Genomic DNA, 71,888 nt, shown 5'->3' with positions numbered 1-71,888 from the left:
GAAAGTGGCACCCAGGCTAACAATGTTGATACAATGCAGGTATGAGTTATTAGATCATAACATACCCTTTAGTATCAACAATGACCAGCAAAGAGAAAGCATACTGGATAATTAAAAGAATGCTTGCACGAAGACAAAGAACTAAAATCTACTTATGGTAATAAATTACAAAATCATTTTGTCACCTAGTTTGATGGAACAGATCATGCACCCATGGTCAATTTTTTAAGAACTGAAAGTAGATGTATAACTTTGGTAGACAGAAGTTTCAGTGAGATGCACACACACACACACACACACTTCAAGAATTCAGAAATAAGATTTTCCTCTGAAAGCTAAACCAGTAAAAGCCAGCCACAATGGATGTGACGATTGGATTGGAGGACACAATCAAAGGACTGCCTGTTCAGGTATGACAGCAAAATACGCACACACCCAACACACCAGTCAAGGTTGAGTGGGGACATGTGCAAAAGCTAGGAGGCAGAAGCACATATGCAAAAGCTAGGAGGTGAGAAAGAGCAGTATGCATTCAGAGATCTTAGAAAAGTTCAGTATGGCCAAAGCAGTGAAGATAGAGTAGTAGGCAGGGGCAGGGCAGTGGAAGGTTCTGTCTATCACATTAAGGTTGATTGAACCTTGTCCCCAATACATTGGGAAGCCAGACATTAAGATGTTCTCAGTCAGACATGGAAGCACCCAGATTTCAGGAAGGTGTCTCTGACTGCAGTGTATTGGAGTTGTCCCCACCCCCACCCCACAGCAGAGGAGGCTGCTGCAGATATCCAGAAGGAAGATGGCCTGGGCAAGGTAGGCGGGAGTGGCATCTGGTAGGAGTGGACTGATGAGACATATCTCAAAGGTACATGGATGGTGTCTTAGTCCACTGGGGCCACTATAACAAAATACCTTACACTGGGTAATTCATAAACGACAGAAACATATAGCTCACAGTTCTAGAGGCTGGGAAGTCCAAGACCAAGGTGCCAGCAAATGTGGTATCTGGTGAGGGTTCCCCTGCTTCATAGATGGTGCCTTGCTACTGTGTCCTCACATGACAGAATGGGCTAAGGGAGCTTGCTCCAGCCTCTCTTCTAAGGGGACACATCCCATTCATGAGGGTAGAGCCTTCATCTGACTTAACCACTTCTCAAAGGCCTCATCTCTTAATAATATCACACTGGTTATTAGGTTCCAACATATGAATTTTGGGGAGGCACCAACCTTCAGACAATACCAGATGGGATGTGGGAGTGAGGCAGAGAAGAGAGTCTGGCTTGGGAAGTGAGGTGCACTGATGGTGTCCGTCATGGAGAGTGAGAACTCTTTGAGGAGAAGCAGGAAGAAGAGGAGGAAGGGAAGGAGAAACAAGTATTTGAGGAGAAAGTGGAGGAGTTCAGGCTGAGAAAAGTTGAGGTGTGGGAGGTTATGAGTTACCCAAAGGGAGCTCTTCAGTGACCAGTTGATCACATGGATCTGGAGTTCAGGTGTGAGGCCTGCACTGGGAGATGAAGATGTGGGTGTCATCAGCTTTCAGAAACTCGAGGGAGGATCAGCTGGCTAGAGAATACCCAACCATGAAAATGGAGAAGAGAAATGAGAAACAGGGAAAACCGTGAGGTACAGACAGCAGATGCCTAAATTTTCTCACATGGTGTGGAAAAGGACTTTTGTAATCCCCCAGAGGCAATATATTTCTTTCCTTACTATGGTGGGTTCCTGCTAACAGCCTGTCTGTGTTTCTGGGGGTGGAGCAGCCTAGGGGCTGCCATTCTTTACTACCTTTGTATTCTTTAGGCCTTTGAGGGCTCTTGGCCTAAAGAGGCAGCATAATCCAGGGGTGAAGAGCACAGTTCAGACTACCTCCACTAATTTCTAGCTGTATGCACACTGGCAAAGTTGTTTAACCTCTCTCCATCTCCATTTCTTCATCTCTAAACTAATACCATTTCCAGAGACATTTTGTGAAGATTGAAATAGATAGCTCATGGAAGGCTTCATCACATTCATTACTATTATTATTATTCATGCTCCAAAAGAATCTGGAGGCTGCAACCCTAGGATTTTATGCCAGGCATCAAGAGGAAAGACGAGTGCCTAAGAAGCATACTGTCTCCCTGATTTATAAAAAATGTTGTAATTTCTAGAGCAGTGGGAAGCCACAGGGTTAGTGTGAGATTGATGAGGCATTTCTGGATGTTCATTCAGGTGCTCAAAGACAAGAGTTCCTTTTCCCAAGATACCATCTGATCTACTGCAACATATAACATGGGAAGTTCACATATTACAGGAGATTGGTTTGGAGTCCCCAAATCCTTCTTGATTTGATTTTTATTGTATGGTCAGCCAGTGAGCCAATTCTAGACTCACCCTTTAAAGTAAAACTAAATAGGTGAAAAACATGTTTATGGAGTCTCAAATTCCTTGGGGGCCGTAAATCTAGATAACAGAAAGGCACTTCTCCACTTAGCAATCAGGATTGTCATGGTTACTTAATGGTTCACATGATTCACAAGTACACCCTGCTCTCCTCTAAGGCAGTATTTACATTTCAAAGAAACCTACATTTTTCAAAATTCCCATCTAAACACATTTGTTTCAGTTGAGAAAGTGAAATTAAGGTCCAGAGAAGTTGAAACTCACAATAACAAAGTTATGTTTTCTGCAGGAATTTCAATAATAAAGGTTTTATTAGAGCTATAAGTGTATAACTATAAAACAGACTTCAGTGAACAAATTCAGAAATATTTGCTCAAGAGTGATGTCTTTTATTTTCCTTATCACCATGCACTCTATAACTAATAAATAAAGTTTCTTATACATTCTTATCAATTTTTATCACATTTATCACCCACTGCTAGGATAAACAAAACCGAAAGGCATCTTGTGGTGTGTCTCAAGGTTTTTGCTTTAAATGCAACTGATAACGGCTCCTGGTTTTGATGACATTATTACCAACCACTCTTTGCACAATGCAAATTAGGTTTTCTTATTGATCAATTACATTGTATCCAGTTTGAATCATGAAAACATAGTTGTGAAAGAAATGCTCATATTGAATAAAGTCGGCAATTAGCTGAGAATTGAGAACCTTTGTCATGGAAACATTTTCTATAGACTCTCACATCCTCACATCGTATCCTATAATGTTCTAGAATATTTAGTCATATTACAACGTTAGGGGGAGTAAATTGAATAATAGTCCTGTTTCTCAGTATTTAATTATTTTAACTGGATACGTACTTTTAAAATGAGAAAAAAAAACTTATTTAATGACCCACCAATGTCTATAGAGTCTTGGTTAATTTACTTATTCTCTTCCGGCCTTATCTGTGAAGTTGAGCGAGATAACTTGTGTTTTAAAAGACAGGAATTTATCCCCTGTTAAAAAACAAAACAACAACAACAACAAATAAAATAAAATAAAATAAAATAAAATAAAATAAAATAAAATAAAAAGATAAAATAAAAAAAACCCTCCTCTGTTCCGGGAAAGGGTTAGTGAGGATGAAGCATCAGAGGGCTCCTAAGTAAGGAGACACCTGTGTCCTACTCCAACACTTTCTCAACCATATTGCAAGCCCCAGACAGGACAGCCATGAAATGCACCAAGAAGACCGGATCTTAAGCCTAGCAACTCCAGCTTTGACAAAGATTGCTGTTCCTCTAGCACAGCACAGAAGCATCAGAGCCATTAAGCCCGAAATGAGTTTGCAATCTGGGACAATATGTGTCTCAGCAATAACCTTTGTAGAGGGGCTTGCTTTTCTGATATCTTCGCTCCCAAATTTTGACAACACTCAATGAGTGAGGGAACCACAAAAAAAATAAGGCTAATTTTTCTTCCATGTTAGCAATATGGAAGCTCAAAGTTTACATTCCTCCAAGGCACCATCTATCCCCAAGAGCCCAGGGCTACTATGTGGATGTTAGATTAATGGGCAGTCCATTTGTCAGGGTGGCAAACTCCCTTTGCCTTGATACCCTTCCATCTTTGTTTGGATCACCTTGGATTGAATTAAGTGAATGATGTCTGCCTTTCCTTTAGCAATTCCTTCACTAATTTAAAGAAATTCAGAGACAAGTTGTATGGTAGTCATTTTAACACCTGCCAAAATCTGTTTTAAATTATCCAGAGCCAAGCATCCTATGTCTAAATTTCCCTCAAACTTTGTACTGGCCTTTAATCTCATTACAAGCAGCACACGTTTTCACTAAGTGCTAAATTACATGTTATGTAGTCCTTTTCTGAAATGTATACATTGAAGGAGAAGATTTGATTCTAGGTCAAAGAGAGAAAACTAGCCTCTGAGGGTGGTATTTCTGAGACAACCACTAGAAGATTAGAGAAGCACGAGCATTCTCTTCTTTTTCTTTTGTTAATGGAGAAGTTGGTCATTTCCTAGTAGACTGCACACATGAAGAGATTCTACAGCTAGTAATGCTGAAATTAAGGCCTTCTGGTGGGGATGGGACACATAGATAGGAAGTACATTTTCATTGCAAGAATGCAAATTGGCTAGTTACAGTGGACACTATGGATGCCCTGTCCAGATTCCATTTATTGGGCCAGTGCATCCATCCCCTAGCTGCTGTGAGTGTTGGCTGCTGAAGATTCGTACTCTTGCCCTTGTCAGCTACACCATGTCTAGAAAACCTGAGGAATTAAAACCTCTCACCTTTCACCCCACACTGCCGCCCTCCCCCACGCCACCCCGCCACCAACTCACGCATCCTGTCTTGAAATCAGTGGGCATAAAAGCCTGGCTCCCTTGTCTCAAGGTGCGTTCTTTCCCTGGTGCCCTTCACGTTCCACAGTCCCCCTGGACTCAGGCTGAGGTTAGACTTCAGCTGGATCATATCTATGCTTAGTTTCTTCCCCTGTCCTATGCTGCTCCCTTCACTTCCATATAGGTTTCATCTAAGGATACTCCCTCGATAAACCACTTTCACAAGAATCCCCATTCTTGGTTCTGCTTCTAGGGAACCCCACTTAAGACACCACGGTACTAATTTATATTTCATTTCTGTCTCTGTTTATGTTTTCCACTTCCACTTTCCCTTTGTCAGTCAAGCTAACTCTGCACTTCCTTGCCTCAGAGAAAGTTTATGTCAGGACTTCCCAGAGTTCATTTCCCAGAAACTCAAGTCCAATGTGAAGAACAGAGTTCAAGGAGTGAAAGATTTCCCTCACACTAAAAAGAAAATGCCCCACCACCACCACTGAAGGGAGAAAAAAAGGGGTCTTTGAATTCCTTGAGCAGATGGGACCTCTGCCCTGTTCCCCAACAACCCAGAGAATACAGTAGAAATTCAACGCTGGAGCGCACAGCTGAAGACCAACAGGGGAAGTAGCGGGAGCCGGTGCAGACGCGAACGACTCTGTCTGACAGCTTTGGGGAGAGCCGTGGATCTCCCAACGTGGAGGTTGAGATCTGAGAACGGACAGACTGCCTGCTCAGGTGTGTCCCTGACCCCTGAGTAGCCTAGCTGGGAGAAATCCCCCACTAGGGGCAGTCTGACACCCCACACCTCACAGGGTGGAGTACACCCCTGAGAGGAAACTTCCAAAGGAAGAATCAGACAGGTACACTCACTGTTCAGCAATATTCTATCTTCGGCAACCTCTGCTGCTGATACCCAGGCAAACAGGGTCTGGAGTGGACCTCAAGCAATCTCCAACAGACCAACAGACAGTCCTTCTGACAGTCAGAAGGAAAACTATCAAACAGGAAGGACACCTATACCAAAACTCCATCAGTACGTCACCACCATCAAAGACCAGAGACAGATAAAACCACAAAGATGGGGAAGAAGCAGGGCAGAAAAGCTGGAAATTCAAAAAATAAGAGCGCATCTCCCCCTGCGAAGGAGCGCAGCCCATCGCCAGCAACAGATCAAAGCTGGTCAGAGAATGACTTGGACGAGAGGAGAGAAGAAGGCTTCAGTCCATCAAACTTATCAGAGCTAAAGGAGGAATTACGTACCCAGCGCAAAGAAACTAAAAATCTTGAAAAAAGAGTGGAAGAATTGACAGCTAGACTAATTAATGCAGAGAAGATCATAAACGAAATGACAGAGATGAAAACCATGACACGAGAAATACGTGACAAATGCACAAGCTTCAGTAACCAACTCGATCAACTGGAAGAAAGAGTATCAGCGATTGAAGATCAAATGAATGAAATGAAGCGAGAAGAGAAACCAAAAGAAAAAAGAAGAAAAAGAAATGAGCAAAGCCTGCAAGAAGTATGGGATTACGTAAAAAGACCAAATCTACGTCTGATTGGGGTGCCTGAAAGTGAGGGGGAAAATGGAACCAAGTTGGAAAACACTCTTCAGGATATCATCCAGGAGAACTTCCCCAACCTAGTAGGGCAGGCCAACATTCAAATTCAGGAAATACAGAGAACGCCACAAAGATACTCCTCCAGAAGAGCAACTCCAAGACACATAATTGCCAGATTCACCAAAGTTGAAATGAAGGAAAAAATCTTAAGGGCAGCCAGAGAGAAAGGTCGGGTAACCCACAAAGGGAAGCCCATCAGACTAACAGCAGATCTCTCGGCAGAAACTCTACAAGCCAGAAGAGAGTGGGGGCCAATATTCAACGTTCTTAAAGAAAAGAATTTTCAACCCAGAATTTCATATCCAGCCAAACTAAGTTTCATAAGTGAAGGAGAAATAAAATCCTTTACAGATAAGCAAATGCTTAGAGATTTTGTCACCACCAGGCCTGCCTTACAAGAGACCCTGAAGGAAGCCCTAAACATGGAAAGGAACAACCGGTACCAGCCATCACAAAAACATGCCAAAATGTAAAGACCATCGAGGCTAGGAAGAAACTGCATCGACTAACGAGCAAAATAACCAGTTAATATCATAATGGCAGGATCAAGTTCACACATAACAATATTAACCTTAAATGTAAATGGACTAAATGCTCCAATTAAAAGACACAGACTGGCAAACTGGATAAAGAGTCAAGACCCATCAGTCTGCTGTATTCAGGAGACCCATCTCACATGCAGAGACATACATAGGCTCAAAATAAAGGGATGGAGGAAGATCTACCAAGCAAATGGAGAACAAAAAAAAGCAGGGGTTGCAATCCTTGTCTCTGATAAAACAGACTTTAAACCATCAAAGATCAAAAGAGACAAAGAAGGCCATTACATAATGGTAAAGGGATCAATTCAACAGGAAGAGCTAACTCTCCTAAATATATATGCACCCAATACAGGAGCACCCAGATTCATAAAGCAAGTCCTTAGAGACTTACAAAGAGACTTAGACTCCCATACAATAATAATGGGAGACTTCAACACTCCGCTGTCAACATTAGACAGATCAACGAGACAGAAAGTTAACAAGGATATCCAGGAATTGAACTCATCTCTGCACCAAGCGGACCTAATAGACATCTATAGAACTCTCCACCCCAAATCAACAGAATATACATTCTTCTCAGCACCACATCGCACTTATTCCAAAATTGACCACATAATTGGAAGTAAAGCACTCCTCAGCAAATGTAAAAGAACAGAAATTATAACAAACTGTCTCTCAGACCACAGTGCAATCAAACTAGAACTCAGGACTAAGAAACTCAATCAAAACCGCTCAACTACATGGAAACTGAACAACCTGCTCCTGAATGACTACTGGGTACATAACGAAATGAAAGCGGAAATAAAGATGTTCTTTGAAACCAATGAGAACAAAGATACAACATACCAGAATCTCTGGGACACATTTAAAGCAGTGTGTAGAGGGAAATTTATAGCACTAAATGCCCACAAGAGAAAGCAGGAAAGATCTCAAATTGACACTCTAACATCACAATTAAAAGAACTAGAGAGGCAAGAGCAAACACATTCAAAAGCTAGCAGAAGGCAAGAAATAACTAAGATCAGAGCCGAACTGAAGGAGATAGAGACACAAAAAACCCTCCAAAAAATCAATGAATCCAGGAGTTGGTTTTTTGAAAAGATCAACAAAATTGACAGACCGCTAGCAAGGCTAATAAAGAAGAAAAGAGAGAGGAATCAAATAGATGCAATAAAAAATGATAAAGGGGATATCACCACTGACCCCACAGAAATACAAACTACCATCAGAGAATACTATAAACGCCTCTACGCAAATCAACTAGAAAATCTAGAAGAAATGGATAAATTCCTGGACACTTACACTCTCCCAAGGCTAAACCAGGAAGAAGTTGAATCCCTGAATAGACCAATAGCAAGCTCTGAAATTGAGGCAACAATTAATAGCCTACCCACCAAAAAAAGTCCAGGACCAGATGGATTCACAGCTGAATTCTACCAGAGGTACAAGGAGGAGCTGGTACCATTCCTTCTGAAACTATTCCAATCAATAGAAAAAGAGGGAATCCTCCCTAACTCATTTTATGAGGCCAACATCATCCTGATACCAAAGCCTGGCAGAGACACATCAAAAAAAGAGAATTTTAGACCAATATCCCTGATGAACATTGATGCAAAAATTCTCAATAAAATACTGGGAAACCGGATTCAGCAGCACATCAAAAAGCTTATCCACCATGATCAAGTGGGCTTCATCCCTGGGATGCAAGGCTGGTTCAACATTCGCAAATCAATAAACGTAATCCAGCATATAAACAGAACCAAAGACAAGAACCACATGATTGTCTCAATAGATGCAGAAAAGGCTTTTGACAAAATTCAACAGCCCTTCATGCTAAAAACGCTCAATAAATTCGGTATTGATGGAACGTACCTCAAAATAATAAGAGCTATTTACGACAAACCCACTGCTAATATCATACTGAATGGGCAAAAACTGGAAAAATTCCCTTTGAAAACTGGCACAAGACAGGGATGCCCTCTCTCACCACTCCTATTCAACATAGTGTTTGAAGTTCTGGCTAGGGCAATCAGGCAAGAGAAAGAAATCAAGGGTATCCAGTTAGGAAAAGAAGAAGTCAAATTGTCCCTGTTTGCAGATGACATGATTGTATATTTAGAAAACCCCATCGTCTCAGCCCAAAATCTCCTTAAGCTGATAAGCAACTTCAGCAAAGTCTCAGGATACAAAATTAATGTGCAAAAGTCACAAGCATTCTTATACACCAGTAACAGACAAGCAGAGAGCCAAATCAGGAATGAACTTCCATTCACAATTGCTTCAAAGAGAATAAAATACCTAGGAATCCAGCTTACAAGGGATGTAAAGGACCTCTTCAAGAAGAACTACAAACCACTGCTCAGTGAAATAAAAGAGGACACAAACAAATGGAAGAACATACCATGCTCATGGATAGGAAGAATCAATATCGTGAAAATGGCCATACTCCCCAAGGTTATTTATAGATTCAATGCCATCCCCATCAAGCTACCAATGAGTTTCTTCACAGAATTGGAAAAAACTGCTTTAAAGTTCATATGGAACCAAAAAAGGGCCCGCATTGCCAAGACAATCCTAAGTCAAAAGGACAAAGCTGGAGGCGTCACGCTACCTGACTTCAAACTATACTACAAGGCTACAGTAACCAAAACAGCATGGTACTGGTACCAAAACAGAGATATAGATCAATGGAACAGAACAGAGTCCTCAGAAATAATACCACACATCTATAGCCATCTGATCTTTGACAAACCTGAGAGAAACAAGAAATGGGGAAAGGATTCCCTATTTAATAAATGGTGCTGGGAAAATTGGCTAGCCATAAGTAGAAAGCTGAAACTGGATCCTTTCCTTACCCCTTATACGAAGATTAATTCAAGATGGATTAGAGACTTAAATGTTAGACCTAATACCATAAAAACCCTAGAAGAAAATCTAGGTAGTACCATTCAGGACATAGGCATGGGCAAGGACTTCATGTCTAAAACACCAAAAGCAACGGCAGCAAAAGCAAAAATTGACAAATGGGATCTAATTAAACTAAAGAGCTTTTGCACAGCAAAAGAAACTACCATCAGAGTGAACAGGCAACCTACAGAATGGGAGAAAATTTTTGCAACCTACTCATCTGACAAAGGGCTAATATCCAGAATCTACAAAGAACTCAAACAAATATACGAGAAAAAAACAAACAACCCCATCAAAAAGTGGGGAAAGGATATGAACAGACATTTCTCAAAAGAAGATATTCATACAGCCAACAGACACATGAAAAAATGCTCATCATCACTCGCCATCAGAGAAATGCAAATCAAAACCACAATGAGATACCATCTCACACCAGTTAGAATGGCAATCATTAAGAAGTCAGGAAACAACAGGTGTTGGAGAGGATGTGGAGAAATAGGAACACTTTTACACTGTTGGTGGGATTGTAAACTAGTTCAACCATTATGGAAAACAGTATGGCAATTCCTCAAGGATCTAGAACTAGATGTACCATATGACCCAGCCATACCACTACTGGGTATATACCCAAAGGATTACAAATTATTCTACTACAAAGACACATGTACACGTATGTTTATTGCGGCACTATTCACAATAGCAAAGACTTGGAATCAACCCAAATGTCCATCTGTGACAGACTGGATTAAGAAAATGTGGCACATATACACCATGGAATACTATGCAGCCATAAAAAAGGATGAGTTTGCGTCCTTTGTAGGGACATGGATGCAGCTGGAAACCATCATTCTTAGCAAACTATCACAAGAACAGAAAACCAAACACCGCATGTTCTCACTCATAGGTGGGAACTGAACAATGAGATCACTTGGACTCGGGAAGGGGAACATCACGCACTGGGGCCTATCATGGGGAGGGGGGAGGGGGGAGGAGGGAGGGCTTGCATTGGGGAGTTATACAAGATATAAATGATGAATTGATGGGTGCTGACGAGTTGATGGGTGCAGCACACCAACATGGCATAAGTATACATATGTAACAAACCTGCACGTTATGCACATGTACCCTAGAACTTAAAGTATAATAATAAAAAAAAAAAAAAAAAAAAGAAATTCAACGCTGATGGCTATGTGACATACCTTGGAGATTGAGTCCTATCCAGGATGCCCAGTCTCACCAAATTCCTGTCCCCTCTATGCCAAGCATGTCACACAAGCTGCTTAACTGGCCCATTGAAAGGCTCATGGAAACATGGATGACCCATTTCACAGCTATAACAAGTACAGAAAGACACTCCCCAATACCTTGGTAATGGGTAACCCCGGGGACCTGGCACCACCCCCAAATCCCTGTGATAGGATGTTCTGCCATCCTGGAATCTACAGAGGACTGGGTTTTTTATGAAAATAAAAATGTTTAATAATTCTTTCACATATGAGTTACGTTTCATACCTGCTTCATGAAGGGCAGCAAAAGGGTAAGTTTATGATTATTATGCTTTGTTATCATGAAACAGTAATTAATAGGATGTTTATGAAGCATTTTCATTAACTAATAAAAGTAATACCCTGCAATGCACCTGAAAAAATAATAATTTCAGGGCAACATATACAGTAATACTGTTAAATACACACATCCACATACTTAGGAAAGACAAGGAGTGGTAATTGTTTAGTGGGTTATTTTTATTTTATTTCTTATAGTTTTCTGTATTTTCTAAACTTTTGTAGACATGATTATTGTTTTTCAAATCAGCTGGTCTCTTCTTTTTCTGCTCTCTACCACAGGCCAGTCAGTATATGTAGTACGAGGCAGGAGCCCGAATCACCAGCCCCACTGCCATCAAGTCCGAGTTCTAAGCTCCACCCATGCTGCAGCACTATGGATGTCTCAGGGGTGCTGTCTTAGGCTAGTGAGAACACATTGAGAGCGGGAGTTTGAAGCCGCAGTCAACTTGGATGTAGGGACTGAGTGTTTAGGGGGAGGAGAAGGAGGAAGGAAATGAAGCTTTAAGCTTCTCCTCCTTTTGCGTGGAAAACCCACCACTGATAGACAGAGCAGCAGACACAGACAGACGGAAGTGAAAACCAGACAGGAACAAAGAGGAGACAATTTGGACTTAGTGCTCAGTGGATGCACCAACATCTGAATGTGCATCCAGACCCAGACCTTTCCCTGTTCAGGGTCCAGGTTGTCAAGCCTGTCTCTTATTTCACAGTCCTCCATCGCTCTGCTACATGATAACCACTTTCTTCCCTCCACCTCCTGAAGTCACCAATGTCAACCATTTCTGCTGCTGACACTGCCCTGCCTTTGACAAGTCACAAAATGAGAACAAGCCTGGGTTCGGGTTGTCCTCTTGGGGAAACAGAGAAGTGCCTCCTAACTTGAAAATTGTGCTGCTACCTTCCACCCGGACTTCAGGAGTCTCCAATCAACACCCACCTTCACACCAACCTACAAGGATCTGGATGGATTTCCTCCCTGTCCTCCTCCACCTTCTTAGGCCACAGTCACACCACCTTTAAGGAAATAGGGAGCTGAGAGCTGAGCAGGAACCGCTATTTGGACCAACACACCAGCACGTCAGCTCCTGGTCACGTGAAGCCACTTCACTGGTGAGTCTGGGTCCCAAATTTCCCCTCCCATTATTTGCAAGATCCCTCACTCCTCACCTTCCCTCCCACCACCTCCACCATGCGGGGCACTGTCACTCGTTTTCTTTTTAGTCTTTGCGCACACAACAAATGTGTCATCTTTCTCTGATTACCGGAAGAAACAGCATCTTCTCCTGAGCTACTGGTCATTTCTACTTGTCTGGGAAACAGGCTCATCCTCTTCTCTACTCCCTTCATCACTTCTATTTGGACTCACTAATGTTCATCTCTGCAGTCCTGAAAATACCTGGAAATGAAGATGAGGGAGGGAGTGTCAGGAAAGGAAACAGTAGGAATGGATTCTGTTACTTTCTTGTTAACACTATTCTATTCTTTGTTATACAAACATGCATTTTTATTATTGAAAAATGTTAAAGAACTATTTTCATTCAAGAAAAATGATTCACTTTTATTAAGTGGCATATATCATAAACAATAATTCTCACTGCATAATGAGTTCTGTACATGTCACTCAAAGCAATCTTAAGTTTTCTACATCTTGCCCCATGACAACATCCTGATTAGGTAATCACTTGAGAGTTTACAAATCTGATGATATGCCAGAACCAACTAGGTTTATTTCTGGAGTGTCAAGGTGTTTCAGTGTTAGAAAGTCATTCATGGGGCCGGGCGCGGTGGCTCAAGCCTGTAATCCCAGCACTTTGGGAGGCCGAGACGGGCGGATCACGAGGTCAGGAGATCGAGACCATCCTGGCTAACATGGTGAAACCCCGTCTCTACTAAAAAATACAAAAAACTAGCCAGGCGAGGTGGCGGGTGCCTGTAGTCCCAGCTACTCGGGAGGCTGAGGCAGGAGAATGGCGTAAACCTGGGAGGCGGAGCTTGCAGTGAGCTGAGATCCGGCCACTGCACTCCAGCCTGGGCGACAGAGCGAGACTCCGTCTCAAAAAAAAAAAAAAAAAAGAAAGTCATTCATTCATTTATTCATTTATTCAGCATGTGTACTGAGCACCTACTACATGCCATGCATTGCTCTTGATACTGTGGTTACAGCAGTGAATAGAGTTGACCTAAATTTCTAACCTCATAGTTCTTACATTCTAGTGAAACAGACAAGCAACCAACAAGATAAAACATATAGTATATTGTTATTAATAAGTACTAAAGAAAAACTAAATGGCAGGAAAGAAGATATGAAAAGTCAAGATGGGATGAACTTTTAGAAAGGGTGACTAATGAAGGACTCGCTAAAAAGGTGACCTTTGAGTAAAGATCTGAAGTCTTGAGGGATCTAACTAAGTGTGGTGATGTGTGGTGGAAATACATCCCAGGCAAGGAGACGAGCAACTGAAAAGGCTCTGTAAAGGGAACATGTCCGGTATATTCCAGGAACATCAAGAAAGCCAAGATGACTGAGCAGGGTGAGTTAGAGAGAGAGAGAGAAGTAGATTAGGCAGAAAAGTAGTAAGATTGATTAGGGTAGGGCCTTGTCAGTTGTAATAAGGACATTTATATTTCCTCTAAACAACACAGGAAGTGGGTGGGGAGTTTGAACAAGGGACATGTGTCTGGATGTGTTGAGAATAAACTATAGGAAGAGAAGAGTGACAGGGACACTGGCCTGTCTACATCATTCCTGACAACAGCAAACCAAAGAAGAAAAGAAACCTCACAATGAAAGCATTTGATAAAATAAGTCACCATTCCTAATTTAAAAAAAAATTAGTAAAATAGGAATAGGAGGGAACTTCATTTATGTAGTAAATAATTATATGTAATTTTGTGAGTCGTTCTTAGATGAATTAAATTAGATATAAAAGAAAATATCCTTAACCTGATGAAGAAGATATCAGGAGCTCTTCTGATCTGGCAGATTCATTCCTCTCTCTGGTCTATCAAGATTACAGAACTTAACGACTTGCCTCCATTCACTGATAGTATTTCTTTGTACTACGTGTGTGTGCATGTGCAACAGAGAGAAAGAGAAAGACTGGTAAACATAAGTGAAATTAGCTTTGAAAAAAAAAATACTTCAATCACAAACAATAAAAGTTATACTAAATAATGAAACAAAAGAGGCATTCCCACTGACTTCAAGAACAAGATCAGGAGGCTCTTAAGGAAGTTCTAGTCAATGCCAGTCATTAAGTTCTGTGATCTTGGTAGACCACAGAGAGGGATAAATCTGCCAGATCAGAAGAACTTCTGATACATTCTTCATCAGGTTAAGGATATTTTTGTTTATGTCTAATTTAACCAAGAATGACTCATGCAGAAGAAGAAAGAAAAGGGGGCATAAAAGTTGGAAAGGAAGAAATGAAAAATCATCATTTGCAAATGATTATATATAATACCAAGATAAGCCAAAGGTATCACTTTAAATTAGAATTAATAAGACAATCACAAAAATTTGGAACTTGATTAATAAGCACAAACGCACTTACTAATATGTGTCTAAAAAGAAAGTTGGAAACAGTTGACAGTGCCTAGGAGTGGAAAAGATAACACAAGGTTCTTTCCCTGTATACTTTATATATTTCCTTACTGTTTTGAATATTTTTAACTACTAGTATATATTACTTGTATTACCAGAACAAAATACAAGATTCCTAATCCGGACTATTATACATACATAACGCAGACCCTCTTGGCCATTGTATTAACTCTTAATTTTTTGTGGGGTGGGGATTACCGACCCCTTGAGAAACTGATGAGGTCGATGATCTCTGTTCCTGAAAAAAAAAATGCATTTAACCACACATATAATCCCAAACAAAACTTTGCAGGTGAATGCAATTGCAGGTGGTCCACAGAGTTGACCGGGTGCGAACACCTACTCTGGGTTCATCAGTGGGGATTGTTCCCTGGACATACATTTGGTTGAGGGGGCACCAAGGTGGATGTGTACTGGCAGGCAGTAACCTTGCAGCAAGGCTAGACTCTTCCTGTGTCCCCTGGAGCTAAGGAGGTCAGAAGTGAGAGGCCCAGGAGGCTGCATCTCTTAGGTCAGGTGGTAGTAGCAGACAGTGTTTGGAGCAAGGTTCACTGGTAACCACGAATAAGGATAGACAGCAGTCAGGCCTGGGAACTTCCCCCAGCAATCACATTTTGTGCGATCACAAAAACTTTTTTGTGAAATCACAGGTTTCACAAATCGTCAGCTGCACGGTCAGGTAAGAACAGCATTCCTTTCTATGCATCAATGGGTTACCTCTGGGAACTTCGGGAAGGGACGGAAGGAGCCAAAGACATTTAACCAGGTCTGCATCTTGGACAGTTGTCCAGATGTATTTTGGGAGTGAGCAACTGAGCCAGGTGCCTGAACGCAGGAGATGAGCAGCTCTGGTATATGGGAGGGAGTAGAGAGACAGCGCCTCCCTCCTCCTCCTGACAGGGCGGGGAGGATTTGAACACCCCACACCCACCACACTCAGTTTCCTTGGCCTCACAGCTCTTCCTTCTGCCCAGAGTTGAATCATTAACAGGAACCTAATCCGAAGACAGGTGTTCAAAACTGTCATGGTTACAGCCATCAAATTACAGGAGGTTCACACACAGCAGTCAGCAATGGTTTGGGAATATTAAATAAATGTGTTTCTGTAACAGAACAAGACAGGATCATTTATTTATGCAACTTAAAAGCTATCCCAGAAGGAGAAAAAAGTAGCACATTATTTGTCCAAAATAAATAAGACTGGACAACTGAACAGCTCTCTGTAGATCAATTTACAGATCATATGGAAATACGCTTATCTTATTGAGAAATATTTCATTTTAGATGTTCAAATACCTTAGCATATTTTAAAAACTATTTTCTATGTGGCCAAAAGAATTCATGTTCTATTCGGTAAAAATTAACCAAAATTAATGGTGCTTTCCAATGGACGCAGGAAACCTTTTTTCTTTACAAAACATGCCCACCCTTTTTTTGTTGCTACTTCCCACATTGAATTCTTGTTTTACTGAATTTTTTTTACTATAAAAATAAAGCATGATGATAGTTTTAAAAACAAAACAGGAGTATTCCAGAAGTACAGACCCCACTCCCACTCCTTGTCACCTTTCTGACACTCTGCCCCTTAGCTATACTGGAACAGGGCGTCAACTGCAAGGAAAATCCTGGGGACTAGGGGCTGAGGAACTAGAAGTGGAGCGATGGAAGAGTGTCCAGTAGCCCAGGAAAGGACGAAACAATTCCCCAACAAAAGAGTAAAAATTTTCAATAGCCCTCCGAGAAGATGCAGCCCCTCCCAGGTAACCAGAGAAAGGCAAATTCTGAAAGCAGGGACAAGGGGGGCTACTTTGGGCCTCCATGACTACAAAGACAAAAATGAGTGATAGGACCTGATGTGGTGGGAGGAGATGGGACTGAAAGTAAAGGAGGGGGCTCGTACTCTTGGTGGGAGTGGAAATTGGGGACTCAAGCTTACTGGCGATGCAGTCCTCACGTGACCAGGAGCTGACGTGGGCAAAGGTACTTAAAGCCCTGACCGCCGTCCCCCGTCCTCCTCTGGGTACCAACTCTATTGCGCAGCTTGCTGCCGTGCGTTTAACCCAGACGAGGAGGAGGAGGAGAAAATTTCCCAGACTCGGGCAGGTGGGTGCGAGGGTGGGCACAGTCTGGGACCCCTGAATGGGGTAATCTAGGGATGTGGGAGTCGGAGGCCGCGAGTGCCTCGGTCTCCCCCGCTCCTGGCCGGCTTTCCAGACCTGAGGTGCTCAGACGCGGCTCATTTTGTTCGGCGGCGAGGAAAGGGGGAGGGGGAAACGAAAAGACTTTTGATAGAGTTTACGAAGAATCCGCTTACTTCCTGTCCAGCCAGTGTTTTTGGTTTTGTTTATAACATTCAGGCCCGCACCCCGCATCCCGTCCTGTTTTGAGAGGAGGAGGGAAGAGAAATAAACGTTGCAGCGCATAGAAGGCCAGCGGAGAGGTTGGGAAAGGGTAATCAGGAGGCGGGGGTGGGGCATGCAATTTGGTAACAATCTGGGCTGTACACTCCCACCCTGACCTCCCCCACCACCGCCCCCGCACCCTCCCATCACCCAGCCGACCCTCTGTGCTTTGGGAGTGCTGAAAAATGGGTGTACCAGCTGCTGTTGGAGAGATGGCGGGTTTGGCGCTGTCTGGGCTTCACGGGAGGTGGGGGTGGGGGGGACCCTGAGAGAATCTGGTATTAAACCGCCTTGTTAACTCGCAGACTGCTTTCCAGACACCTCCGGCCCACACAGCCGTCCACCACCCGTCTTTTCAGTCCTGGAAAAGGAATTCGGGTATGCAGGCGGGAGAAATGGCGGTTGTTGGGGGGATTTGTGGAAAGTGGGAGGTAAAGCCCATAACAGAGAAATCGTGGAAAATCTCAACCTTGAATCCGAAAAGGCAGACGTTGAGGCCCCTCTTCTGCAGGCTAATCCTAGGCCTAGGGGCTGGGTAGCGAAAGACTGGTGATCCTGGGAGGGGAACACTGAATTGTTTGGCAGGAGTCCCCCATACCGCGTCCCATCCGGCTTTTGCTGCACCCTCGCCCTCGCCCCGCTCCCCTCCCGCTTCGTTGGAGGAGAAGGGGTGTGGCGGTGTGTCCCGGAGAAATGGCGGATGGGGGCGGGGCAAAGCGGAAGGAGGGATTGAGTGCCTGGGGAGCCTGCGCAGGAGGAGGATTGAGAAGGGAGAGTGGGGTGAGAAGAGTTGAAAGAATTGAGAGGTAGAATCATTTGACATTCTGGTGTGCAAATACGAAAAGGCAGTTACTGAGACCCTTGTCCTGGTGCTGATCCATCCACCAGGCTTTCATTGTCTAACGGCGACAGTCTATAATTCTGCTCTTCAGTCTGTCCTTAGGATGAATCTCTAACTGAACTGAAGTAAGGAGAAACAGCCTTGAATCTTTGGAGGTCAGTGTTGGGATTGGAATTGTCTGGGGCCCCCAGGTGTGGGTGTGGCAGAGACCAGAGCAGAGTATGGGACCAGAGGCTCCTCCTGCATCTTCTCTCTTTTAACTTAAAAGACACCCTTGCCCCTTTCCCCGGGCCCTTTCTTTTAGGTGCAGAGAAAGGGGCGTGGCATCTGCCTTAGTTAATATTTGGGGGAGGAAAGGTTGAAGAGGAAAAAAGGATCCCTGAGAGGGGGAAAACTTTTGACCCACAGGGTTTCAAATCAGGAAAAGAACCAGAATTCTTCCACCAAAGGCTCAAAAACGCCCTTTCTGATCTGTCCTCAGGTCTGTCTTCTTTTTAGGCTCTGTGCAACTGCAGCTACAGTGGAAAAAAGCAAACCGCTCTTGATCCCAGGAGGTTGGTATGTGCATGAGCAACATCTAGGGACCTTGGGGGTAGGGAGTGGGACATCATAGCAGAATCTGAGGTCTCTACTGTTTTTCCAGCTCTCCACCAGCTTTACCGATGTCTGTACTGCCTCTCGTCCCCCCATTTAGATGCTGCAAGTTGTAGGCATTGGCAGAGCAGGCTAAGGTTGAAGACGTAGAAAACGTTAAACTAGGTCTGTGGATCAGCAAACACAGGCCTTGACACCTGTGCCTGGGTGCTAACCCACCGAGCAAGCGTTGTGTCCCTAAACTCTTCTCTAAGTAAAACCGGTTAGACACGAAGTGAGCAAGAGCCCTAAGCCTCATTTTTATCCTTTACCCCTAGGCCCTGCCTAAGCCTCAGCAGAACTTGTAAGCCTAAACTGAAGAGCCTCACCCGGACGAGCAGGCATCCCTTAACCTTAAGCAAGCCACTTCCACGCCCTGGATCAGTGAATAACCCCAGCTGCACCATGAGCCGTGTTCGGGATGCTGGTTGTGTAGCGGCGGGGATAGTGATAGGGGCTGGTGCCTGGTACTGTGTCTACAAATACACCAGGGGAAGAGACCAGACCAAGAAGAGAATGGCCAAGCCCAAAAACCGGGCTGTGGCTGGGACTGGAGCCAGGGCTAGAGCTGGGCTAAGAGCCGGATTCACAATCGACCTTGGGTCAGGATTCAGTCCCCCAACCCCAGTCCGCGCTGAAGCAGAGGACAGGGCTCAGGATGAAGCCTCTGCTCTGGACACAGTTGGAGCTGAGGCAGTGGCCCCAGCTGCATCCAGCGCTGAGGCTCAGAGTGGGGCAGGCGGTCAGGCCCAAGAGGCAGATGGAGCCGGGGTTGGGCCTAAGGCCGAATCAATAGTTGGGGCTGCAATGGCTTCTACAATTGCACCACCTCCCGGGGTGACAGAGGCCCTTGGGGCTGCAGAAGCCCCTGCAATGACAGGGGCTCCCAAAGTGGCAGAAGCTCCCAGAGAAGCGGAGACTTCCAGGGCAGCGGTGCCTCCTGGGACAGTGGTGCCTACCGAAGCGACAGCACCCACTGAGGTGACCGAGGCTCCTGGGGTAGCAGCACCTACCAAAGTAGCTGAAGCTCCCGGGGTGGCATCGCCTACTGAGGCAGCTGAGACTCCTGTGCCTGCAACGCCTACTGGGGCTGCAGCACCTACTGGGGCTGCGGAGTCTCCTGGAACTTCTGGTCCCCCTAGATCAGCGGCGGTTCCTGGGACATCAGCCGCCAAGAAAGCAACCCCTGGGGCTCACACTGGGGCTATACCTAAAGCCACATCAGCAACTGGAGCGGTACCCAAAGGTGGAGCCAAGGGTGTAACCAGGTCCCGGAATGGGGGCAAGGGCAAGGGCAAGAAAAGCAAGGTTGAAGTAGACGAACTGGGAATGGGCTTCCGTCCTGGAGATGGGGCTGCAGCAGCTGCTGCAGCCTCTGCTAATGGCGGACAGGCTTTCCTGGCAGAGGTCCCTGATTCTGAGGAAGGGGAGTCCGGGTGGACTGACACAGAGTCAGATTCAGACTCTGAGCCCGAAACCCAGCGCAGAGGGAGGGGAAGAAGACCCGTTGCCATGCAGAAGCGCCCCTTTCCTTATGAAATTGATGAGATTCTGGGTGTTCGTGATCTCAGGAAGGTCCTTGCCTTGCTTCAGAAATCTGATGATCCTTTCATCCAACAGGTAGCTTTGCTCACTCTGAGCAACAATGCCAATTATTCATGCAATCAAGAGACAATCCGCAAATTGGGAGGCCTCCCAATTATTGCAAACATGATCAACAAAACTGATCCCCACATTAAGGAAAAAGCCTTAATGGCCATGAATAACCTGAGTGAGAATTATGAAAATCAGGGCCGGCTTCAGGTGTACATGAATAAAGTGATGGATGATATCATGGCCTCTAACCTGAACTCAGCAGTTCAAGTAGTTGGACTAAAATTTCTAACAAACATGACTATTACTAATGACTACCAGCACCTGCTTGTCAATTCCATTGCAAACTTTTTCCGTTTGCTATCTCAGGGAGGTGGAAAAATCAAGGTTGAGATTTTGAAAATACTTTCGAATTTTGCTGAAAATCCAGATATGTTGAAGAAACTTCTCAGTACCCAAGTGCCAGCATCATTTAGTTCCCTCTATAATTCTTATGTGGAATCAGAAATCCTTATTAATGCCCTTACTCTATTTGAGATTATCTATGACAATCTCAGAGCAGAAGTGTTTAACTATAGAGAATTCAATAAGGGCTCCCTTTTTTACTTATGTACTACATCTGGAGTGTGTGTTAAGAAAATTAGAGCCTTAGCAAATCACCATGACCTCTTAGTGAAAGTGAAAGTTATAAAGCTAGTGAACAAATTCTGATTGGTTATGTACCGTCAAAAGACTTGAAAGAAATTTCTTGATTTTGCAGTCTGGAAGTGTTGAAAATTGAAAGTTACTGCTTTTCCACTTGCTCATGTAGTAAAGGGATCCTTTCAGCTGCCAGTGTTGAATAATGTATCATCCAGAGTGATGTTATCTGTGACAGTCACCAGCTTTAAGCTGAACCATTTTATGAATACCAAATAAATAGACCTCTTGTACTGAAAACATATTTGTGACTTCAATCGTGCTGCTTGGATGGAAATATTTTTACTGGTTCTTCTGAATTGACAGTAAACCTGTCCATTATGAATGGCCTACTGTTCTATTATTTGTTTTGACTTGAATTTATCCACCAAAGACTTCATTTGTGTATCATCAATAAAGTTGTATGTTTCAACTGACAAAAAGTCGTTCTAATGCTTGAATTTAAAACCCAGCTGGAGAGATAAGGTACATAAATACAAAAGGATATATACAGAGATCTATGAGAAATAATAATAATAAATAAATACAAAAGGATTACTAACAGTACCTGGGCATATGCTCTTTGTCAAATATACACGATCTGTTTAAATGAAGCAGAGGTTGCTGAGAAAGTTTCAAGGAGGAAGGGCGCATTTAAGCCGAGCCCTGAAGGACAACATAAAAGGGCATTCCAGGAGGGGGAAATGCTTTTTAGAAAGGCATGAAAGTGAGAAATCCGTTCCTGTGATAGGAAGGTAGCCAGTTTGCTTGGAATGGAAGCCATGGGAAGAGGAATAATGAGAGATAAATGTGAAAATTCAGAGTGAGGAAAGTTTAAGGAAGATCCTGAACCCCAAGTCAAAATATTGAAATAATATCCTGTCATATTATGCAAGTCACTGAACAGTTTTGAATAAAGGAAAAATACTCTGGTGGCAATATGAAAGATGGATTGGAGCTATGTTGGAGACTGGACATTTATTAGAAAGTTAGAATAAGCCAAGCAAGAGATGATGAGGGGTGAAGTGGGGTGGTGACTAAAGGAACTGTTAGTGTATGATGATAATAAGAGACAAAACAAAACAAGAAGGACGAAGAGCTGCTGCCTGACACTTGTCTGTGGATCAACAAAGCTGGAGGATTGTGTAACCTCATTCAGGTCCTGAGAGGGAAGAGCCCTCTTTGGGGGGCAACTGAGGAGACAGCACAATGACAAAGTGAGTCACCATTTGGGGTGAGAAAAAAGCAGTGTGGCAGAAAGAATGACTCTTGGCACAGAGCAGTGGTTGGCTTCCTAGGGTTAGAGGTTTAGGCCTGCCGTCTTTTAGAAGAAGACCACTGGTGAGGCCTTGATGGGAGTCCCCATCCCCACTCCCAAGTTCACTTATGAGCAGGTATACCTTCCTCCCTCCCCTCCCTGACCCACTGAAGCAATTAGAAAGTGGGAGGGTCCCAGAGATTTTTCCAAACCCAGCCTGCTTTCCTGGCACCCTTTATGGTTAACAGTATATTGTATACTTAAAAATTGCAGAAAGAGTAGATGTTAAGTGTTCCAACCACAAAATGTAACTATATGGGGCAAATGCATATGTTAATTAGCTTGGTTTAGCCATTCCACAATGTATACATATATCAAAATACCATGTTTACCCCTAAATATATACAATTCTTATTTGTTCACTAAAAATACATTTTTTAAAAATTGTTATATACCTCTGTATTGGCATGAAAAGACGTTAACTACATGTAAGGGCCTGTTGCATCAGTTAAAAAGTCCACACAATTAAAACTAGGTGAAAATTCTTTCAGATGTTTATTATATACATCTCTGTGTATTTTTTTTCATAAAATTGGAATCATATTGTATGATAGTGGTTCTCAATGTGTAGTCCATGGGCTACTGCAGGTCCCTGAAACAGTAAGGTCAAAACTATTTTCAAAACAATAGTAACATGTTATTTTCTGTTTTTCACTGAGTTGACATTTGCACTGATGGTGCAAAAGCAATGGCGGGTAGAACTGCTGGTGCCTTGGCATGGATTAAGGCAGTGTCCCCATACTATACTAGTAGTGATTGCATTCTTTAGAACCACACACTCTAATTTTTTTAATCAAAATTTATTTTAAAATGTCTTTAATAATAAAGTCCTTATTTATATAAATTATATATGATAAAATTTCAATGATTGAGTGCATGTCTTTTTAATATTCCGTGTGATGAAATAGGAAGTACGCACAAAGCATTTCTGCCGCATAGCTTAGGACAATGGTTGTCTCTAAGGTAAATATTTGCATAATTATTTTAGTTGTACACTGAATTAGCTGTTTTTTTCATGGAACATTAGTTTTACTTGAAGAATGACTGGCAGACAAACTATGGTTTTTCAGACTTGGGTATTTATTAGAGATTTTCTTGAAAATGAATGAAGTGAGACTTCAAGAAAAACCACTGACAGGATTTGTCACCAACAATAAAATTTGAGCTTTTAAGCAAAATTAGAAATTTATAAAACTTGCATCCACAAATGCAAGCTTGACAGCTTCTCTTGAAGATTTTTCTGAAGAGATCAGTGGTGACAATAATGGAGGTGATGGCCTTTTTTCTTTTTCTCCTAGGAGAAAATTGATGGAGGACCCTAGGGCTTAATGTTGTTCTTCCTCAGTTTTACTGTAATCATTGTAACCCATATGACATCGACTCCATGGCTATTTAATAAATAATACAATTGCTGTGGTAACAACATGACCCTGAGTGAGGTTAGACCCAAGAATTTTTGAACCCTTACTAAGGGGAACCTGAAAATATGTCAGTCCTGGAAAAGGACTTCTGGGGTAAGATAGTATTTGAGTTTGTATTTGGAAGATGGATGCATCAGCATCTCCTGGCTTGATCCTCACTATTCAGGTAGTCTAACCAGCTTCATCTGGTCTGATTAACAGTGGAAACTTCCATAATCTTCAGGTGAAACCTATTCCCGTACAGAGATGTGTGGTCTGGCCTAATAAACAAACTACAAATCACACAATAGGGAAATGCTTTATTTCCTAAGGTCTGGATTTTTGTGCCTTAAATCACATCACATGTGAAAGTACGAGCATAGTTCAGGTGTGGCTAAATCCTAAAAGAGTAGTTCTTTGAAAGATTTAACTTCATAGAATAATAACAATAGGTACCAGAAATTGAACATCAGCTGTATAGTATTCTATTATTCTTGGAGTTCCTGGAGCTGCATTTGTTTCCACCTTTATCAGGCCAGGTTATTCAACTTTTCCATTGTAAGATCTATTACAATATATTTCCTTAAATTATCTTTTTGTGCTTAAGCAAAAGGTCTCATACTAAGAGTAAGTTGAGATATGGGGTAGTAAGCAATAGAGTCTCATGAAATCATGGGATATTTGGGTTGAGGTGGGCAAAATGCAAATGAGACTTCCTTCCCAATCTGGGGTGGAAAACAGTCTATAATTAATCGAGAGCTTTCCCTGTTACAAAAGTTCTATGTGACAAGGTAATTGCTCCTACAGAACAATTTCATGGGGAAGAGGAATTGAGTGGGATCAGGTATTTGTATCTAGGGACACCGAACAACTTCCAGTGAAAACAATGAGTAGGCTTGAATATGGAATTTAATGTAAAAGATAAAACAACAAGGAATCCTACTGCAAGAATCCTTTCCAGTTAAGGCTGTCATACAGAGATCTCTGGAAGAATGAGTTTAGGAATTGACCTTGTCTATTACTTAACTGTAATATCAGTTGAATTCACCACCTTACCAGGTTTCCTTAGTGAAACTGGAAACACTGGTAACCGGGATAGGTAATCTGGCAAATCCTGAGCCTCTTTGGGATTTTTGAAAATAGTTCCCACTATGCCCTGCTTATAAAGAAAATAACAATTTGCCTCATATGCCCCCACTGAAATTCGTATTTTAAAGTACGAGTTTGATATTTTAAAATATGAGGTTGATAATTCAATATTAAAACCAGAGAATTAGATTTTCAGTGTGCCTGACTAGGGGACATAGTTTAGATCAGTCCAAATTAATTGCAGTTAGAGTTCTCACCTATTGTTAATACATGAATAATATATTGATTAGCTCTAGACTTAAGTTAGACATGAATGGTAAAATTTCAAGAACAACCACTAAAATTATAGAAACAGAGTATATAATATCTAGAGCAATAAAAGAAAAAATGCACTTTGAGAAAATATTTTTAATCCAAAAGTAGGTGAGAAATGAGAAAAGTGAAGCCTCAAAAAAGGAAGACAAATAGAAAGTACATAGTTCAAATGTATTTGTAATCACAATAAGTGAAAATGGCTAAATTTACTTGTTAAATATATATAACCGGATTTTGAAAACCATCTACATGCTAAATAATAAGGATGCAGAAATTTTGAAAGCAAAAAGATAGGAAAAGTTATATCATGTAAGCATTAACTAAAAGGAGGCTGGCATAGCCAAGTAAATATGAGACTAAATAGATTTTAAAGCAAAAAATTGTTAAAGATAAAGAATGGGTGAATGATATAACACACTGTTACATCCATAACATAGAATACCATTTGGAAATAAAAATGAATGAACTATTGATGCATACAACAACCTAGATTAATCTCGGGGCATTATACTGAGTGAGAAAACAAATCTCAAAAAGTCACGTACTATGTGATTCCATTTTTATAACATTCTTCTTTTAGCTTTGCTTTGTTATTGATACATAATAATTGTAGTATTGGTGGGGTACATGTGATGCTTTGATATGTGCCAACAAGGTGTAATGATCAAGGATATTCAGGATATTCAGGATATCCACCACCTTAACCATTTGTCATTTCTTTGTGTTGGAACCATTTAAAATCTTCTAGCTATTTTGAATTATTGTTAACTATAGTCACCCTACTGTGCTATCGAACTCTAGAACTTATTTCTTCTATCTAACTGTATGTTTGTACTCATTAACCAACCTCTCTTCATCCCCCGCTACCCGCCTCACCCAGTTCCCAGACTCAGGTAACTATCATTCTACTCTCTACCTCCATTAGATGAACTTTTTTTTGGCTCCCTCATGTGAGTGAGAACATGCAATTGCCTTTTTGTGCCTGGCTTATTTCACTTAACATAATGACCTCCAGTTCTATCCATGTTGCTGCAAATGACAGAATTTCATTCTTTTTATGACTGAATAGTATTCCATTGTGTATATATAACATATTTTCTTTATCCATTCATCCATTGATGGACACTCAGGTTGCTTTCACATCTTGGTTATTGTGCATAGTGCTGCAATAAACAAGGGGGTGCAAGTATCCCATTGATATACTGATTTTCTTTTCCTTGGATAAATATCCAGTGGTGGGACTGCTAGATTGGATGATAGTTCTAACTTTGTTGTTTTTGAGAAACCCCTATACTCTTTTCTGTAATGGCTGTACAAATTTATATTCCCACCAACAGTATATTAGTGTCCTCTTTTCTCCACGTCCTTGCCAGCATGTTATTTTTTTTTTTTTTGATAGTAGCCATTCTAAATGGGGTGAGTTGATATCTCGTTCCGGTTTTGATTTGCATTTATTTGATAATTACTGAGGTAGAGCATTTTTTCATATACCTGTTGGCCATTTGTATGTCTTCTTTAGGGAAATGTCTGTTGAGATCCTTTGCCCACTTTAATGGAATTATTTGGGGTTTTGCTCTTGAGTTGAGTTCCTTGTATAACGGTCTTAAAATGAAAAAATTATAGAAATAGAAAACAGATTCATGGTTGTCAGGTGTTAGGTGTGGTAGGGTGGGTAGTGTGTATCACTGGAAAGGGGCAGCACAAAGGATATCTCTGTGGGGATAGAATAGTTCTGCATCTTGATTGCAGTGGTGTGATACAATGGTATAGAACTATATGATGCATTTTCTACCAGTATCAAGTTCCTAATTTTAATATTGTACTACAGTCATATAAGATGTAGCCACTGGGGGAAACTGTTAGGAAAGGTACAGAAGACCTGTTGGTGTTATCCTTGCAATTACAGGTAAATATATAATTATTTCACAATAAAAGTTTTTAAATGATGATTAAAAAGTTAAATTTGCCAAAAAATTATAAATTTGTGAGTATATATGAAATAACCTGAAAATATATAAAGAAGCTGGGCACAGTGGCTCAGCCTGTAATCCCAGCACTTTGGGAGGCTGAGGCAGGTGGAGCGCTTCAGGTCAGGAATTCAATAACAGGCTGGCCAACATGATGAAACCCCATCTCTACTAAAAACACAAAAAATTAACCGGGTGTGGTGATGCGTGCCTGTAATCTCAACTAATCAAGAGGCTGAGGCAAAAGACTCGCTTGAACCAGTGAGGCGGAGGTTGCAGTCAGCCGAGATTGCACCATTGCACTCCAGCCTGGGTGACAGAGCGAGATTCCATCTCAAAACATATATATGTATATATAAAGAAAAATGTTATGGAACTATAAAAGGAACAAATCAACAATCACACGGAAGAATACAACATACTTCTCTAAAGTATTTAAAGAATAAGGAGAACAAAAAGTATTCTATTATTATATCTTGATAGTAAAGATATAGAATATTGAGCAATGTGGTCAACAATCTGATTTAATGGACATACACAAAATCCTGCACCAAATAATAGGAGAATACACTTTCTTCTCAAGCATACAGGGACTACTTATAATAATGATCATGAATTTGGCCATAAAGCAGATCTCAACAAATTTCCAAGAATCAGTGTCATAATAATCACTTTATTTGACCAAAATGCAATTAGGATAGAAATAAATAACAAGGTAATATGTTTTTAAAACCATGTATTTGAAACTTTTATTTTATTTATTTATTTATTATTTTGAGATGGGTTCTCACTCTGTCGCTCGGGCTGGAGTGCAGTGGTGCGATCATGGCTCACTGCAACCTCCGCCTCCCGGGCTCAATGGATCACACCACCTCAGCCTCCCAAGTAGCTGGGACTACAGGTGCATGCCACGTTGCACGGCTAATTTTTGTATTTTTGGTAGAGACAGGTTTCTCTATGTTGCCCAGGCTGGTCTCGAACTCCTAACCTCATGTGATTCTCCTGCCTCTCTGTATTATCCTTGCAGTTACAGGTAAATATATAATTATTTCACAACAAAAGTTTTTAAATGATGTTAGAAAGTTAAATTCGCCAAAAAATTATCAATTTGTGAGTATTTAATAAAATAACCTCAAAACATATAAAGAGGCTGGGCACAGTGGCTCAGCCTGTAATCCCAGCATTTTGGGAGGCTGAGGTGGGTGGCCTCCCATAGTGCTGGAATTACGGGTGTGAGCCACACCACCTACGGTCGTGTTTGGAAATTAAAAAAAAAAAAAAAAAAAAAAAAAAATTTTTGTAGTTTATGGGTTAAAAAAGGAAGCATAATAGAAATTTTAAAACACTGAAAACTGAATAATAACAAAAACACTAAATACCAACATTTGTAGGATTCAGTAAAAACAGTATTGCTTTTTTTTCTTTATTTCTTCTAAAGGGAAAAAAAATGGGATACATTTGCAGAATGTGCAGGCTTGTTACATAGGTAGGTATACGTGTGCCATCGTGGTTTGCTGCACCTATTGACCCGTTCTCTAAGATCCCTCCTCTCACCTCCCACCCTCCAACAGGCCCTGGTGTATGTTGTTTCCCTGTGTTCCTGTGTTCTCAATGAAAATATTATTTCAAAGGAAATTTATGGTCTTAAGTTTTTATGTTATATGAAATGTGTACAACAGGCAAGTCTATAAAGACAGAAAGTAAAGTAATACTTGAAAGGAGAGGCAGAGGCAAGATGAAGAGTGACAACTCATAGGTGCAGGATCTCTGTTTGGAGTCATGAAAATATTCCACAATTCATTGTGGTGATGGTTGCACAACTCTGGAAGCATACAACAAAAGGTTGAATTTTACACTTTAAATAGGTGAATTGTTTAGAATGTGAATTATATCTCATAAAGCTGTTTTAAAAATCTTATGTTAGACTGGGGGAAAAAAAAAGGTAAGCATTAATGAGCTAAGCATCCAAATCAAAAGTTGGAAATAGACTGATAGAATAAACGTAAAGATAATAAAATGAAAAAGACAAGAGCAGAAATAGACGAAATAGAAAAAAATACGTTTGATAGAATTTTAAAAAATGAAAAATTGGTCCTGAAAAGATATAATTTAAAAAGCAAACCTTTGGTAAGACTAATCAAGAAAAAAGGTGAAAATAAACAATATTAGCATTGAAAAAGAGGACATAATAATGAATATGCAGTGATTTTAAGAGATAAGAGAATACCATAATTAACTTTATGACAATGAATTTCAAAATGTGGATGAAATTGATACATTATTGGAAAAATAAAACTTGCCAAAATTGGCTCAGAAAGAAACAGAGAATTCAAAGGGTCCTATAACCACGGAAAAAAATTAAATCAGCAGTTTAAAAGTTCCCTGCCCCTCTCCTTAAAAAATAGACCCAGATGTAACAGATAAAGTCCAATCTTATACAAACTGTTCTATAGCCTAGAAATAAGTAATGTTCTTCAATGCGTTTTATGAGTCAAATATCTTTTATATTAAAACCAACATGATCAGTATAAAAAAATGAAATTTCAAACAAGTCTCAAAATATAGATGTGAAAATCTTAAACAAAATACCAGCAAGTAGAATCCAGCAATGTATTTTAAAAAGTCATGATCAGAATGGTAAGGCAGAGCTGGCTTAACATTTTAAAAAAATCTATCAAAGCTTAATTGATACATTCTAACACTATATGGAAATATAAAGACCCAACAAGAGCTACATCAATTTGGAAACAAAGGATACTTACTCTACTGGAAACTTACTCTACTAGATAGTAAGATACACTATATGTGTCAGTCAGGGTAACAATATGCTATACTGAAGTAACAAATGAACCTCAAAACCTCAGTGAAGTAAACAAAGGTTTATTTCCTATTTACGTAAAATTTAATGATTAGGCAGCTCTCCAATCTTCCACGCAGTTACTCAGGAACCTAAGACTTCTTCCATCTTGTGGTTCCTCCATCTAAACATACAGCCTTTTACACCAGTTTTAAATAACTTTAACCCAGAAATAATAAACATTACTTTGCTTGTAGTGTGTAGTCCAGATAGCCATATGACCTCAATCTAACTGCAAGGCAAGTTAGGAAAGTAAGTACAAAAATCATTTGGTGACTACCAGCCATCCCTGCCATGTCATAGTAACAAAAGTAATATGGAAGAGATAAATAGATAAATGGAAACGCTTAGAGACAGACTTAAGTAGATACAGAAAAAAACTGGCAGCACAAATCAATGGAGAAAGAATGGACGGTTTAATATATGGAATTGGAAAGACTAGCTATTTGAAGAAAAATAAAGCTGGAACCCCCCCTTAGCACCGAGTATAAATCCAGACTACAGAGAACAAAATAAATATGAAAGCTAAAATTGTGAAGTTAATAGATGATAATATAGAAGAATATCTTTGTGGCCTAGAATTAGATAACAATTTCTTAAACAAAACCTCAGAAGTAGATGCCATAAGACACAAAAGATTAATAGATTTGATTACATAAAAAATAAGAATTTCTATTCAATGAGAGACATCATAAACAAAGTTAATAGATGACAGAGAAAACTTATTTACAATACCTTTAACAAAGGATTAATAGCTAGCACATACAAAGTACTCCTGCAAATCCAAAAGAAAAGGACAGGAATACACTGCCCTATAGTGACAGAAGAGGACGGACAGGTGAGATGGCTCCTGCCTGTAAAGCCAGTGCTTTGGGAGGCCAAGGCAGGAGGATAGCTTGAGGCCAGGAGTTGAAGACCAGCTTAGGCAACATGGCAAGATCCTGTCTCTACAAAGAAAAAAAAAAAAAAAAAAAACTATTTTAAAAAATTGGCTGAGTGTGATGGTGTATGCCTCTGCTTCCAGCTACTTGGAGCGGCTAGGCAGAAGGATCACTTGAGCCCAGGAGGTCAAGACTGCAGTGAGCCATGTTCGTGTCACTGCACTCCAGCCTGGGTGACAGAGTGAGACCCAATCTCAAAAAATAAAATAAAGTAAAATAAGAAAAATAAACTGACAAAACATGACAAATATACCCCAAGGAAATGAAAACCAAAATGCTCAGAAATAAATGAAGAGATGTTCAAACTCATTATTAACCAGTTAATTGCTAATTAAAATTCAATTATAAATCCGTTTATACCTATTTGGCTGGCAAAAATTTTAAAGCTGGGACATGCCAGTTGTTACTGAGGGTACAGAGATAGAGGAATTCTAACGCACACAGCTGATTAGAGTTTAGACTGGAGCTGCTATTCCAAAGAGCAATCTGACATACATAAATGAATTATACATATGCCCTATGACTCAACAATTCCATTCATTTTATATACATTCCAGAACACTTTTCATATAGGTCCGTAAGGGGACATGCATGAGGACGTTCATCACAATATATGAGATAACAGTAAGTTGAAAGCAGTATAGATTTTATTTCCAGGAAAATGAGGAAGTAAATTGGAGTGGATGAATACCGTGGTACATTATACAACAGCGTGAGACTACAGACGATGTACACAGAGTGACATAGATGGATCTTTAAAAAAATATTACTGAGTGGGGAAAAAAGTCAGAATGAGATCCACAGCACCATACTACTATCTAAATCCATGCATACAAAATAAAGTAAGTTTTAAAATAAACAAACATACACATCAAATAAATTAGAAGGTTGCCTTTGGGGAGGAGATGGAAGTAAAGAATAGAGAAGAAAGGAAACAAATAAAGTAGTAAATGAATTAATAAAGAAAAGAAAATGGGTTTGATTAGATCAATGCAGATGGTATGCTACGAAGGGAAGAATATGGTTAGTATAATCCTCATCACCTAAGGTCCAAAAAAAAGGAAAGAAAATAATCCATTAATGTTGAAGTAGTATAAAAGTCTAAACTGCTGTAATGAAAAACTCAAAAATTGTATGACTCAAAAAATATATTTTCATTACCAAAAGAGTCTGAGGTTAATGTTCCAGGTCAGCAGAGAGGCTCTGCTACACATGGCCATTCAGGGTCCCAGGCTCGTTCCATCTTGTAGCTCCACCCTTCTCTAGGTACTCAAAGTTATCTGCGCTCAGCAGGTAGCTAGGAAAAGAGAGAGCACACGTCAAGCATGAGGACGTTTTATGAGGGAAAGTCTGGAACACATCACTGCTGCCACAATCCACTGGCCAGAACTCAGTCTCATGGTTGCACCCAATCATAAAGGACACTGACCACTATAGCTAGACCACTATTAACCAGTCTAGCTGGATTCCAAGGAGTGGGCAGAAAGCATGGATATTGGAGAGCATAACAGCCTCTACCACAGTTTGCAAGAACTTTGTTGAGGGAATTATAAAATGTTTTTAAAAGATATTAATCATCCACAATGCTGGTCTCAGTGACTGCTTTTCCTGGGCAATGGTTTACAAATGTTTTCAACCTCACTGGTACATTTCTCAGGGTTAGTTTGATGCCCAAATTTCTCTCCACCCTCAATGTCCATGATCAGTAATGTATTCCGTTTCCCCTGCAACTGTGTCCATCCCCCAAAACGTGAGGGCGGAGAGGCAGGCAGCGATTGGAATTAGAAAATGGACAGGATGTCGGTAACAGAGGCAGGGAATGAACATGAGATTTGTATTTCCTCATATTTTCACTTTCTCATGTACTATTACCGCCTTAAAAAAATAAGCATCAGTGGCGAGGCGCAGTGGTTCACGCCTGTAATCTTAGCACTTTGTGAGGCCAAGGCGGGCAGATCACCTGAAGTCAGGAGTTCAAAACCAGCCTGGCCAGCATGGTGAAACCCCATCTCTACTAAAAATATAAAAATTAGCTGGGCGTGGTGGCACATGCCTGTAGTCCGAGCTACTCAGGAGGTTGAGGCAGGAGAATTGCTTGAATCCCGGAGACGGAGGTTGCAGTGAGCCTAGATCATGCCAATTCACTCCAGCCTGGGTGACAGAGCGAGAGACTCCGTCTCAAAAAAAGAAGCATCAGCACGCAATCATTTTTACAATCAGACAAAAGATGAAGTTACTGTCACTGAAAAATTAATGAGGAATTAATCTGGGAAAATCTATCATAAAAATATTTCTGGCCAGGCACAGTAGCTCACACCTGTAATCCCAGCACTTTGGAAGGCCAAGGCAGGTGGATCACTTGACGCCAGGAGTTCGAGACCAGCCTGTCCCACATGGTGAAACCCTGTCTCTACTAAATATACAAAAATCATCCGGGGATGGCAGTGCACACCTGTAATCCCAGCTATTCATGAGGCTGAGGCAGGAGAATCACTTGAACCTAGGAGGTGGAGTTTGCAGTGAGCCAAAATCGCGCCACTGCATTCCAGCCTGGGTAAGAGTGAGGGAGATTAAGTCTAAAAAAAAAAAAAAAAAAGTTCAACTTAAGAGGGAGGAAGTGCCTTAGCACAATTAAGTTTTATGAATGTATTGCTTTTCTGCACAAGAAGAGTTTATAAACATGCTAAGGTATTTGATAAGGTAATTGGTAAGGTTTTTGATAAGGTATTTAGAAGGATTAGACTGAATCCTTCTAAACAATGAGATTTAACTCTGGGCAAAGGGAAGAGCTGTGAGATTGATGTTGCAAGGTATGAGGAATGCAGAGATGGTCCTATCCTTTCTGCCCAGTCAAGATCGGGGGAAGGTGCTGCCCCCATCCCCTCTCATATTTCAGAACCTCTCATCTCCTGCATATGGGCACCTGACTCCTGCTCACTTCAAAAATATGCCTGGACAGATGACCAAGGTGGTGACCTGAGTAAATGCTTTTGGATCCTTCCCTCCTCCCTCTCCTAAATTTCCACTGGGGTAACCCAGCCCCAGCAGAGAAGGGAGCACTGTTCCTGCCGCTGGAAACCAGAATGCATGCCTTCTAGACCCTTGCAGCTGAGGGTGTCCATGAGGCCTGGAGAAGTGATTGCTGGGGGAGTGTCCCTAACTGTCTCCCTGCTCTCTGCCCTTATTCACAGTGTCTGAGTGGAAGCCTCCCTGGACGCTATCTGCTGCCTCCCACCTATCATGAGCAGTGCAGTCTGGTGGGCCTTTCATGCCCCAAATCTGCATCTCCAGGGAATCTAGGGAACCTAGCCTTACTGCAAGGTTGCTGCCTTCCAGTCACTTTCCTCCTTAGTGGCCCCTCAGCCAGGCTAAGGACAGTGTCCAGGAAACTCTCACCTACTGACCATACTGATTAACTTAGACCATGTGTTCTCAACTGGACAAGTCTATAAATTCCTGGAAATTGTATACAAGGCTATGTATTGGGAGTGAGGGGAGGGTGCATATAAGTTTTCCAGGTGAGAGGCTATAAGCTATAATTATTAACACATTTTTAATGGGAAGTATAACCCTAAATATATTAAAAACCACTGGCCCAGAAGGTCTATGTTTATATTTGTTCTAAATAGGATGATTGTTTTTAATAGTAAAACTAATATAGTCATTGTAAAAATGTCAAACAATGCAGAATGTATTGTATTCATTCATTCACTTAATAAGTCTCTATTGAGCGCCTATGCAAGGCATTGAGAATACAATGGTAGGAAAAACAGACTAGGTCTTTGTATTCATGAAGCTCACAGATTAGTGGGGTATATACATTAATCAAATAATCACATGAGTGTACGGATAATTATAATTCCACATAAATACAAAGAAGGAATGGAACACAAATATGTATATGAGTATATAGCAGCAGATCAAGACATAGTCTGAGGGGCTAAAAAGGGAACAAAGAAAGCTTTCCTAAGGAAGTAAAATTTGAGAGGAAATAAGGAAAAGTGTAAGTACTAGGCAAAGAGGATAAAATAAATGTCTTGTAATCATACGTCCTGCAGAATGCCATTGCTAACACATATGTATAATTGGAATAAATCACAGTCCACAAACCCAAGTGTATAAAACATCCAGCTTTTATTTTCCATAGCAATATTCATAATTTATATTTTGTCTTCTCATCCCATTGTGGTGCTGAAATTGAATCAGTTTAGGATCTGCTGTGTTTTCCGTTGTGTGTCTAAGATCAAAGATGCTTATAAAGCACCTTAGAATTGTTGGAAGAGGTCCACATGATTCTAGTATTATTGCTCTACATAACTCGCCATTCTCATTCCTTCCTCATGACCTTTTCAGATATTGTAGCTCTCTGGTTTGCTTGTGTCAACCTTGAATGATCAAGACTTTCTGTGCTGCTTCCCTGCCTTTGCTATGCTGAGATACAGAAAACTTCATTAGACTCTATACTATATGTCTAGAAGCAATATAAAGCAGCCATGCTTCAGGTATCTCTTAATAGGTATGACATGTCACCTACACAATTTAATCCAACAAAACTGTTCAACGAATTTCCAGTCAACAGCAGATTTAACTGACTTGGAAAGCTTCCCCCTTCCCACTTGAAACTCACAGATATGATAGAATACTCACCTTCTCTAAAAACAGTAATGTAGTCAAGTTCATGGTCATGAAATGGAAATCTCTAAGAAACAAAGAAGGAGCTAGCAACAATGAGCTGGAGATGAAGACAGACGGCTATTGGCTTTAAGATCTAGAGACCAGGATTTAATCCCACATAGGGATAGAAAACAATGCCTCTATGCAGTGGAAGACGGGAAGCTGGTACTGAGCTCCAATCTAAATCTAGACGCCACAGAAACACAACCAGCACATGAAATAATAACTAGAAAACTTTATCCCACAGTAAAGATACATGAGAAGAAAGCTCATCTTTTATGTGAAGTCATGGGTGGATATGGAGCCCCCTGGGAGCAATCAGAATCCAGGCCAGCTCCATTCATAGGCTGAATTCATAATCTGTACACGTGAGAGAACTCAAAGGACATACACTAATATAAAAATTAATCTGGAACTGGTGAAACTTTTATAGCCCTAGCAGAGACAAAGGCAAGGAGAAAATATAGATCTCAATAAATCACCCAGAATGCAGCACACAAAGATAAAACAGTACAAAATATGAATGAGAAGCTAGAAGACATGGCAGAAAAAGAGAAAGTTTCAAAATATACCTAGAATGAAGTCCATAAAGAGAGTCTTGAGAGAATGAGGAAGGGACAATATTTGAAGAGATAGTGGCATGAATTTTTCAACAACTGATGCAAGACATGAATCCTTGAGCAGCATAAATAGAAGTAAAGCCATAGCTTGATACATCTTAGGGAAGAGCACCAACTATACCTAACACTATATTTTCATGTGTTTAGGCTTTGGGAAACCAAAAAGCCCTTCCATAAACCTTTCCTGAAGCAAGGAATGGGAAAATGGAAAAGTAAGAAATATTCTGGGAAACAAAAGAACATAAGTTTATATATAAAACATACTATTCTGTCATATATGCACATGTGTAAATATTTACAATCTCTAGTGAAATGGTAAATCTTTTTTTAAGAAAAAGTAAGAAACTGGCCGGGCGCGGTGGCTCAAGCCGGTAATCCCAGCACTTTGGGAGGCCGAGACGGGCGGATCACGAGGTCAGGAGATCAAGATCATCCTGGCTAACCCGGTGAAACCCCGTCTCTACTAAAAAATACAAAAAACTAGCCGGGCGAGGTGGCGGGCGCCTGTAGTCCCAGCTACTCGGGAGGCTGAGGCAGGAGAATGGCGTGAACCCGGCAGGCGTAGCTTGCAGTGAGCCGAGATCGCACCACTGCACTCCACCCTGGGCGACAGAGCGAGACTCCGTCTCAAAAAAAAAAAAAAGTAAGAAACTGTCTTCAAAGAAAGGAGGATATAGCACTCTTTCCAGGATTCCAGTCAGAGGGTACGTGATAATGTTTAACAGTTTTCTGTATCTGTCATCCCATTCCTTCGTAAATCATTGAACATTTTCGTCCTTCTGACTATTCAGAGGATTCTCTTGGGGACATATACAAAATGATCCCATTGAGAAATGATCCCATTGAGAAATCGTATCAGCTGTTAGTCAAGCCACAGTCTCTACCCAGCTTAACTGTCCTGCTTTCTCCTGACACTAAATTCTGAGCATAGTTATTTTAAAGCTACAACTAAGGTAATCAATATACAATAATGGTAGCTGGAGCAATGTGCTAATGTGAAGTATCAGAGACTGCCGGGCGTGGTGGCTCACACCTGTAAACCCAGCACTTTGGGAGGCCGAGGTGGATGGATCACCTGAGGTCTGGAGTTTGAGACCAGCCTGGCCAACATGGTGAAACCCCATCTCTACTAAAAATACAAAAATTAGCTGGGCGTAGTGGTGGGCCCCTGTAATTCCAGCTACTTGGAAAGCGGAGGTAGGAGAATCGGTTGAACCTAGGAGGCAGAGGTTGCAATGAACTGAGATCAGGCCATTGCACTCCAGCCTGGGCAACAAGAGAGAAATTTCATCTCAAAAAAATAAAAAGAAAGAAAAGAAAAAAGAAACATCAGAGACTTGTAAGGGATGGGGAAGACAAATTGAGAGAGTAAGTATATTATGGATTACAGTCTAAAGATATTTTCTTAAAATCTTTAATCCATCACTTAGGTAGGCCTCTCTAGATATGTCTAAGAAACAGTATACGAAGCAAAATGTTGATACAGTGAAGAAATACAGAATCACAAAATTGATTTCAATCAATCCCAGTTTTGCCTATCCCCCAAAAGACCTTCCTTGGAGTTTTCCATTCTCCAAATTTCTCCAGTCCCTTGTAGTATTTCCGTAGGGGACAATTCATATCCATTGTCTGTGCATTTCAAAATTTATATTATTTCTGACTGAAATAGAACTACAGAAAAGAGTCAAATATCATATTTAGCAGAAAGCAATAACAACACTGGAAGACATAAAATTAAAACAGAAAAAATAATTTCTGGAATTGAGAAACATGATTTTCAAATTTAAAAACTCAGACTAAATGAAAGAGATAATGTCACTGTTGAAAATTGAATAAGCAGCCAAGGTGATCAGGTGAAAATTTAAACAATAAATGAAAATGATGAAGAAAAAGATAAATTTTGGATGACCCATCCAAAAGGCCCAATACATTAATGAATTTCTAGGATGAGGAAGAGAAATAGATGGAGAACTGATAGGTAAAGAAATTATGAAGAAAAAATTCTCTAATCTAAAGAAAATCTTGAGGCTGAACAAGAAAGACATACCCCAAGTGCCAGACACCATTATTTTTTAAAAGTTCAAATGCCTAGAAGTATCATTATAAAATTCATAAATTCCAATGATAGAGAATATTATAAAAAAGAAGTTACATAAAAAGGAAAAATATCTGACAGGTAAATTATTTTTACTTGCCATCCTGGAAGTAAGAAAACAAGGAAATATCCACACACTACTAAAAGGAAAGAGTAGTAACCCCAAAATTGTGTGCCCAACCTAGATAATCATTACAAGTCAAGGTGAAGTAAGATATTCAAGCATGCAAAGATTCAGAGAGAATACAATCCATTTCTAAATTATCACAGGTAGCATTTATTGAGCACTTAGTACTTGTCAGGTGCTGCTCTGAGCACTTTACATATCTTTACATATCAGCTCAATAACCTTATGAGATAATCCAATTCTTAGCTTCATTTTCACATAAAGAAATTGAGATAGACAGTGGTTTAAAACTCACCCAAGAAAATACAGCTTTTAAATAAATAGCTTTTAACTCAGCCACTGTCATTCTGAGATCACAAATTTAACCACTATGTACTGAATGCTACTTGGACTTTGTATAAATGTTTCTAAAGGTTTCCTATTTTTGAAGTCAGGGAGCAGTGGGAAAATAAGGTGCCTCAGCAGGTGGTGTAATTATCTCATTTGGATTCAACAGTAGAGAAACATTGTTTGATTTTGAGTGCTAGCACTCATGGAATGAAGTGTGCAGAAAAGCATAGTAAATTTTCTGAACTCACAATATAATGAATATGTAAGAATAGAAGTTTGAATAAACCAAAAAAAAAAAAAAAGGAAAAGGAAATGGGGCTCAACAAAATAAAACTAATAGTAAAAATAATAGGAATGTAAAACAAAATGAAGAGAATAAAATCAACGGTATTAACCGTTGGACTAAAGGTAAAAGGGCACAGACCATGATAGTGAATTAAAAATCCAACTATATGTTCTTTATAAGAAACACACCTACAACACAGCAACAAAGAAACATTGAAACAAATCAGTGGGTGAGGAGGTATCAGGCATAAGCAACCAAAAAGAAAACATGGTTGAAAATATTAATATAAGCCAAAGGAAGCTCTAAAAAAACACAGTTTAAATCATTATTTGTGTGAATGAAAATGGCACCTCTAAAGAAATTATAATAATCTTGTATGTACCAAACAGCATTGCAACTAAACAGATAAAGCAAAAACTGTTAGAATTACAAGGAGAACTTTAATACACCTCTATCGGAATTTGACCAACCCATTAGATGAAAAGATAATCAAAGACATAGAGAATAAATAATCAAACAACAATATTAACTCAATAGAGAGAAATTTGCATGATATAAGGACAGAATGTGCATCTATTTTCTTACATGAATAAAACTTTTAAGAAATCAATCATGTCCTCAAAAACATAAAAATACATTAATAAATTCTAAAAAAGAGAGAATATATAGGCATATCCTCTTTACTTAACAAATAAAATTAGAAATAAATAATAAAAATGACCATAGTAATTGCCTGATAATAGAGCAATATTTTCCAAAATAACCCCTACATCAAAAAGAAAATTAAAAATAAAATTGCAAGTTATATGGAAAGCAAAGAAAAAGAGAACACATCATATCAAACCCTATTGTGGCGTGGCTAAAGATATACCCAGAGAAAAATCCATAGTCATAATTACTATTATTATTCAATAAAACCATAAATAAAAGAAATACACATTCTTCTTGAAGAAATTAGAAAGCACGACAGAAATAATCCAAAAACAGTAGAAGAAATTAGTAAAATTGAAGTTTAAAATAATGACCAAAAAAAGCCCATTGTAAAAGTGATAAATAGTGCTCGCTTTGGCAGCACATATACTAAAATTGGAACGATACAGAGAAGATTAGCGTGGCCTCTGTGCAAGGATGACACGCAAATTGGTGAAGCATTCCATATATTTTTGAACAATGAGAACACATGGACACAGGGAGGGGAACATCACACCGGGTTCTGTTAGAGAGTGGGTGGCTAGGGGAGGGATAACATCAGGAGAAATATCTAATGTAGGTGACAGGTTGATGGGTGCAGCAAACTACCATGGCACGTGTATAACTATGTAACAAAACTGCACGTTCTGCACATGTAACCCAAAACTTAAAGTATAATTTAAAAAGTGATAAAAAGTTGTTTTTTTAATCACCAATAAAATACATAAACATCATGAGTATGACTAAGAAAACACAGAGAAAGCGAAAGCATACAAAGTATGATTAAAGGGTTGAACCACACAAATAGATGTGATTATTATAAATCACACGGGTAATTTATTATTATATTATAATTATTATTATAATTTTACACACAAACATATGACATCAAAATTGAAAATCTAAAGATAACATATAATTTCCCAATAGAATAGAAGTTACCAACATTAACTCAAGAAATAGAAAATTTGACTAGACCAGTTACTACAGATGAGATTGGAAATGTGTTTGCAGATTTACCACTGTAAACAAACCAAAAGGAAATAGTTTTGCAGTTGGGTTCTAACTAACCTTTTAAGGAAAGGATAATACCAATGTTATTTAAACTGTGCCAGAAAACAGGAAAAAATGGAAAGTTCACTAATAATTTTATAAAGCTAGCAAAGCTGAGACCAAAATCTGTTAAAGATAGTACATAAAAAGATAACTATAAGCAGTTATCAGTAATAAATATAAAAAACAGAATAAAATATTAACAAACTCTAAAATATGTAGACAAATAGATCTCAGAAGTATAGCAAGAAATAAAACTATACTATTACCTGATAGGGATAGATCCACAAAGGCAAAAATAAACAGTCAAATACCAAATTCTTTTTTGTTTTTTGCTTTGTTTTGTTCTGTTTTTGTTTTTGAGACAGGTCTCACTCTGTCGCCCAGGCTACAGTTCAATGGCACAATCACGGCTCACTGTAGCCTCGACCTCTCAGGCTCAGGTGATCCTCCCACCTCAGCTTCCCAGATAGCTGGGACTACAGGCTGAATTCTCTTTTCTAAAAAAGTTTTTTTTCTATGTGTATTTTGATACAGATAGTGTCTTTTTTCCCCAGGAATTCTATCAATATAGTTAATTACATAAAAAATTTGGGGAGGCCAAGGGGAGTGGATCACCTGAGGTCAGGAGTTCAAGGCCAGCCTGACTAACATGGAGAAACCCCGTCTCTACTAAAAATACAAAATTAGCCTGGCATGGTGGCCCATGCCTGTAATCCCAGCTACTCGGGAGGCTGAGGCAGGAGAATTGCTTGAACCTGGGAGGTGGAGGTTGCCGTGAGCTGAGATCGCACCATTGTACTCCAGCATGGGTGACAAAAGCGAAACTCTTGTCTAAAAAAAAAAAAAAAAAAAAAAAAAAAAATTAAAGGAGAAAAAGTGCATGATTCTATTAATAGATGCTGAAAAGCCAACAGGGAAAAAATCAGCAGCTAATCCTAACAGACACTAATAGAAATAGAAGGGAATTACTTAAATATTAAAAGCACTTTTTACCAACAATCAACAGCAATCCTCATTCAAACCATGAAATTCTAAAGTAATTCCCACTAAAACCAGAAACAAGTCACTGTTACTCACAATTTCCATTCTTATTCAAGTGTTTTTTGAGATTATAACTATTGCAATAAGAAATAATTAGAGTAAAATTGGGAAAAGATAAAATTAATTTATATTTACAACTGATAATGATTGTATTTTTCTAAAAACAAGGGACTATTTAAAAATTAGAAAGTCAATAAGCAAATTAGAAAAGGTGGTGGGACGTAAGATAAATATTTTTAAAATCAACAGCTTTTCTCTATTCTAGCAAGTTTTTAGAGAGTATTACACTACAGAGCCCACGGATCAACATTATTCTTTTATTTCTTTTGATTAAAAGAATATATATCACTCATAAATGGCTATCATCTATCAAGCTCATCGAACTAGTGCATAGAATGATTGCATCAATTGCTAGTTCAACCAATTGTATCAGTCGCAATGTCCCTCTGATACTTATTTTATTTTTTTATTACACTATTATATGATTTACTATTTTTTCCATTTGTACCCATTTATTTTATAAATTTAATCTGTATTTCACCATGCTTGATAAGCATATTACTTTATCTTGTAAGTGTCCACCAAAATGTCTTAACTCATAGTGCCCAAACCCTCTATATCTGGCAATTCATTCTATGCTTCAAAAAGATCAGTTTCTTATCTTTGGTTCTAAGCACAGATGATAATATATAGTAACTGTCTTGTTGGAAGACTGAAATAGCCAGCAGACTTTCAAACTCTCAAGTACACTGATTAGATTATTCATTGTCATATGTCCTAGGACAACATTAAGATTAGTTTTATTAAATATTTAATTCTAATATTTATTTTTGGGGGGTACATAGTGTGTATATTTATGGGATAAATATAATGTTTTGATACAGGCATGCAATGTGAAATAAGCACATCATGGAGAATGAGGCATCCATCCCCTCAAGCATTTATCCTTTAAGTTACAAGCAATCCAATTACACTCTTCGAGTTATTTTAGAATGTACAATTAAGTTATTATTGACTAGAGTTGGAAAAACCTAAGATTGCTTTCAATGAAGTGTTGTCACATTCACTCAGGCCACTTATTAGACTACCTTTTACAAATTGTGACAATATGTATATTTGAAGACAATATAAAAATTATTTTTAAATCATGGAGTGGAAAAGGCCTAAGCACAACCTCAAACCTAGAAGCCATAAAGGGAAAGGCTGAGGGATATGACTACATGAAAATGTAGATCATCTACAGAGAATGACACCATGAACACAGTTAAATGAGGTAAGATATGCATGGCAGAATAAATGTGATGTATTTTAAGTGAAAAAAATGGTTACAGAATAGAACACTATATGGACTATGAGTTCATTTTCTGTTAAAAATGTGAGTATGTATAATATCTATTTATGTATATGCATAGAAAACATCAGATTGGTAATAGTAGGTAACTGTATAGATGAATGGAAATAGGGCAATTTGCATATTGCATATTTTACTTTATATATTTACCAGTTTTAATTTTTAATAAGCATTTGTTATTTCTATGGTCTAAGAAAACACAATAAGGAATATTAAAATACAGCTCATTGTGAAAAATAATCTCTCAGAGTGCTGGTAACTCCCAAATCCATCTCCAAGTGGTGGTCAAATGGCTAGTTCAATGCAAAATCCTACCCTCTGATGCAGAGGCTATAATATGGTCTTTGTTTCCAGATGCTAATTTTTTCTCTTTCTACGCTGAAACATATATATATATATATCTGAGACTTCTATCAGTAGTTTAAAAAATAGTTGAAAAACAGGTATGAGCTGAGAGACGTAAAAACAATTTTTTTTTTTTGGAATACCTGAAAACCAATTTCAGGGTCTTAGTAATACCATAATATTTCCCCAGTTAAAACCATAGCCACCTAAACAAATGTAATTTATGTGTGGCATATATTTATAAACATTCACAAGTTATGATATTCATAATAAAAGGGTTTACCTTTATATTAGAAGAAAAGCAGCCAGAATTCATTGAATTTTCATGAATGACATGGTGCTATTTAACACTTCAAATATTTGGGTATAGATTACATGGACCAACTTAAGAAGAGGTGATGATTGATGATGATTAATAACTGATTTTAAAGAATCATTCTCCAAGTCCATTTGAATGGATTGAAGATTTATAAAGTACTTTAAATATTGCTTGTTTTATTCAGTCTTCTTTATATTCCATCATTTCTAATATCAAAAAGAGAGTCCATTTGAACACATTTTAAGTGATGGAAGATAATAAAAATCTAAAGTTTTGTTTTATGAATTCATTTCATTCAGTCCGGATTTTCATTATAACTTATTGTAAGGGGACCACAAAAATTAACATGAAGATAGTCAAAATCACAATTTAGTGAACAGAGGACTGAAAACGGAAAAAAATAAAGAAGGAATAATTTTGCTCAGGTTTCAAAAACATTTAGTAACTAGGTATCATTTCCCATTAAAAAAAAAATCTAGGCCGGGCACAGTGGCTCACGCCTGTAATCCCAGCACTTTGGGAGGCCAAGGCGGGCAGATCATGTGGTCAGAAGATCGAGACTCCATCCTGGCTAACATGATGAAACCCCATCTCTACTAAAAATACAAGAAAATCAGCTGGGCATGGTGGCAGGCACCTGCAGTCCCAGCCACTCGGGAGGCTGAGGCAGGAGAATGGCATGAACCTGGGAGGCGGATCTTGCAGTGAGCTGAGACCACATCACTGCACTCCAGCCTCGGTGACAGAGCGAGACTCCGTCTCAAAAAAAAAAAAAAAAAAAAAATCTAGAAAAGGAAGAAATTAATCAACATGTATGGGAAAATGCATTGCAAATACTACAGTTTCCTCCTGCTATAAGAGCATATATCTTTCAGAAAACAGGATAAAACTCCACAACATTTGTCTGGTCAATGATTTCTTGGACATGACTCCCAAAGCACAAGAAACAACAGTAGAAAAAAAGCAAATGGGATTGTATCCAACTAAAATGTTTATGAACAACAAAGGAAACAATTAACAGAGCAAAGAGATAACCGACAGATTAGGAGAAGATATTTGCAAATCACATACCTGTTAACGGGCAATACCCAAAATATATAAGTAACTCAAACAACTCAATACTAAGAAAACAAACAACCCAATTAAAAAACGGGCAAAGGATCTGAAAAGACATTTCTCAAAAGAGACAAACAAATGGCCAACAGATATGTGAAAAAAATGCTCAACATCTTTAATCACCTGGAAATGCAGATTAAACCACAATGAGATATCACCTCACACCTGTTAGGGATAGCTATTATCAAAAATATAAAAGACAATCTTTTTTGGTAAGAATGTGGAGAATATGAAACGCTCGATCATTGTTGGTGGGAATGCAAATTAGTACAGCCATTTTGGAAAACAGTATGGAGGCCCCTCAAAAAACTAAAATTATAATTACCATATGATCCAGCAAGCCTACTTCTGCATATATATTCAAAGTAATTGAAATCGGTATATTAAAGAGACATCTTCACTCCCATGTTCGTTACAGCATTATTCACAATAGCCAAGACGTGGAAGCAACCTAAGTGTCCATCATTGGATGGATAAAGAAAATGTGGCACATGCAAATGGAAATACAGTGGAAACAATTCAGCCTTTAAAAAGAAGAAAATTCTAGCCAGCCAGGTGTACTGGTACTGGCCTGTAGTCCCAGCTACTTCAGAGGCTGGGGTGGGAGGATCTCTTGAGCCTAGGAGTTTGATATCAGCATGGGCAACGTAATGAGACTCTTATGTCTTATGTCTCTTAAAAAAAAAAAAAGAAGGAAAATTTGTCAGTTGCAACATTTACAATAACATGTGTTAATCTAGAAAACATTGTACTAGGTGAAATGAGTCAGGCACAAAAAGACAAATAATGCATGATCTCACTTATATGTGGAAGCATAACAAGTTGAATTCACAGAAGTAGAGTTGAATGGTAGTTACCAGGGGATGGGGGTAAGGAGAGGCACAAGGAAAGGAGAGATGTTTCTTAAAGGTTACAAAGTTTCAGTTAGACAAGAGGAATAAGTTCTTCTAGTAGTCTGTTTCACTGCATGGGGACTATACTTAATAATAACATATTGTATATTTCAAAATTGCTTAAAAGGTAGATTTTAAATGTTCCCACCATAAATAATTAGTATGTAAGGTGATGTATATGTTAATCAGCCTGTTTTAATCACTCCACAATGTATTCATGTGTCATAACGTGACACCGTACTCCATAAATACATACTTTTGTTATTTGTCTTTTTTAAAAAATAAAATTTAAAAAAGTATTCACACTGCTAAAAATAGTATACTTCTCTTAAACTCCGTTTGATAGCCAAATTGATCATATATGTTAATAATCCTGAACTACCACCCATTGATGTTCTGCCTCTGTTAAAGGGGCATCTGGGCAGACAACATTTATAATTGTGTCCAGGGAGAAATGTACTACATCTCTTGAATACAAGAACTGGATTTCAGCAATAACTTTATCCTCACAGTGGAGATGGATCCACTAGGTTCTCCTACTTTGATGCCCTGTCAGAATAAAGTTACCTCTCTGATAAGGCTTCCGTCACTCCCTTCTCCCTTCTCCCTCCTCTCCCACCTATACCCGGAAACCATACATTGCCCAAGCCCTTAGCACAATACCTGAGAGGGTCCCACTGGAGAGGGTCAAGCACTGAGCTATGCCACTCAGATAAGTAAATATTAGTTATTCTGCTAATACCACACCCTCAGGGCAGGGCAGATCAGGGACCCCAGGATGGTGGTGAGACAGCTCTGGCTTAAAAGCAAGAAAGAGCCATGGTTTAAACAGAAAAACCAGAAAAAATCTTCAGCCTGGGATGTGATGCAAAATAAATGTAAAAAGCTAGCATTGAAAATAGTATGAATCATTATCTAAGAGGCCATTCTCAAGGGAACTTAGCAAAGAAATTAATGAAAGAGAGCCATAAACATAAAATTTGCCTGAACCACATCAATTTGCTAAGCCTACACTTGGAATCTCTTTTGAAAAAAGACAGGTAAAATGTGAATTTTTCAAAAAAGAAAATCCATTTCCTGAGCCTTGAAATATTATGTATATTGGCTGACAATTTACAACAGAACAACACTCCACTTTTGTAAAATCGCCTTTGAACATGTTTGCACTGGGATAGATCCACTTATATTCCTAAAACTGTTAGACGAGAACAAAACCTAAATAGCAGGACATCTTCTGAGTTTCTGGTTTCCTTGGTTTCGCAGAAGCTGCCATCCTCTCTAAAGAGAAGACACTGCCTCCCCCATGTGCCAATGGGCTGCCACAATCAGCTAGAATCCTAGAACACTGCCCCTTCCAAAAGGGTTGAGAGTGACAACCTCCTATGTGAAAACATTGGGACATCAACGTGTGATCTGGCTGCCTGGACCAGGCAGTCACACATCTATTTCATACCACCTTTCCCAGACTCCGGGTTATTCAGTCTAAATAAGACCAGGTGCAGGACATCAAAAATTCATGCAGTGCAAGTGTGGCCATGCCAAGTTAAGACTAGTTCCTCCTCAGTATCTTTTTGTCCAACAAAGGTTCCAAAAATTCTTGGCATTCAGTCACACCCAGGGTCAACTTATGACCAGAGCAATGACAGTTATTATTCTGTATTAAATGCCCACTGATAACATGGCATGGTGTCATGGGAATTGAAGGGTCAGAGAAGCCCAGAGAGGCTACCACCAATGATCTCCCAGAAGGAGAAAATAAAGAAAAGTAGGAGGAAGGAAGTGGAAAGAAGAATGAGAAGGAACAAAGCAAAGGGGAAAGGAGCAGATGGGTGCTAGTCAGGCCTGTACCTGCCTCACTGGGGCTTTTTACTACTCGAGTTAGCCTCATTTTCACTCCAGGTGTAAAAGTTACTCCGCATCTCAAGTTCAACATGGCTTGATCTGAATTTGTGTTAGATGTTCAAGCTACATATCTGGGTCAAGACACAAGTTTGTACTCATCAACTCTATTTTTTCAAGTATTATATCTCCAATGAATGTCACTCTTTTTTGAGGAGAAAAGTTTTAAATCAGGCACTGAAAATTTATTGATAGTATGATCCAATTTTATGTAAAGAATATATAAGTATATGAATAGTAAAAGTGTCTGGAAGGGTATACATTGCTTAAATTCTGTGCTTCTCTCCCTAGCTGCCCAAAGCAGTTCTTTTGCAGCCCTTCACTCTTTGACTCTGCACCTTCTCTCTGAAGGGCCACATCTACTTCCATGTGCTCCGTTATCATCCATCCTCCAATGGCTCTCAAATCCTTATTTGCAGCCCGTTCATCTCCTCTGAGCACCAGATCAATACATTCAAATGACAATAGCATATCCCCATCTGAGTGTCACACAGGTACATCAAACCGAATTTATTTTAAAGGAATTAATCCTCCCACCCCATCTCCCCACAAATCTTTTTCTCTCACCTAACAATAGGAGCAAGAAAAAATGTTAGTTCACTTTGCCATTGCCCCACCTTTAAAACTGGTATTAAATGAGTTTCTACATATGCATGATTTAGTAGGCTTACCATACCTAGCAACTTTAAGCCAACCTGGTTTTGTCTCTACTACAAACATTACAGTACATACAGGGAAACCTGGGTATAAAACCGGGTAAGTGAATAGAGGATTTTACCCTTTCCTGGCCTCATATATAAAGCAGGATAACATCCCTCAAACAACTAGAAATATATTGCAGAGGCTGGTGTGATCATGTCTGAGGAAACACTTTGGATTTTTAGAAAAGAAAGAAAACTACTCCTGTGAGAAATTATTTTAACAGTTGCCTTGCAGGAATGACAGAACTTTACACAGTAGTCACTTAATAAATGTTAACCTTTATTGTCACTATTATTTATTAAATGACACTAAAACATGGCAGAATGCCCCAGCAAAACAAAAGTCAACCAAAAAACTATCAACCCTGCATTCTAGGTAATTAAGGGTGCTCAATTTTCTTAATTAACTACTATGTGCCAGAACATTGTAAGTACTTTGCATATATTACCTCATTGAATCCTCACAATAAGCCTTATCTATCATTTCAGAGAAGAAACTTCAACCTACCTCATTTTTAATCTAAATATTCCTTCCATTCAATATGTGTTCCAATCAATCACTTGCTTCATTCCCATCACTTTTCTTTCTCAAAAACTTCCGAAAATCAATACCCATTTTAGATAAATAAAAACACATAGATGAATAAAAAGTAAAAAAGTAAAGATCACTCATTATCCTTCTACCCAAAGATAACTACTGTTTCTATCTGGATATCTATAACTCCAGTTTTTAGTGTCCTTTTAAACATATGTTTTATTAGTCTCAACAAAATGGAATTATACTTCGAATACTTCTATCTACCCATTTTTTCTTTCTCACTTCACAATGCATAATGAATAGCTTTGCCTGGCAATATAGACTTCCATCAGCATACTTATAATATCCTACTGTGTGAACATTCCTCACTTTGTAACCAATCCAATGTGCTAAATGCTTAAATTGTTTCCAATTTTTACTAGCTTAGACAGTGCTGGGATGAACAGCCTTGTACATACAATCTTTGGGCAATTATTCAATTACTTCCTTAGGACAAAGGGTTTACACAGTTTAAGGCTTATGATCTGTATTACCAAATGGCCACCACTAGGGTGTGAAAGGCTCCATTTTGCCACACCCTCATTGACACTACACAGTAACAGATAGAGACTTTCAAATGGACCCCAATTATTTTTTAGTAAAAAAAGATTCAATGGGTCTGGGTGTTCAGTGGGATAGTATTCAAACAACTCTCCACAACTGGCTTCACCCAGCTTTCCAAAATTATCTACTCCCATTCTCCACACTCTCCACTCTAAGCAGAATGATCTCCTGACTGTCATAGGAAGAGGGTTCCTACTTTCATGCCTTTCTCACACCATGCCCCCCTCGTCTTGTCTCATGGAATTCCCTAACCACCCTACCCCATTCAGGACTCATTTTCAATTGCCACCTCCTCCATGAAGCTTTAGCTGACTAGCACATCCCACAGAAGCTTTTGCCTCCTCTGTGCTCTCAGAGGGAACATCTGACAATGAGTACATGCTTCAGATATTCTGTTATCTTTTGGTTTGTACATTTCTTATCTCTCCAACTTGGTTATAAACTGAAGGACAGGGATGCTTTCTTTCTTTCTTCTTTTTTTTCTTTCCAGCATTAATATACAACTTTATTGATGATACACAAATTAAATCAATGAAAATGACAGAAGGGAGCTTACTTATGATGAATTGGTTCACTGTCACTTATGCAGAAGAAAAGCAAAATATTTCAATCTAGGCAGCGAGATAAAAAGCAACAAACATGTTTTCAGAACAAGTAGTGATATTCATTCATCCATCTTAAACCTAAAGACCAACTTGGTTAAATATCAGCATTGATGATACAATATGATATTCATTATTCAAAACTGGCAGCTGAAAGGATTCCTTTACCATATAAACAAGGTGGAGAAAATGAATAGTTTACAACGTGTGTTGCTTCCAAATTACAAAATCAAGGTGTTATTCCTGGCTCTTTGGGAACATATGTTCAGCCAGTTTGGCCATGAATTTTCCAACTTTTACTTTCACCAAAAAATCATGGTGGCTTTCTATTCCCAGAACCTTATCAGCACACACTTGAAATTCTTTTAAAAAGAAAAAAAGTGAACCTTCACCGAACTGATTCTGAGTAGGTTCATTTTCTTCCCATTTGAAATTATCATTTATATTCTCAAATATGACCAGAAGTTTAAGAATAACTTCTTTGTTCTCCTTCTTATTAAAGAGGGAGCCCAGTGAAGATGGTACTTGGGCCCTGAGTAGTTCCCTAGTCATGGCTGGATTTTCAGCCAAATTCAAAAGGAGTTTCAGAACCTGAAGTTTGGTTTCTTCATTTCCCGCTGAAAATAAACGAAAAAAGTCAGAAATGGAATTAGCAAGCATGTGCTGATACTCATTAGTAACAGTCATATTTGTAAGCAATCTCAGTCCAGCAAGCTGCACAGATGAGTTCAATCGAGAAGTGATTGTGTCATCACACACTTGATTCATGTATACCTTAAGCCTGCGCTGATTTTCAGCATTCACACTCAAGTTATTCAGGACAATTAAAGCCTTTTCCTTAACTATGGGATCCCGAGTATTGAGGATCTTTGCGACAATTGGGAGACCACCGAGATCACGAATAATATCTCTGTTAAATGCATAAGCAGCATTGTTACCCAGAGCAATTAAAGCTGCTTCAAGAATATAAGGCTTTTCAGACATCTCAACCAAGCAAAGAACCTTTTGTAGCTCTTGAGGGGACAAAATGGTATCATCTGAATTGGGGGAAGCCCGTTTCTGGACAGCCCGACGTGCCCGGGTAGCCCTGGCCCTTGCCCTGGCCCTAGCTCTGGTTCCAGCTTCAGTCCCAATCCGGGCCCAAGGTGGGTACCATACTATACTCTTGCTCTCATTGCTGTCATCATCATCATCAGACCAGTCATTATACCTGGCCCCAGAACAGTCCCCAGCATCATCCACATCCCCAGATCCACCCTCAGCCATTTTTTCCTTGTTCTGTTTCCTTCCCCTAGTCAGTTTATAAATGCAATAGCAGGCGCCAGCCCCAATCACCAGGCCTGCGGTCACCCAGCCTACTTTCCTGGCGTAGCCCATGCAATCGTCCCTGACAATAGCAGGGACCAAGGAATAGAGTAGTCACTCAGGCTGGGGGAGGAAGGCTGTGGGACTGGGCTCAAGCCTGTGGAGGGTGATCGTCTTCAGCCACTTCAAGGCCACAATAGCTGATTCTGGATGTTGACCTAGGAGTGGAAGAAGAAAATCGGGTTTGAGTTTCTCTTCTGCTTGTGTTGTCCCATGCAGGGAGTTGCACAGAGGGACAAGATAATAATAATTGAATGCTAGGTAGGAAATGTAGATTGTTGACAAAAATCTCTATGCCTCTCATTTCAGCCTTTCCCTCCCCATCCCAGATCACCCCGCCCAAAGCCTAGATAATGCCAGTGGAATCCACAGATTCTACTGGGGTCTCAGTCACCACAACCTCAGATGTCCCCAGGGACCTGACTAGAATCCTTGCACTAACCTCCTCAAGACAAGCAGTTCGCCCCTTCTTCTATTTCCTGGTGGTGTGCCACGCCCAACAACCTTTCCAATCTGCAGAGAGACCAGAGCCAGTGAGAACGGAGCACTTGATGGATTGACTGTTGATTTGTTGCTTTCCTGATTCACCATTCCGGTTATCAGGTTTGTTTTTAACCTCTTTATGCCATCCCAAACATGCACAGGTCTGCCCCCTCCCTAGCCTGAAATGAGAGGGAGGTAAGGAAAATAAAGCAGGATTGGAAGAGCCTGTCCAAAGTGCGGGCGATTTCTAACCCCTCCCCCATTCCAGGCAGCCCCCACGCCCACACCGACCTCTACTGATCGGAGGAAACTTCCTCCCTCGCTTCAAGCGGAGCCACCTGCTACAGCAGACCTGCAGGATGACAGATCGAAAACATGGGGAGTAAGTGCTGTTGAGAGAGGAGGATTATGAACAAACTATCCGATAGGTTTCCCTGCTGTCATTTCCCCCACTTCCCCCCCACCACACACACACAAAGCACGCCATTTCGCCACAGTCCGGGGAGTGCAAGAAACACATTCGGACTCAGACCTGTACCTAGATTATTACCTTCTCTGCCTCTCCCCACCCCCGCCGCCAACCCCGTCCCTCCTAGAGTCCCCAGATGGTCTTACCCTCAAATCGACCTTCACCAATTAGGATTAATTTCCTTCCTCTTCTTTTGCTTGGCGTTGTGCCGCAACCTACAGAAAGACTGGCCACCCGGGAAAGGCTTGGACCCACTAGACACAGAGCCATGGTCAGGAAGACACAGCCACAGGCAGAAAGACGGGAAACTGCCGCCACTGCGTGCTTGGTGGACGGACTAGTCCCCAGAACACAAAACTCTTTTCTAATTCGGAGGCCTGGTTGTCAGAGGTTTCCCACCCCTATTACCTCTCTTGGGGTTCTGCTGACATATCACGTTGCATCTCACCACCCCCGCCCCCATATCCAGCCATTCCCCTCCGGCACTGTCCTGGTGAACTAGGGGCCAACACCCAGGCCACAGCTCCCTTTCCGGATTGCGGGCCTAGGCTCCCAGCAGATTCCCATCTCCCGATCTCTGAGCTCTTCCCCAAACATTCCCCAGCTCACCGTTTCGCAGCATCGAAATGGGCTGCAGGCGGGACATATGTCTTGGAAAGCGGGCGGCGAGTGGGAGAGACGACGGAGGCGCCTCAGTACCCGCGACGGTCTCGGCCCTACACCTTCTAGCACCCTGACTTTATGGAATCTCCCAGGCACTGACCTGCAGGGATCCGGGACAATTTTCTTCTCCTCTTCCTTTTTCCCTCCGCCGCAGGCCCGCCCGCCCTCAGGGCAATGGGGAGCTGGTACTCAGACGGGAACAACGACCAGGACAAGAAGGACTTCTGCACACGTCAGCTCTTGGTCACGTGAGAGCTACGTCATCCACCAACTCGGGTCCCCAATTTCCCCTCCCACCAGCAGTGCGGCAGAAGAGGGCCCGCCCCCCTCCTTTCCCTCCCCCACACCAGGCCTTGTTACTCTTTCTTCTTCGATAATCTCATCACCTTGTAGTTGTGTTTCCCTTCCACCGATTACCAGAAAGGGACGACATCTTCCCCTGGGGCTACGGGCCACTTGTACTTTTTATGAAAAATTGCCTCTTCCTTCCCTAGGCTCCTGGGACAGCAGCCTCTCCCTCCACCTTTCCTCCCCCGAGCTATTAAAGTCTACAATTTCCTCTGAAATCTAGTCCCAGATCTGAAAGGAACAAGCGATCGGAAAAGAAAATCTGGAATGAGTGTGGCTTTTACTTTCTTAATACTTTGTTATTTTTGTTCCGTCCTCCCCCGCCCCCAGCCTGCATTCTTTTTACGAGAAAAAAAAAAAAATACTATAAAGCTATTTCCATTTTAGAAAAAAATGAGTGGAAGCTGGAGAATGATGTTGGGGATGGCCTCCAAAAGTCCCACATTTTCTCACTTGGTGGAGAGTGTTACACACTTCACTCAAAGCAATCTTAATGTCTTCTGGGGCCTAGCACACAGCACAGCCCTGAATGAGCTAATCAGTGTGTCTGGCAATATGTAAATCATCTGACTAGACCAGTCTTCTAAATAGGAGAGCTACAGACTTTCACCTGCACCCATTAGCAAGGTGGAGGCATTGAAGCCACAAAAGCCAGAACGCAGGAAAAAAAAAAAAAAAAAAAAAAAAAAAAAAAAAAAAAAAAAAAAAAACCTGAGGAGAAAGCATAAGTGCACAGTAGGTATCTGTGAGATAAAGCATGCACACTGAAAAAATGAGTGTGCATAAAAAGAACATTACAAAATATACTTGGTCAAAATAGATAGTATCATCTATAAACGAAGTATTAGAGGAACACAGACCCAGACAAAATTGGCTGAAACCGGAAACTAGCAATTAGTATGAAACTATTTCACTCACTGGTTTGATAAGCTGAACAATTCACCCATCATCAGTGATTTAACTTTTTTAAAGTAGGAAAAGGAATAAAATAATTACATCCCCTCATTATTTAAGTTAACCAGATTTGATTTCAGTTGCTTGCAACCAAACAACCTTAACTAAAGCACAATACAAAAACAGGTAACAATACAAAAAGTAATATAGCTTTTCAGAACATAGGGTCTTCAGTGAGATATTCCCTAATAGTTTGAATAAAAGGTTATTATTTGAGTATAACTTTTAAAATACACAGACAATATGGGAGTAAATCAAGAGACTGAGGAGGTTGAGAACAGGCAAACCCCCAGGAAAATTCATATCTATGTAACTTCTGGGAGGCAGTACTAGAATGTGATTGAAATTTATTTAGTAAACAGAAACGAAATCAACTATATGATCCTGTGTTTAGAGAAAGATTATGTGTAGCAAAGGGGCTCATTCAAGCATAGGAACATATGAAAAGGACAATCAGAAGAAAGTGTTGGTATTTCCCACCCAAGCACTGTCTGGAGGAGAAAAAGTGTTGGCTAAGGAGAATGGAACATTTCACTTTCTCTGGCAGAGTCATGCCCATGATGTGTAATAGTACTTCATGCTTCCTCAGCTGAAACTCCCTTCTTAAGATGAACAAATACCCTCGCTTTGATTGCAGGCTCACCAAAAAACCTTCTAAGGTTGTGTTTTCCGAAGTAGCAGCTTGTCTACAGGGAAAGAATGGGCAGGTAAGACTGACTGAAACCTCCAGTACCCCCTGACAATTGTATTTCTCGGGGCAAATCATTCAGTTGTCACTCCTTTTGAAACAGCCTCCCTTGTGGTCTACTTATGGGGAGAGAATGCAGAGATCCCTAGGTTTGAGCATTCAGATCAATTTATATATAAGTCTCTATGAATGGGAGACTTTCCTTGAGGCATCCAGAGGCAACTCTTCTCAGCATACAAACAAAATCAGGATTTGGTCATGCAATACTGAGGAAGAGACCCTGAACTATAGATACAACCTTGTGGGAATCCTGTGGGAGAAGCCAAGTGGCCTTGGCTCAAAGGACAACCTTGTGCATCACCATTTCATAACCATACCTTTCTAATGTTTAGTTAATGGTGGAAATTACAACTAAGTTACTCTGTGGCATATTATGCCCCCAGCACTTCCGTTATAGATAAACAAAGGGTTAATTTCCAAAGTGGTTAAAGGGCTCCTGCAAATCAACAACAACATCTGAAACAGTTTAAATTTCTCCCTGGGAAAAGAAAGGAAGTGCATTTTACATTTTACATACCCTATTGTTTTCCTCAGCAAAAGGGTGGGTATTGTGCCCAAAACAGACCAACCAAAAGCTGTCTTACTAAAATTTCAATCTTCATCAGAGAAATAAAAACCTGAAAACCGGTGGACTTATGACATCCTGAAAAGACATCTATCAATTTCTTCTACCTAAACCCCTCGGAGATGAGCCTGGTCTTCAACATTTCCTCCTTAAGCTAACCAGGCTTGTTCTATGTTGCTTGCAACCAAACAACCTTAAGTAAGACACAATACCAAAATTACACAATACAAAAAGTAGTATCACTTTTCAAGATAACATCCTTCTATAATTTATTTTTTTCACCCTCCACAATTCCATTAGTGTCACCATTTGCTGATCGTTTTTTTGTTTCTGGGTACTTTGTAAGTTACATATCACATGTGAACTGATTTAAGCCAAAAGTTTTGTTTTGGCAGTGGTTTCATAGTAGTTTTTTGCGGGCTGAGGAACTTTTAACAGTCCTGTCTGAGGACTTCTTTAAGCATTTTCCTTTCTCACTTTTGAACGGTATGTGAGCCTTATAACATGTCCTTAAGTAAATATTTGTTGGTAGATGTATAATGGAAAGGAAAGTAGTTTTTTTTTTGTTTGTTTGTTTGTTTTTAATGCTAGTCTCCAGGTAGGAATTGGTAGAATCATGGATCAGAAGAACAAAGAGGTAAGAGAATCGAAAGGGTTTTTATAACCATGGGATTTTAGGAAGTTTTAGACAGGGAGTGGATTCAAACCAGGAAAGGTCTGGCATACTGGGAGAATGGTAGTGAGAAGTTATACATTGGACTAACTGGAGAATATACCAAAAGGGTGGAGATAGGTTATACTAGTGAGGAGAGGGTAGGAGTAAAGTTTTTGTCCTTGAAGCCTGACTAAGTGTTGTGAAAGCAAGTTCTTACTGTAAAGCCATGTCTGTGACACCAAGTCATCTGTCTTTATTAAGCTTTACATACTCCTTACTTTTTTCAATGTATATATTCAAAACAAACAAAAGCCACTTATACAACTACCTAGCAGCCAAACACTGAATGATGAACTGTTGAATCTGAGAATTCTGTTAGTAAGCCTTCGTAAGTATAATTCACTTGTCTAGGGGAAGTAAATAAAGGGTCAAAAAAAAAAAAAAACAAATGAGGTAAAGATTTAGAGAGATAAGATGTGATATTGGTGAGTTTGGACTATAAAAGGGGAAGACCAGAAAGTTGTGACATATTGACTTCTGAATATTCACCAGCAAGGCACTAGGACTCCCTGGCTTGCCTCCTGAAAGGGCCTCCTCCACACAGGGGCCCCTCACTGGGGAGCCCCTCCCTCTGAGGTGTCATATTTCAATGTTCTAAGAGGTTGCCTGGAGTGTCTGTATTTAGAGTATGACTCCTCAGCAGGGACAGGTGGATGCTTGAGGACTAACTTCTGCATACTTGGTCCCTGAGTTTTGGGATTATTCTGAGGGGCTTGTACTGGTGGCTCAGTGAAATTGTAACAGAAGGCAGGAAGTGTAAAGCCCTCTTTTTTCTGGCAACTGCTTGAGATCCTGTGCATTGCCCTTCCACTTGTGAGGGAAAAAAATGACACAGACATGAGGGGTGTTGCAGTGATACCCAGTCACCCACAGACCCTCACCACCATCTCCACTGGAAAATGCTGCTCACCACTTCTAGGGTAGTATACAATACATGAATGGCAGACAGCAGCGAGATTGCCAACAGTGTCATGATGGAAAGAAAATTACCTCAAGTCCCATTTTCATCAATAGGATAACAGGAAATTATCTAATTTCTGGATGATTTATGGGTTGCACCACAAACTTCAGAATAGATTTTAAATAAAGCTCTGTGAATTAAAGGCAGGCTAATCTGTGGAGTCACTAATCTGTAAAGTTCATCTGAAGATGTAAGATTCATCTGAAGTTGGGGTTTGCAAAAAAAATCTGTCTTTGAAGCCAGAGTGAAAGTCACCCAGCAATCTTCTATGAAGATGTCAGTCATATTACACCTAATACTATGAGTTCAGCCAGGAGAAGGAAAGGAACAATAGTTCACATAGTTAAAATAGTCAAAATTAGAACACTGACCTTCTCAGTATAGATTCATTTGTCCATCAATTTATAAATCATGTTGAAAGCACAACTGGTTTTGTTTGTAAGGGTATGTTTTTCATTTTAATATGTTGTTTGAAAGCTGCTATTTCCTGTGCAGTCAGAAGAAAATATTTTCAACTTAACACAAACTAACTTCACCAAATCAATGAGGCCTCCCTCTTAACTGGGAAATCTTGCTTATGTTATATACATTTTTGTAAAAAAAAAAAAAAAAAAAGATTTGAATTATTTCTTCTCCAAGTGGAAAAGGCTTTATTGTTTTTTTTTCCGATTATAAAATAGTGTAGTTCAAGTCAGTAAAAAAGAAAGGACAAAATATAACTTAAATGTTATCAAAATACTAATTAAAATCTCACCACTGCCTGGACTTCTGTGTCTGCCCCTTCCCCCAATGTTGATGCAGACAGAGACTGAACATAGAAAAGGGTAGAAATTTAAGAAAGGGGCTGCAGGAGTTCGAGAGCCAAGGAAAGGATGAGACAATTCCCCAAGAAGTGTAAGTGAAGGGTAGACCCAGGAAAAGATGCTGCCCCTTCCTGGAATTAGAGAAACACAAATTCAAACACCAGAAAGACAGGGCCATTTCTGGTTTCTGGTATTGTTACAGAGGAAAAAAGTGACAGGGCCCACTGTGGGGGTTGAGGGGGAGATACAAGGCAGGCTGGCGCCTGCCGCACTGCTTGTGGGAGTGGAAATTGGGGGCCAGAGCGCACTGGTGACGTGGCTGTCACGTGACCAAGAGCCGCCTAGAGCACAAGTCCTGCTAGTCGCCTCCGTCTGGGTACCAGCCCCCTATTACTCTGCAGGCGCGTGAAGAAAGAAGGAAACTAGCTCGGACTGTGCAGGTCGGTGCGAGGGTGGGCGCTGCTTCAGAGGAGGTATGGGTGGAAGAGGGCCAAGAACGCCACAGATCCGAGTTCAGGCCGATCACAGCTGGGTCCTTTCTCGCCTACTTTCTAAATACTGCCACCAACCCCCACCCCACCCCGTGCTCATTTTAGTAGAGAGAAGTGGCGGGTTTCGGGTGGGGGTGAGGGGAGTGAATGGCGTTTCCAGAGACTCCGAGAAAAGAAAGGTTCCAGTGTCCCGGGTGCTGGTCCGTCCACCAAGCACTCCGTCCCCTCGGTCCCTTGTCTGTTTGCAGGTTTGTAGGTCTGTTGGCCTGTAGGTTTCGGCACAAGTCTCAGCGAGAGAAGGAGAAAACTGCCTTGGTTGGAACCTTGCAGGTCAGTGTGAAGGTGGGATTAACCCAGGACCACGGGTGGGGATGGCGGAGGAGGGGGGCTGGGATATGAGAGGGCCGGGTCCGAGTCGCCCTCTCCTGGCCCCTTCTTTCTCCACACCCCCTCCCATTTCAGTGCAGGGAAAGGGGTGTGGCGGCCTTTGCTGGGGAAATGGCGGACGACAAGTGGGGCGGGGGAGGCCTGCGTCCGGAAAGTCAGTAGAGTATGAGAAATCTTTTAAACTCAAGTGCCTAAAATTCACAAAAGCAGAAATTGGGACATGTGTCCTCAGTCAATCCACTACACTTTCATTTCTCCATTTCCTCCTACCTGTCTTTGCATTTGCCCTTCTGCCAGGCTCTATCCTCTATCACTGTGGAGGGACCACTGACAACAGAAGACAAGGGAAAACCAAGGAATTTACCTGACTTTGGTAGAGGTTAGTGAGAGAAACTGCCCTTAATCTTTGGAAGTGGAGGTCTGGTGAAGGAGACTACCTGAGAGGTACTCACACTGTCACCTTCCTAGCTATCATAGCACAGACCCATCTCTTGCCCTTCCCTGTGGACCCAGAAAGAGAAATGGGGGCTCCTGAGGTCGATAGAGGAAGACAGAAAAGAACAAAGAAATTATATCCTGTTAATCTGCCTTTCTCACCAACTCAAAATCCACCCTGTCTGTGAGGCACAAAGCCAAACATAGTCCCGAGCCCTAATATTCTGTTTCACCCATAGATTCATCACAAGAGAGCTACAAGAGCCTAGAAGAAGCTAAAGACTGCTACCCTCCATCCTTACTCACCCTGGACCTGAGAGACCTCTTCAATCAGGTGGAGCAAGGCCCTCTCCTGTCCTGCCCCAAGGCTGGCACGGACTTGAGCATGGGCCGGGCTCGGGAAGTGGGTTGGATGGCGGCAGGACTGATGATTGGGGCTGGTGCCTGCTACTGCGTTTATAAACTGACCATAGGAAGAGATGACAGTGAGAAGCTGGAGGAGGAGGAGGAAGAGGAGTGGGACGATGACCAGGAGCTGGAAGAGGAGGAGCCTGATATTTGGTTTGATTTTGAAACTATGGCTCGGCCCTGGAGTGAGGATGGGGATTGGACTGAACCTGGGGCCCCAGGTGGCACTGAGGACAGGCCCTCAGGGGGAGGCAAGGCCAACCGAGCACACCCAATAAAACAGCGGCCATTCCCCTATGAACATAAAAATACTTGGAGTGCTCAAAATTGTAAAAATGGCAGTTGTGTTCTGGACCTCTCCAAGTGTCTTTTCATTCAGGGAAAACTGTTGTTTGCTGAGCCCAAGGATGCGGGCTTTCCATTTAGCCAGGGTATCAATAGCCATTTGGCCAGTCTCTCAATGGTTAGAAACACAAGCCCCACACCAGACCCCACTGTTAGAGAGGCTTTATGTGCCACGGATAACTTAAATGCGAGCATTGAAAGTGAGGGCCAGATTAAGATGTACATCAATGAAGTGTGTCAGGAGACTGTGTCACGTTGCTGCAACTCATTTCTGCAGCAGGCCGGATTAAATTTGTTAATAAGCATGACAGTTATTAATAACATGCTTGCCAAGTCCCTTTCAGACTTGAAGTTTCCTTTGATATCAGAGGGAAGTGGATGTGCTAAGGTTCAGGTTTTGAAACCACTGATGGGTTTGTCTGAAAAGCCAGTCTTGGCGGGGGAGTTAGTCAGTGCCCAGATGCTCTTCTCATTCATGTCCCTCTTTATCAGAAAAGGAAACAGAGAGATTCTCCTGGAAACCCCTGCCCCATAAACGGCCCTCTGGAACACAATGGGACGGAATCCACCCACAACGCGCTTGGTTTGCAGATGTCAAAGAATCTGCAGAGAGTGCTACTGAAGATCCAGCCGTAGCCAATCACCACCTCATTGGGTGAAAGTTCCAGGGCTCAATCCAGGACCACACTCTTATTGGCCAGGCAGGGGCTCCCACAGAGCTTTGAGTAACTTGTTGGTTGTACAGTCTGCAGGCAATGTTGGCACTGTAAATTCCTCCCTTGCAGCCTCCTTCATGTGGTGAGGGGATCACTTCAGCTGCCTGCTGTGGACAAAGAACATCAAATTACAGCTATTGTTGCCTGTGGTGGTCTCCCTGTCCAAGCAGGACCGCTTTGCAGAGACCAGACGCATATCGCAGCTTGAGCTGAAAATGCATTTGTTGCAGCTTAGGTTGAATTATTTTTCGTTTACTCTTTCTTCTACACGCGCCTGATAGGATAGTGAACCCATTCATCAAAAAAGTGCACTGCTCTTCTGTCTATTGTACCGACTTAACCTCTTCCACCCAAGTCCGCATCTGTGTGTATCATCAATAAAGTTGTGTGCTTTGATTGGCAGAAAAGAGTCATGGTCCTTGTCCTTGAGTTTACAGTCTGCACTGAGAGAAGGACAAAAAAAGCACGATAAACGCCAGCTGACTGGGACTTCTGTTCCCTGACAAATGCCGGCTTATCGGTGCTCACAGGAGGCAGGGATAGAGAGGGGCTGCAGTGCTCAGAATAAACTTCAAGAAGGGGCTGGGGGCGGGGGTGGGGGGAGGGGAGGGGCACAGCGGGGGAGTTCGTGGAATTAGGATGGAATGTTGAGAGGACTGAAAGACACAACACCCGTGAAGCAGGCAGCACCGTGCCCAGCACAGAGAAATCCCTTCTTAATGTCTTTTCCTTGACTGCCAGCCTGGAAAGAAAGGTCAGTAACCCTGGCCTTTTCGTTTGTCTGCGCATCCCGACGTGGGGATGGGGACCGGGGTGGAGCGGGTGGGGGAGCTCTACCACGCATTGGGGCGCATTTATTGCACAAATGTTGCCGCTTGCCCAGCACCTACCCTGTGTAGTTCTATCCTTCCTGCGAAGCCACGGGGAAATCTGCTTCCAGCCCTCCTTCTCTCTTCCTTGGGATCCCCAGCGCTACTTCCTGACAGAGTGAGAGGGTTGGCCGCTGCTCCCTTTGGAGCAACCTCCTTTCTTCCATATCCCCACTACCTTTGGTGGGACCCAGGAAGGGGACAGTGGAGCCTTCCATCAACTACCCGCGGAGGTGATAGGGCAAATGCTGAGGGCACTTGGCACGACCGTGGTCACTCCATCCCTCCGGAGACACCTCCACACTCTCCATCTGAGGTCCCTGCACCTTGCCAGGAAAGGAAGAGCCCGTGGGCACAGAAGCACTTCATGGGTCAGGGCAGCTCGTTCTGCCCTTGACCCGCCCCCACCTCCGACATTACCAGATCCTGCCCAGCAGGTTTAGCCCCTGAATCAGCAAAGCCAGGTTCCCTGCATGTTTGTGTTGTGTGTGTCAAGAAGTGGTCCCCTTCCCTAAAGCCATGGCAAACCCAGTAAACACATCTGCTTCCTTTGGGCAATGCTGCTGCCGTGCTGGTACCCTCTCGGTCTCCCAGGGCTGCTGCTGTGGGTCACTGTGCCCTGGGCGGCCGCCATCTCTATGGTGCTGGGCATTCGGCTTGTTCTCTTCCACACAGAACAAAGCTTTCTTTTCTTGTCTTATTCTCCCTCCCCCCCGCAGCTTGGGTTCCAGGTGGGTTACAACTTTCTTGCTTGTACCATCTGCCCCACAGTCCGTGCTGGCCAGAGGGCCTGAGTGCCTGCCAGGTCCCCTGACCAACTCTGGGAAACCCTCCCACCTGGAATGGGGACCAGGCCTCTTCCCAGGCCCTGGTGTCTGAGATGGCCAACAAGCAACTTGCAGTTGTTGTGACACCACACCCCCCATCAAGGCTCACACTGCTGGGGCTTCCTTGGCTGGCTCTGGGAGCCCTGTCTCAGTTCCTGGGGTTCCTAAGAGCTGTCAGAAGGACCACCCTTTCTCCCAAGCCAACTACAGTTTGGCTGGGCAATCTGATTTCAAAGGGGATTTCCCTGCAGACAGCTCTGCAACCACTTTTCCCGGTGGAGCCTGCTTCACCAATGCTGTCTTCAGTGACACCTCATTGCTCAGTCTCTTTGAGCACAAAGGCATCCTCCTAGCCTGTGGTCCAGAATTACCATGCACGTCCCTACTTCCCTGCATGCTACCAAATTTCCCTTTGCGTGCACTTGTCCACTATCTCTGAGGCACTTGACACAGTGAGGCTGCAGCTGAGTCCTAACTCAGGGAGCGCCCCAGAGGCTTTCTGCCCATCTCCTGAGCAAACTCTGTAACAGAAAAGCCCATCAGCGTCCAAGCGTCTCCACGGCATTGTCTTGGCCCAAGTCAAAACCCTCCTGTCCATTTGCTGGCACTGCCCTCCCGAAAGCACTCGCGCACAGCCCTTCTGTCCTGCCCCTCATCCCCTGACTGGTTGCAGTGCCTGGGTATGAGCCCAGTTACCGTGAATTCTGCCTCCCTGGGATGTGCAGGGGAGTCAGGAGCATGCCTGCCTCCCAGGGCCTGATCAAGACACTGAGAGGTTCTCGGCACTGGCAAGAGCACCGGTGCCCCCATTCCATATGTAAGGCAAACATAAAAACAGCCCCGAGCCATCAATCACAATACATACCTGCCTGCTGCAACCAAAAGACAGTCTTTCTGGGCTTCCCCGTGGCAAACGTTGGGAAAGGTCATCAATCCTGAGCTTGCCACATTCTGTGGGGAGTGCTCTGCCTTGATGGTGCCACCCCAGCCTGAGCCTGTCTCTTGTGTCAATCTGGAACTGCCGCCACAGGCTGTCTTCCATCTCCAGAAAGGGCCCCCTGGGTTTTGCTTCTCATCTATCTCGTGAGCACGTTTCCATTTGGTGCCTGTAGGCACTGACTGACTTCCAGACCAACTTCAGGTGTCCTCCCCAGCCTGCTGCCTCTCCTAGGGATTTTGTGGTTTGCCACCCCCGCCCTGCCCCCCTCCAGGTGAGTGCACACAAGGTTGCAGACATCCAGCTTCCCGGCAGGCGCGTCCTGTCTCAGACACTGGATCCTCACCGGGGTGCTGTGTCACTCTCAAAGCCGTGTCCACCACAATCCCCTTACTTTTAAAAGTGCCACCCTGAACCAACATAGCCCTCACCCAGTCTGTCTCTCTGACGATGCACCACTCGGCAAAGAGTTGGGTAGCTGTGGCCAGGGGTTGCTCTTGCCTCTCTTCTGAAGGACACTGGCTGCTCTCTGATGCAGATGGGCACTGCACCAGAGTCCAGCAGAGTGCTGCAGAGGGCCGGCCCTTGCCCCATCTGTTACAAATGCCAGATGCGTCTTCTCACTGGCTGCCACTGCCCTACTCTCTCTGATCATGGCCTCCTTTCCATCCTGGAGGTCCATTTTCCCTTACTGCCTCTTGTTTTGGTGTGAAGTTTAGGACAGCCTTTCCCACTCTCCCACGAACACAGTCTCCTTGGCAGTTTTCTCGTTCTTTCACACCTTTCTATTCAGAGTTTTGTCTCATCGATCTGTCTGGAATTTACTTTTGTGCAAGGTGAGAGACAGTGATGTGACTTGACTTCTTTTCCCTCATGATTAGCCGATGAACCCAGCGCCACTGGTTGAGCACTCCGTTCTAGCGCTGTCTGTGGCACGTTCTGGGATCCTCATGTGCCCAGCTGCGCACCCACTCTGTGGTTTCCAGGCATTAAAGTTTCTCCGGAGGCACATTCCTTTCCCTCAGGAATCTCTTACTGACTTGGAGTCCCTCAGCTCACTAGGTGGCCTAAGGCAGGTGGGGGGTGTGTGTGTGTGTGTGTGTGTGTGTGTGTTGGCGGGGAGAGCTGTGTTGGTGCTTGTGAGCAGGCCTCTGCTCCAGGTATGTTCTCAGGACATATTCTGGCCCACGGGAAGCTTAGGAACTCTCATCCTGCCGACTTTTGCACCATGGCAAACTGGGCACTGGTCTCTCTCCTCTCCCAAATTACTATAACTGTGCAAGACAAAAGCAATTTCCTTTTCTAAGTATAGACTTGCTGTACTGACCTGTATGGTAGTCATTAGCTACACTTGAAATGAGATCCTTATGACATGTTGCAACCATTGCCAATGTTTTCACTCACCCCATCTCTTGATATCTTTGTGTATGTGTGATTTATTTCATCACTCAGGAAATTGAGTTTTCTGCTTCTGCCAATATTTTTCTTTTAGGACTTCTATATGTACTGTTTTCTTGCTTCTTCTTTCCTTCCTTCTTTCCTTCCTTCCTTCCTCCCTTCCTTCCTTCTTCCTTTTCTTTTCCATGATAGCCTTTCCTTCTCAAAATTATAAGGAAAGCCTTTGCCTATTTCCTTAGAAGGAATACAAACACAATATCTTTTTTACAGTTAGCTTCACTGTTAACCTACTAGTAGTGTGTGTGTGTCAGTCTGTCTGTCTGTCTGCACAGACAGTTTGAGGTAGATTTTCTATCTTAATTTTCTCTAAATATATTATTAATTATACTAATGTCATTTATTGTAGAACACATGGTTTATGTTTTGATTGAAATTATATTAACTTTATGGATCAAATTGGCAAGGATTGGCATCTTAGAATTTTATCTATGTACAACTATTTAGACCTTTTTGTCACTTGTGATATTTTCTTTATAAAGATCATTTACATTTCTTTTTGGGGTTATTCCTAAGGATTTATCTGTTTTTCTATGTGGACACGATCTTTACCTTGTCCTATAATACTATGCTATTTTGACTCTGCTGTTCTCGTCCTACGTGCCAGCACACAGGCCGTGTCTTTGGCTTCTACTGCTTTGAGAATAGCAATGAAAAATTGGACGGTCAAGTGCCTCACCATTGCTACTCTCAAAGAGGAGGGAAGGAGGAATAAACAAAGCATTTGGACCTAGTGTTCTACAAATGTTCTTTTCCCAGAAATCTTTCTAAAGACCCTTTCCCTGCCTTCATTTTATTTTTATGTTTTCTTTCTCCCCCACTCTCCTGGCAGTGGAGTAGTCCAAACTAGTTCTTCTGGTTTATTCAATCATGTTTCTTTCGACCCTGGCAAGGTCTTTATTAAGTCTAGCCATCAGTATTCTATTGTTCTTTGTTCTCAACTAGCTGGATATCGGATAATTTTGAAGGAAGGAAAGGCAATTTGATGGCTCAAGCTATCACCACAATTAAGACTCCAGATAACCGTGTTACACAACCCTCTTCTGAATAAATATTTGCATCTCACAAAGACCAATTGTCAATGCATAGATCTATATCCAGAGTTCTGTATTTTTAATTATCCAGTCCTTTGAATTGGGTCATAGATGAAGTTGGCAACCTCCCCTCTCAGCTGGGGATGGGGCATGGAGGTAAGGGAAGTGTTGGAAGATGTTATCACCAGCCTTCCCTCACAGCCTTTTCTAGCCTTCCACTTGAGCTGTCCCATGTTAGACTCAGCATTTTTTCAGCTTGTTCCTATGGAAGTGAAGAAACTAACCCCAATACTCTTAAATTTCCCAGTAACTTATCTGGTCAGACCTGATACCCTCTACTCTCTAGGGTTTCAATTTGGGAACTGATTTGAACCAGGACACATGAGATTGGCTGTTTTTCCTTCATCTCTCCTCTCTCCTTTCCACAGTTTCTTTCTGATAAACATTTCCTTTAGGTCCTGAGTTCTCACTACTTTTGGCTTCTATTAAAGATCTTTGGTCAGAATCTCCCAGGCCTGGTTACCAATATGTAATGGCAGCTTTTGGAATTTAGGAAAACTTGAAATTGATGGCTATGAATTTTTAAAATTAGCTTTGAGAACTCAAAGTTTCTTTTTTGTTTTCTTTTTATTATTATTATTATACTTTAAGTTCCAGGGTACATGTGCATAACGTGCAGGTTTGTTACATATGTATACTTGTGCCATGTTGGTGTGCTGCTCCCATCAACTCGTCACCACCCATCAACTCGTCATTTACATCAGGTATAACTCCCAGTGCAATCCCTCCCCCCTCCCCCCTCCCCATGATAGGCCCCAGTGTGTGATGTTCCCCTTCCCGAGTCCAAGTGATCTCATTGTTCAGTTCCCACCTATGAGTGAGAACATGCGGTGTTTGGTTTTCTGTTCTTGTGATAGTTTGCTGAGAATGATGGTTTCCAGCTGCATCCATGTCCCTACAAAGGACACAAACTCATCCTTTTTTATGGCTGCATAGTATTCCATGGTGTATATGTGCCACATTTTCTTAATCCAGTCTGTCACTGATGGACGTTTGGGTTGATTCCAAGTCTTTGCTATTGTGAATAGTGCAGCAATAAACATACGTGTGCATGTGTCTTTATAGCAGCGTGATTTATACTCCTTTGGGTATATACCCAGTAATGGGATGGCTGGGTCAAATGGTACTTCTAGCCCTTTGTCAGATGAGTAGGTTGCAAAAATTTTCTCCCATTCTGTAGGTTGCCTGTTCACTCTGATGGTAGTTTCTTTTGCTGTGCAAAAGCTCTTTAGTTTAATTAGATCCCATTTGTCAATTTTGGCTTTTGCTGCCGTTGCTTTTGGTGTTTTAGACATGAAGTCCTTGCCCATGCCTATGTCCTGAATGGTACTACCTAGATTTTCTTCTAGGGTTTTTATGGTATTAGGTCTAACATTTAAGTCTCTAATCCATCTTGAATTAATCTTCGTATAAGGGGTAAGGAAAGGATCCAGTTTCAGCTTTCTACTTATGGCTAGCCAATTTTCCCAGCACCATTTATTAAATAGGGAATCCTTTCCCCATTTCTTGTTTCTCTCAGGTTTGTCAAAGATCAGATGGCTGTAGATGTGCGGTATTATTTCTGAGGACTCTGTTCTGTTCCATTGGTCTATAGCTCTGTTTTGGTACCAGTACCATGCTGTTTTGGTTACTGTAGCCTTGTAGTATAGTTTGAAGTCAGGTAGCGTGATGCCTCCAGCTTTGTCCATTTGACTTAGGATTGTCTTGGCAATGCGGGCTCTTTTTTGGTTCCATATGAACTTTAAAGCAGTTTTTTCCAATTCTGAGAAGAAACTCATTGGTAGCTTGATGGGGATGGCATTGAATCTATAAATAACCTTGGGCAGTATGGCCATTTTCACGATATTGATTCTTCCTATCCATGAGCATGGTATGTTCTTCCATTTGTTTGTGTCCTCTTTGATTTCACTGAGCAGTGGTTTGTAGTTCTCCTTGAAGAGGTCCTTTACATCCCTTGTAAGCTGGATTCCTAGGTATTTTATTCTCTTTGAAGCAATTGTGAATGGAAGTTCATTCCTGATTTGGCTCTCTGCTTGTCTGTTACTGGTGTATAAGAATGCTTGTGATTTTTGCACATTAATTTTAAAGAACTCAAACAAATATACGAGAAAAAAACAAACAACCCCATCAAAAAGTGGGGAAAGGATATGAACAGACATTTCTCAAAAGAAGATATTCATACAGCCAACAGACACATGAAAAAATGCTCATCGTCACTCGCCATCAGAGAAATGCAAATCAAAACCACAATGAGATACCATCTCACACCAGTTAGAATGGCAATCATTAAGAAGTCAGGAAACAACAGGTGTTGGAGAGGATGTGGAGAAATAGGAACACTTTTACACTGTTGGTGGGATTGTAAACTAGTTCAACCATTATGGAAAACAGTATGGCAATTCCTCAAGGATCTAGAACTAGATGTACCATATGACCCAGCCATCCCACTACTGGGTATATACCCAAAGGATTATAAATTATTCTACTACAAAGACACATGCACACGTATGTTTATTGCGGCACTATTCACAATAGCAAAGACTTGGAATCAACCCAAATGTCCATCTGTGACAGACTGGATTAAGAAAATGTGGCACATATACACCATGGAATACTATGCAGCCATAAAAAAGGATGAGTTTGTGTCCTTTGTAGGGACATGGATGCAGCTGGAAACCATCATTCTTAGCAAACTATCACAAGAACAGAAAACCAAACACTGCATGTTCTCACTCATAGGTGGGAACTGAACAATGAGATCACTTGGACTCGGGAAGGGGAACATCACGCACTGGGGCCTATCATGGGGAGGGGGGAGGGGGGAGGAGGGAGGGATTGCATTGGGGAGTTATACATGATATAAATGATGAATTGATGGGTGCTGACGAGTTGATGGGTGCAGCACACCAACATGGCATAAGTATACATATGTAACAAACCTGCACGTTATGCACATGTACCCTAGAACTTAAAGTATAATTAAAAAAAAAAAAATGGTACTTCTAGTTCTAGATCCTTGAGGAATCGCCATACTGTGTTCCATAATGGTTGAACTAGTTTACATTCCCACCAACAGTGTAAAAGTGTTCCTATTTCTCCACATCCTCTCCAGCACCTGTTGTTTCCTGACTTTTTAATGATTGCCATTCTAACTGGTGTGAGATGGTATCTCATTGTGGTTTTGATTTGCATTTCTCTGATGGCGAGTGATGATGAGCATTTTTTCATGTGTCTGTTGGCTGTATGAATGTCTTCTTTTGAGAAATGTCTGTTCATATCCTTTGCCCACTTTTTGATGGGGTTGTTTGTTTTTTTCTTGTAAATTTGTTTGAAGAACTCAAAGTTTCTTGAGCAAGGTACTGGCAGTACCTTTCTGCTTTTTATAAGCCATAGGGTCCATTTGAGGTGCTGTCAACTTGCACATGCTTCTTATTTCTGAGAAATATACAAACAGAGAAATATTCTACTTACTTACTCTTAATGGTGAATAATGAAAATGGGCAGGGACACAGGGGTCAAGTTGCCAATGAGGACATTGCCCTGTACCCTTTGCCTCAGTTTTCAGGAGGATAGAACAAAGACAGATGTACATAGAATGAGGAAACTCTACAAAACCTATATTAGGGATCTCACATGATATCTACAAGGCTGGGCAAAGATCAGTCAGCCAACTCTTTATATTTTATATTATTATTAGTATTATTATTGAGTCGGAGCCTCACTCTGTCTCCCAGGCTGGAGTGCAGTGGCACAATCTCGGCTCACTGCAACCTTCGCCTCCAGGGTTCAAGCGTTCTCCTACCTCAGCCTCCTAAGTAGCTGGGATTACAGGCACATGCCACCACATCCAGCTAATTTTTCTATTTTTTAGTAGACATAGGGTTTCGCCATGTTGGCCGGGCTGGTCTCAAACTCCTGACCTCAGGTGATCCACCCACCTCGGCCTTGCAAAGTGCTAGGATTACAGGCATGAGCTACCGCGCCTGCCCGCATTTTATCTTATTTTTAAACTTAATTTGTTTTTAAAAACTGGTAACACATCCTAGTGGTTCAAAATTCAAAAGATAACAAAGGGTATACATTTAAAAATCTTTAACCCCCTCTCTTACCAACTACTTGCTTCTCTCCCACCAGAAGCAGTTTCTAATGCATTATTCTGGAGATATTATACAGACACACATAAACACACAAATAAACAAACACACACACACACGCACACACACACACAGAGCAATATGTAAATAACCTTGTCAATCATTGGTTATCACTGGATTAAAAATTCGCTTTTCACTTTATAGCTGAATAGTATTTTATTGCATTAATGTGTCATAATTACTTAGTCCCCTATTCGTGAATATTTTGTGTGTTTTTCATTTTTCTTGCTATTATGAATAATGCTTTAAGGATTAACTTTATACACATTTATTCCTCTGCCCTGCTCCCTTTCCTCTTTTCGTGCACTTTTAGTTGATTAGATTATATTTCTTAGTGTTTATACTATTCAATGTACTTATACCTGTATCACCATATTTGTCTGGTTTAGGTGGTATCTTTTGACCTCAGTCATTAAGGATAAGAAAATCAACATATTTACATTACCTTCCACCTTGTTTTTCTTTCCTCTTCCAATTGTTGTTCATTGTATAATTGCTTCTCCATCTGAGTGTATCACCATTACATTCATTCTGTAAACATAATCACCACATTTGTTTTGGTCTTAGTCCTAAATGTACATAGATTTGACACTAATTACTATGCTTTTGCCATAGTTTCTCTCTTCCTTGTGCTTCTGCCATTTTGCTTTCATCTCTGTGACTGTTAAATTTCTTTTTTCGCATTCTTCACAGAAGCCTCACAGAGCACATTTCTTCTCATTCTTATTTTCCCATTCCTTTATTGAGCTCTTGCTTACTTGCTTTATTAAAACTTTCAAATTCATGTGAAATATTTGGTGAAAATTTTCATCTACTTTATGGTAACATTTTCAGATGAGTTTTCATCATCTGCCATTTAGTTTTCATGTCCCTTTTCTCTCTTTTTCATGTATAATTTGTGTTTACCTTGTATGCCAGTTTCATTTTAATTCACCATATTTAGGAAATATCAGGTTTTCTCAAATCAGTTATTTGCAGACAGTTCTTCTAAGATTAGGGCCAGCGTTGTCTTCCATAATGTCAACAATTTTCCTTGTGGCCCAAGCCATTGCAAAGAGGTAGCTGGGGCTTTGCAAGACAGCTGGGGCTCTCTCCTGCTACTCAGGGGCAGGGTCAACTATAATGTTAACAAGTGAACAGATTGCTTCCTGCAAACATGACCTGTCTTTGTGATTTCTTTATCTAATCTCTTTCTGCTTCTTATAACCCATAGGGTCCATTGAGGTGCTGTCAACTTGTGCATGCTTCTTATTTTTGAGAAATATACAATCTCTCTCTTTTTGGAATTTGGTGTTGCCGAGTGACTGACTCAAGAGTGCAGCTAGGGAGTTTCTGGAAAATTAACTGAACAGATTATAAAGTATAAAACGAATTTACAAATCCAAGGAGACACTCTCTGTGAAGGA

General features: G+C 41.1%; 3 protein-coding genes and 1 non-coding gene across 15 annotated transcripts; 3 read left to right on the top strand and 1 right to left on the bottom strand.

Annotated features, from left to right (window-relative positions):
• The first annotated feature begins 16,959 nt into the window (after nucleotides 1-16,959).
• On the top strand, nucleotides 16,960-21,560 carry ARMCX2 (armadillo repeat containing X-linked 2). Of its 7 annotated transcripts, none has more exons than XM_030934650.1 (6): nucleotides 16,960-17,073; nucleotides 17,328-17,410; nucleotides 17,690-17,750; nucleotides 18,305-18,368; nucleotides 18,695-18,767; nucleotides 19,125-21,560. In XM_030934650.1, exon 6 carries the CDS (start codon nucleotides 19,252-19,254, stop codon nucleotides 21,148-21,150), a length of 1,899 nt encoding a protein of 632 aa, XP_030790510.1. In that variant the 5' UTR covers nucleotides 16,960-17,073; nucleotides 17,328-17,410; nucleotides 17,690-17,750; nucleotides 18,305-18,368; nucleotides 18,695-18,767; nucleotides 19,125-19,251; the 3' UTR covers nucleotides 21,151-21,560. The 7 variants fall into 7 exon arrangements, with proteins under 7 accessions (XP_030790510.1, XP_030790509.1, XP_030790507.1 ...); XM_030934649.1 differs by having other exon boundaries at nucleotides 18,261-18,368; XM_030934647.1 differs by having other exon boundaries at nucleotides 17,678-17,750.
• Nucleotides 21,561-40,192: 18,632 nt separating this feature from the next.
• Nucleotides 40,193-40,299, top strand: LOC115898814. The gene has a single exon (XR_004058479.1). It is a non-coding gene; the product is annotated as a U6 spliceosomal RNA (small nuclear RNA).
• Nucleotides 40,300-48,806: 8,507 nt separating this feature from the next.
• Nucleotides 48,807-53,558, bottom strand: ARMCX3 (armadillo repeat containing X-linked 3). Of its 5 annotated transcripts, none has more exons than XM_010364444.1 (5): nucleotides 53,371-53,558; nucleotides 52,754-52,833; nucleotides 52,430-52,490; nucleotides 52,098-52,168; nucleotides 48,807-51,813 (listed from the first exon to the last, which is right to left on the bottom strand). In XM_010364444.1, the coding sequence occupies exon 5, from the start codon at nucleotides 51,665-51,667 to the stop codon at nucleotides 50,528-50,530; it is 1,140 nt and encodes a 379-aa protein (XP_010362746.1). In that variant the 5' UTR covers nucleotides 51,668-51,813; nucleotides 52,098-52,168; nucleotides 52,430-52,490; nucleotides 52,754-52,833; nucleotides 53,371-53,558; the 3' UTR covers nucleotides 48,807-50,527. The 5 variants fall into 5 exon arrangements, with proteins under 5 accessions (XP_010362746.1, XP_010362747.1, XP_030789834.1 ...); XM_010364445.1 differs by having other exon boundaries at nucleotides 52,754-52,861; nucleotides 53,371-53,535; XM_030933974.1 differs by having other exon boundaries at nucleotides 52,754-52,944; nucleotides 53,217-53,515.
• A 5,112-nt stretch (nucleotides 53,559-58,670) lies between these two features.
• On the top strand, nucleotides 58,671-61,553 carry LOC104663307 (armadillo repeat containing X-linked 6). 2 transcript variants are annotated; one of them, XM_010364443.2, is made up of 4 exons: nucleotides 58,688-58,804; nucleotides 59,104-59,185; nucleotides 59,540-59,621; nucleotides 59,917-61,553. In XM_010364443.2, the coding sequence occupies exon 4, from the start codon at nucleotides 60,063-60,065 to the stop codon at nucleotides 60,963-60,965; it is 903 nt and encodes a 300-aa protein (XP_010362745.1). In that variant the 5' UTR covers nucleotides 58,688-58,804; nucleotides 59,104-59,185; nucleotides 59,540-59,621; nucleotides 59,917-60,062; the 3' UTR covers nucleotides 60,966-61,553. The 2 variants fall into 2 exon arrangements, with proteins under 2 accessions (XP_010362744.1, XP_010362745.1); XM_010364442.2 differs by lacking the exon at nucleotides 59,540-59,621 and having other exon boundaries at nucleotides 58,671-58,804.
• Nucleotides 61,554-71,888: the final 10,335 nt, after the last annotated feature.

The sequence above is a fragment of the Rhinopithecus roxellana genome, chromosome 7 (genome assembly GCF_007565055.1).
Source record: "Rhinopithecus roxellana isolate Shanxi Qingling chromosome 7, ASM756505v1, whole genome shotgun sequence".
Classification (NCBI taxonomy): Eukaryota; Metazoa; Chordata; class Mammalia; order Primates; family Cercopithecidae; genus Rhinopithecus; species Rhinopithecus roxellana.
This window is presented reverse-complemented; position numbering and strand designations above follow the sequence as displayed.

Bases quoted from the DNA above. Each gene is read 5' to 3' on its own strand.
- ARMCX2 (XM_030934650.1), top strand. From the start codon at position 19,252: ATGAGCCGTGTTCGGGATGCTGGTTGTGTAGCGGCGGGGATAGTGATA.
- ARMCX3 (XM_010364444.1), bottom strand. From the start codon at position 51,667: ATGGGCTACGCCAGGAAAGTAGGCTGGGTGACCGCAGGCCTGGTGATT.
- LOC104663307 (XM_010364442.2), top strand. From the start codon at position 60,063: ATGGGCCGGGCTCGGGAAGTGGGTTGGATGGCGGCAGGACTGATGATT.